The sequence below is a fragment of the Lethenteron reissneri genome, chromosome 31 (assembly GCF_015708825.2).
Source record: "Lethenteron reissneri isolate LAM-NWPU_2019-01 chromosome 31, ASM1570882v1, whole genome shotgun sequence".
Classification (NCBI taxonomy): domain Eukaryota; kingdom Metazoa; phylum Chordata; class Hyperoartia; order Petromyzontiformes; family Petromyzontidae; genus Lethenteron; species Lethenteron reissneri.
Window position 1 is genome coordinate 12,751,542 of NC_083809.1, and position 72,089 is coordinate 12,823,630.

At 48.2% G+C, this 72,089-nt stretch overlaps 1 long non-coding RNA gene across 1 annotated transcript; it reads right to left on the reverse strand.

The window, feature by feature from the left end:
- Window positions 1-8,978: 8,978 nt before the first annotated feature.
- Window positions 8,979-52,900, reverse strand: LOC133349841 (uncharacterized). The gene is made up of 6 exons (XR_009755988.1): window positions 52,800-52,900; window positions 30,608-30,744; window positions 27,105-27,325; window positions 25,127-25,280; window positions 24,294-24,348; window positions 8,979-9,464 (listed from the first exon to the last, which is right to left on the reverse strand). It is a non-coding gene; the product is annotated as an uncharacterized LOC133349841 (long non-coding RNA).
- Window positions 52,901-72,089: the final 19,189 nt, after the last annotated feature.

Consider the following 72,089-nt stretch of genomic DNA (forward strand, 5'->3'; position numbering starts at 1 on the left):
CATTTGATTCAATCAGCATATCCTGTAGTCCTGCTTCTTTGAAACGTTTGCCTATCACTGTCATAAAAGACATGGCTGTGTGGAACTCACCTAGTCTTGGGATGATACGCTGCATCAGATTTTGGTTTTTCCACCTTATTTGCTGCGCTTTAGCGTATATAGCCTGGTCATACACAGTGACAATACTCTCCAACTCTAGTCGTTCAGCAATTTCCACACTTCTAGTGAGTATGGTGTTTACAGTGGTCATTTCTGTAGGGGAAGCCTCTATAACTGGTAGATAGTAGAGAGCAGATTTTGGCAGTGAGCTAGTCTGAGCAGAACAATTAAACCCAGTCCATACTGGAAGAGAAGTGTCTGATACTGCATGACAGCTATATTTTAGCAGCACATAGATTGTATCAGTGTTTTTGTGCCAGCTCCATAGATGGGCCAGTTTTATACTCCAGCAGAGGAACATTTAGCTCTTGAGGGCCCTGTCTCTTGGTATGAATGTATAGGTCCAGAACACTCTTTTGTGGTTGCAGTGTCCTTACACCTTTTCTGATGAACACAGTCCTCCTATGGTCTTCGCTTTTCATTTTACTCTGAACCATTATACCATTGGTGTGGTGGGTAGTACCTCGTCCAGACAGGGTCTCCTCCCCAAAGTCAATGTTATCCCACACCAAAACGGTTGGATGCTGCTTTGACATACACTTTAGTATATCTGTTCCGGTAGCCAGCTGATATTCGGCTAAGGCTGTCTCAAAACCAATGGTACTTGATATTGATATACAGTGTCCAAGTCTGCTCAGAATATCTAACAATTGGGAAGAGCCAGTTAAGTGCCTAACGGTCAGTCCTAATGCAAGGGATTTAGGTGTAGGCTTTTTACCACTTGATGCCAGGTATACTATGTCTTGGCATATGGACAGTAATCTCCTGTTGGTATCCTCAGGCAACTGTACTTTCTTATCAAACATAGGTTCATCTGATGCTCCAGTACACCAGCCAATCAGATTGTACAGCTCCACAGGTACCATGGTATCTGCTGCATCAATATTCAGATCTGTTGACAGTGGTGGCCATGGCATTGTCATACCAGAAGTACCTCGCATAGCTTGTTGCACTATGATGCCAGCAGAGAACAAAGTATGCTTTCTGTCTGAACTGTAGACCTCATGTGTTGTGTAAGGTGCAGTGTCACGAGAGAGTTCACCGATATCTTCTGCACTGTCACTATCTTTTTCAGTCTCAGTACTTGAGGTCGACTTTGGCTCCATAAAGTCTGTAGCTGACAGTCCTTCACAAAACACCATCTCGCTGAGATTCCGTCTCACAGGTTTATGGAAGAGTAGTTGTGGATAATCTCGCTGTAGGAAACGCTTCAGCAGATCGGACCTGTAAAATAGAGATACCTTTTTAGTGACTTAATTGTGGGTGAATAAAATATTTTTCAATTTCACATTTAACCAGGAGCACGAGATACGAGGTATAAGAGATATTTGTCATAGAAGAAAACAATACAACAATTCATAATTTCACAGAAAATAAATCACTGTTCTAACTTGGGTTTTTATAGCCAACATGTATGTGGGAACACAAACTTCACAATTGTATAATTATTACCTGTATGATCTCACGTCATATCCTTATTCTTCTTTTATAGCCTTACAAAACAGCTGCACAAGCCTCGTCATCCGGAGAATTTATTGCTTCTCGATTAGGCGATCCTCAATCACTGTTTTGCAGAATGCTTTGTAGCCTCTCTGATACTGCAGGACAGTTGAGTAACGTGCTCAGAAAGTCATAACGAGTCACCTGCAAAGCAACTATTCTCTGATAGGCAAATGAAAACATGTACAATATGTTAGGATGAATGAGTTTGTGTGTTTTAGAGTGTGAGTGCGGGTAAACAGATGCAAATTAGTCCATGAATACAATCCGTGTGGCGTGTTTACATGCATGAGTCTATGATGTATGTTAACCTCTTAACCCCCACCTGAACCGAGCACATTTTCTCCAGTTTGGCAACCCAAAACATAAAAGCTTAAAAAAAGCATCAAAATAACGACGAAAAACAGGATGAAAACGCAGCAAAAAAAGTGACAAAAACAAGGCGAAAACATGACAAATAAGCAATGAAAATAAGCAATGAAAAAGCAACAAAAAAACGACAAAAACATGACAAAAAGCCACAAAAAGGTGACACAAAAACGTGACGAAAACACAACAAAATGTGACCAAAACGCGTCAACAATGTGACAACAAAGTTACAATCACTTTAGTAGGTCATAGCTTTCAAATGAGGTATTACGCTGAGAGTGCCTTGGTTTCTATGTTTTTTGAGGCATTACACTGTTGCTCTCCAGTTGAGAAGATTTTAGATTTGGGTAAAGCCAAAATGGAAAAAATGCACTCGGTTCAGGCAGGGGGTAAGAGATTAATTAACATGCATTGTCACGACCAAATAAACAAGTAGTTAATTAAATTTGAATATCAGATGTCACTGAAATTTAATTTTAAATAGTCTTGGTCCTATTGTATGTATAGAAAAATGTGAAGGGCACCAAGAGCATTAGATAGGACATGTATATTTAAAGCCCTACCTTCTATAGAGAAATAATTTGATTATGGAATTACATTGCATTCACACGCAATATGTAAATGTAATTGGAGTGACCCCACAGATTTGTGAACAAACATTTTTTTGTACCTACCTATCTGTTTTTTCAGTTTTGCTGAGAAATCTTGTGTAATCTCGATAGCAGGATTTGTGGTATCGGACCTCGATTGTAATGCAGTCTTTCCCACGAATGTGTGTCAGAATGCTCTCATCTGATTTAATTTGAGCTGCCTCACGAAGAAGTCCTATATTAAAGATATGAAGAATAAATTATAAACCCAGTTGGCAATATATTAGATTGCATATCATTCAATTCAAGTGAGTAAACATACCTGCATTTTCTGTCTCAGACTGCACCAACTTGTCAAGCTGGCGCTTTCTGTTGATTGTAATAAACCGATCAAACATTTAGCAAATTATGCACATTTTAGGCAGAACGTGCTGGCTTGTTGATGGCTTTGAAGAAGTGGTTGTTGTGGTAGGGGTAACCTTCATCAAGCTGTACTTGGAACGCAGCCTCTTTGGCGAAACTGTTTCAGAGCTTTCAACCGGGGTTACAAGTCTTTTCAACCGTTCAGTCTTATCTTGACGCTTTAGTGCACAAGTCAAGCGTTTTTTGTCTATAAAACGCCGATAGCAGGCCGAGTGAAACCGGTAGTTTGTTGGGACATCCAGGAGGGCAACATGTTTATTAGCAATAGCTAGCTCCGTAGTGTCCGACGTTTTGAGCCATTCCTTCGCACATTGCTTGATTTTTTTCCATCGGACTTCAGTAAAGGGCTGCGGACCTTTCCCACCATCTTTTCCGACATGAAGAATACACTTTACGGGTGTTAATCGAGCTTGATCACCGCTATCAGATGAAGCTGCGCTGCTTACGTCCTCCTCCATGTTTACATGTGCGTAGTGATATTGGCTTGATTTTGGCTGTGACCTACTTACATTTTCGAGTCTGATTGGTTGAAAATTTAGCTCAACAGTTTTATATGTCTCAATACGCAGTCAATATAGTGCGCCCATAAATTACACTTTTCTCATTAACTGCAGGATAATGCGTGGAGAACTTTTTGCTTGGATACCTTTTATTTACGTTGAACATATTGAGCAAAAGAAAAAGTAGTGCCCCGTTTGTCGGAATGAAACTGAACGATACAGCTCACGTACAGCGGCCTATATGACTAATGCTACAGCGGCGGCGTGATCACGCGTGCCCCTGCTGGCGTTTGTATTCTAATACGCGCATGCCCCACGGTTAACGCTACAGCAGCAGCGCAAACACGCGCGCACCTGCAGGAGATTCATTTAATGAGCCCTCGTGCTGTGGCTCTACCCTCGCCGCTCGTCCACCCACGCAGCTGCTCCACACACACACAAATCACACCGCACCGATACTCTGTGCTGAGAATAGGGTTTTCCCCTTTTATCTGGCAACAAAACAGGTGTTAAGTTGTTCAATCACCAAACTGAAACCTTTAACAAGGAATCATGTCTGCATTAATCACAATACTTGTGGTCAAAATGCAAACAAAAAACATACTCTGATAATATATGCATTGTCTTTGAAACTGATTGTTCCACATCAGAGACAGCTTTCTTTTGAGCCTCGTCTCAAACGGTGTTAGACCAGAGGACGCCAAAAGGCATACCGCACCCTGTTACGTACCTCACAACCGTTCACACGGCGTCGCATGGACGCGGGGAGAGGCGGAGGGATGGAGATGGGAGAGAACCTTGCCTCACGCTTGTCTCGTGGCAGCATTCGCTGGTGTCTCACAGACGCTGTGAGCAGCTCGAAGAGGCAGAGAGTCAGTCTGGGTCACCGAGCGGCTGGAGATCAGAAGAGTCCTGAACCGTTTCGGGTTCCCCCTTTTTAGGCCCTGGGATTTCGAAAATCCAGGGTTACATTACGTCATCTTCCGCAGCCAATAGTGAGCCTACCTTTTGCAGAGTTGTTCCGCGGTCATGGCACCACAGTTGCATTGAAGATAGGCTCCCAGGTGATCTATTGCGAGTCTCGACGTCGATCTCGTCACCCTCACGGGGAGGGCGAGCCACCATCCTCCCCTCTTCCCTCTCCTCCACGTCGTCACCTCCCTCCGTCTCGTGATTCTTATCCCCGAACATCAAAGGCTTGAACCAGTGATTTCGGCGCAGCCAATCGCGCGCTTACCTGCATCTGTTAATCATTGTGTCTTCCCACGCCCTCCCGATCCGTCCCCCGCCACAGCGCTATTTCTGGAAGTGTACAATTCTCACCGCGGGGGATCCGGCAATTGTTTGTGAATACACATTACGGGGTCTGATTACACTGGCGCCTATCTATTGTCAGTCACCTTATGCCACTGACACTGTAACACTGTACTGGGACTAATTCTCAGGTACTTCCAGCCACTGGCACTATAACACGTGTCGTGACATAGAATCAGGTCACGTAGCAGCATAGCGCTTGCTGCTGGCAGGGAAGGGGATCTGCAGAATACAACAGCCCTGACTGACAGCAGGCCACGTGATCGACCAGAGAGGGATCTAGGGGAAAGGTTACGGAAAGGGCACATCGAGAACCCGCTAGTAGGTTCCAGAAGGGGACGTGGCCGGGGGTGGAGCCAGGCCACGCTGACGGTATAAGAGGGGCCCTGGGAGGGGACCTCGAGGCTGTCGTTTGGAGTGGGATCCCGTCATGCTGCTGGAGTCTTCACTGTCGTCGCCGTCTTCACCATCTCGGCGTCGCCAGTCAGGCAGTCTACCATGCAGCTGGCTTGACTGGGAACCATAGTTACCAAGTGTTAACTGTTAGGCCGTGTTAATAAACAGTGCCTTCTATTCTTAGTGTCTCTGAGTCAGTCACTACACATGTGTAGGACTCCTACTGACGCGACAGCTTCTTTGTCTTTTTAGTCTCTTTTATTAACGCATATAGTTCACATCTCCTCCGTCATCACCACTCCATGTTTCTCCGTTCTCCTCAATGCACAACTCCCCATCAACATCACTCCATGTCTCTCCGTTCGCTCGCTCTGCTGGCTCCGCTCGCTCTCCCTCTGTTCCTCTCCTCCAGCGACCTCCCTCTCTGCTCTCTCTCTCTCCAGCTCGATCGCTCTTTATCCCCCTGCCATCTCACTCCGTCGTAGATTCTCTATCAAGGTCCGTTACTCCGCTGCTATCCGATACTGTATTCTCTTGTCTGCTGCTATCGTATCTATACTCTCTTGTCTGCTGCTATCGTATCTATACTCTCTTGTCTGCTGCTATCGTATCTATACTCTCTGCTGCTCCGTCTCCGTCCCAGCCACCAACTCCAACTCCGACTCCAACACCAACTCCAGTTTCTCCGCCACACTCTTTGCCTTTATCCCCGAACCAATTAGCCCCACTTAAGTATGTCATCCCCCAGCTCTTCCCTTCGTCCCCAGGCCCCCAGCCTCACGTGATGTTGTTGTTGTAGACACTCCGACGCTGGTCCCAGACACTTACCCTCTCGACCAATCACCGGCCTGTGTCCTCAGTTACCCCTAACACCTGCGGCTGTCCCTTAATTACCTCACCCCCTTAATTGGCGCAACAACAACTGTATGGCGCCCCGCCCCCTGTGTCCCTGGTTGCCCTCACTGTCGGCCGCACATCCGTATCACAACCAAACGTGTGACGCGTAGTTATCTCAAGTCCTACACATGTACTGATATTGATTCACATTTCCTGTCCCTGTACTAATAAACGCTTAACCAAAACACAGTATCACTAATTACAGTCGTGTCTTGCTGATCGAGCGTTCATCCTGTGATAATTCACGATAACAAGCAATTTGGATTTAGACACATTTGTTTGCAAAATGAGCAAAAGTTAGTTTATCGAGTGGAGACCGATTGATAAATGTGTCCCGTGGTGGCAGGGTGCGCGCTGTGGCCCACAACTGTTTGTTTAACAACTATCCTGTGCTGTGTGCCCGCGTGTTTCGTCGTGTGGGGGAAGGTGCCTCATGGTAGCACTATAATAGGTGGGTTGAGGGAAATGGTGGGTGGCGACACTAATTACGGACGCTGTGAACGTGACTATGAACCCAGCGACCCTGGGTCGATTCCTAGCCATGGCTAACATCAGTGCGCGAGTGATATTTGAACCCGCGGTCCTGCATGGCCTCTGCTGCTCCCTCCACCCACTAACATCTATCCTCAAAATAATATAAATGCCAGGCACCTGCAATCACTATGGTTCTCTATGTATGGTAAGTATTACATTTTATTGCTTTATTTAAAAATTATATGTATTTCTCAACTAAAAAAGTTTTGGGACTGAAACGTATCTCAGTTTTTAACATGGGAATCAATGAGAAAAGGATGATTATTTAATTAGGTTTTCGCTTACTGAACAATTTTTATGGAACATATCTCGCTCGTTAGGTGAGACATGTCTGTAAACGCTAGGCCAGATATTGCGCCACGAAATGAATACAAGGTTAAACATTACATCTAGGTCAACGCTAGATTAAATATTGTGTAAATGAGGTCCACACGTTTTTTCTTTGAGAGATACTTTATTATAATTGTTTTTTACCCTTCTATCTGGCAACAAAACTTACACCTTTTTTACAAGGAGTCATGTTTGCATAGACCACAATACCTGGAGCCATAATGCAAGCAAAAAAACATAACTCTGATAATATATGCACTGTCCTTGAAGTTGATTGGTCCACACCCGAGACAGCTTTTCTTAGAGCCTAGTCTCACATGGGTTGGACCAGATGGCAAATGAGGTTCCAATGGTGTAAATGCTTACCCCGAGCACTCATACTCTGATGGTGTATTGTCTTTGAGTTGTGCGCCTTTTGACGTCATCTGGTCCAACCCATGTGAGACTATGCTCTAAGGAAAGCTGTCTCGGGTGTGGACCAATCAACTTCAAGGACAGTGCATATATTAGCAGAGTTATGTTTTTTGTTTGCATTATGACTGCAGGTATTGTGGTCTATGCAAACATGACTCCTTGTAAAAAAAGGTGTCAGTTTTGTTGCCAGATAAAAGGGTAAAAAAACAATTATCATATTTGTTACTAGGTAAGTGAGGTTCCAATGGAGATACTTTATTGTCCAACAGTCTTTGACACTTCACGTGCACTCTTCATCCCGCTCCGTTCCACCACAGGTCTATTCTTTCATTATCTCGGCAAGAGGCCCGTGCTCACGTCACACACCCTTTTATATATGTCCTCGATCTTTCTCTCTAACCTTCTTGAATCTCCTCGAACTTCGACCCAAGTTTCCTCCTTCAATAATCCTCTCTACACAACCTTCACCGCTAACCGCCATCTCTTTCTTCCGTCCTTTCTTTCCCACTCTTTTGCCTTTGAATTCCCTGGCCAATTTCCTGGCGCATTAATAATCTCTGCAGCTCCCGGAGTGGCTGTCGGAGTGGCCAATCAAGGGTCCAGGATTAGCGTGCTCCAGACCGGGCCCGCTGATCCACGTCACAACTCTTGCAAGCAAAATATGAAGGTTATACGTCTTTTCAATAAATAAGGCTCCAACAGGCATATGACACAAGCGAATATTGATGACTGTGCTGTGCTGATGTATTTGTTTCACTGCTGCCAGTTGGGATGGACACATTTTCTAAAGTTTTTAAGTTGGTGGTCTAAAGGGACAATATGGTCACATGCAGTTCTTATGAGCTGGTGGTCTGGATAGGATGAGAGATTTTATTACAAATACACACCTTTGTCTTTTGTTAAATCTATGTTGGTGACAACGTTATCCTTTGATCCGTGTGCCAAACGAATGTATTTTGCTTGTACAAGACTTGGAGGGCATCAGTGCTCATGGAATGTTAAAGGTGAACCATTCAACTCATATGGGAACTTTTAGTATTTAATTCTAAAGATTTCCAGGCATGACGTGCTGAAGTTGAGCAATGCTTGCTTTACAACCATAACATGGCATGTAATGCGGATATTTCTATGCGGGTTGTATGTTCTTTAGACCAGACTTGTAAATAATGTAGCTGGGCGGCTGATGGGAGCCCGTTCAGAAATAGAATTACCATACCCAAGTGTCAAGTTCGTATAACTTAATCAGATGAGGAAGTGCTCAGTTTGGCACAATTGTAGTTGCTATCGCTTCTTTAATCTCATACCACCCGGGTTCTGATCTTTCCACTCGTCTAGTTTCTAGGGCATATGTGGCATAACACAGGTGCTAAGATGCCAGCACCGTCTTAAGTTGTGAATACCGACGGGCATGACGTAAGAGGTGGTGGAATGTCTAAGTGCGAAAATGTAAGCATATTTTTATTTTAATAATGTTAACCGCAAAAACCGGAGTGGAGTGTGGTGAAATGTGTTGAAAGGACCGCGAATATTTACGCAATAATTTTTTTTTTAATTCAAGACCCACAAAGTATCAGAAACGACACACTCATGGCTCGGTAGGTCGTGCGAATGTTACCCGATACATGCACACAAGCAAGCGAGAGGAACAATGGCGGATTAAGATGACCGAGATTAATCGAAGGTGGTCGATTGAGCGGGCAGAAGCCTCGGCGTTTGAGGGCAACACTGCTGCTGTTCCTGCTGTAATGATGATCATGAATTTTGACTTAAAACTTTTGTGACTGCAAGAATTTATATTATTTGGTTCTTTCAGTGAAGACAGCTTGTGTTGCGATCGAAACGTCGTGGGTTTTTTGCGTTTATATTATTTTTTTGTTCATTTTATTTACATTTTATTTTCTATTACGTGACTTTACTGAAATAACCAAAGAAGATGAGCATGAAAATGACGACTCCATGATTAGTATATTTATTAAGCCAACAGTCCGTTTCACTTTTGCTAATATAAATTCTCGTACGTTTCATCTTGCAGATTATCCTGAGAAACAGAAACAAATTTGGGGATTAATTGGAGAATGCTTAACAAGAGGAGTGCGAAAATAATGCAATACTCTTTATTCCATGCTCGCTACACAGATTGATAGAAGATAATGTATCTTAATGCTGATGTGAGTAAAACTACACAACTAGGACCATACTACTGACATATTATTGCCAATCCATTACTCTAACCATACACCAAATATTAATTTGGACAATTATTAAATCCATTCAAATTAAATGTTACATGTAGATTTGAAGTTTTCGTGACTGCAAGGATCAATACTCTTTGATTTGTTCGGTAAAGTCACGTAGGTTAAAAAAGAAAACAAATAAATTAAACCATGACGTTTCGGAGGCAACACAAGCTTCCGTCTTCAGGCAGAACCGTTACAGCAAAACTACTGTATCAAGTGAAGAGATCTCTAAGAGAAACACGACCTTATATATGATTGCTTAATTTAAAACCATCCTCTCGGTTGAAGTTGTGTCTATGTTTGCATATCTAGATGGCTTCATGGACAAATCTTTGGTAGTACCCGGGAGGAAACAATATCATTAGAACCCGCTGTGTTGAAACAATGATCAGCTACGGCCGAAGAATTCGTTCTGCCGTGTAGCAGTCACCACACGTACAACTCAATTTGTAAACACCGGGGTACTGTAAGTCAGGAATGACATCCTTTTCGGATGAGATCAAATCACGGATTTTATGTACTGTATTGAATCGGACCTGGATCTTGTTTGTTTAGAATTTTGGAAATCTTTTTTGTAACACCTGCTATGTATGGCAACGTGATGATTTTGATCGGAGTTTCAGGTGGTTGTTTATGCATGGTGGGAGAAACAGCTTGGCGGATAGTACGGTCAGAGTATCCGTTCATCATGAGGGTCAGATGTACATGTTTTAATTAAGAAATCATTGGAAAAATGTAATCAACCAAGCCAAACTCTAGCTGCCTTATAATTGTACAGCCATAGTAGTTTTTTTAAGCTTTTCACACACTGCTTGCCTGCTTTGGAATATAACAAAAGGTGGCTTAATCCTAGGTTGCTTATCTACTTCCGCCATCTACATCACAAAGCTCCAGGCGTAGCCACAGCTGCAGCACAGGTCGTCACCTCACCAGCTTATACCCCCTCCCACGGTCCATCCTGGCTCCTCCCCCCTCCCCGTTAACCAGTATATAAGGTCGTGTCTCTTAGAGCTCTCTTCACTTGATATAGTAATTTTGCTGTGACGGTTCCACCTGAAGATGGAAGCTTGTGTTGCCTCCGAAACGTCGTGATTTTATTTATTTGTTTTCTTTTTTTAGCCTACGTGACTTTACCGAAAAACCAAAGAGTATAAATGTTACTTGGTTTAAACACGAGCAACAAATGTATATTACGATAAATTATTTATGGTTGACTACACGGTCTAAAGGGTGCACACTTCGAATCTGATTGGACAAGATCGTATCAGGTGTGATAAAACCCTAAATACGATTTTGAGCCAATCAAATCTGATCCATGTTTTCTTGGCTTTCTCTCGTTTAAAGGAAACATGGAATACAGGTCGAAATTAATACAATTATCACCATCAGCTGATTATTATTTCATAATAACATGCTGTGGAATACAGTTCAACCAATCAGGGACGTAGCCCAATCATGTTCGGTTTCCATTTACATTCAGCCATTCTCATCTTTGGATCGGATTGGATTTATCAATCCTATCAGATAAATCATATCCGATCCGACTCTGATCTAAACTAATTGCGTGCAGCTTAAACCTGCACTGTGTAATCCGGGTCCTGACGTGAGTTTGTGGTTTTGCCGAAGAGGAACTTCAGTAAAATCACGACGTTCAAACACCTCATGACGTCAAGTTTCAAATTGATTTTGTTTAAACAGGTGAAAACTCAAGAGACCGGTTGAGTTTCATAAGAGCGACATGGGCCACGAAAATGACAAAAGCAATACAGTCAAGTGTACATCACTGAAGCACAGTGATGTACGCGTGCTTGTATTGCGCCATACCCGTAGAGGATGGAGTGAATGGGTGTAGCACGTGTATACAAAATGGTCGAGTTGCCTGTTATTGTTGAGCTATTCATCTGCACATTGGGCAGGCCATGGAGCCCTAAAACCTATCCACACCCATGATTGACACCAATCCACAGCTCCTGTTCTAGAGTCAATGCAACTCTGGAGGCAATGTTATTCAAGGGGACACATTTTTCGCTGAAGTGTTTTTTGTTGTTGTAAAACGATTGTTATTGATCCAACCTCGGGGGGGGGGGGGGGGGCGGTGTACAACTTCTGTGACAGGTGAGTGGTGCACAGCGGGACAAGCGGCTCAGATAGAAAACCAACACGGACGTGCAGGACCGGAGCGTTATGTAGTATGTGCGTCAGATCCATTTGCTTCCGGGAAGGAAGGGTGAAAGAGAGAGGAAGAGGTAGGGGGGTCAGTCTCATTTCAAGTTAAATCAAGTAAACTCAGGGTCTCTGGAGTGGCATTCACGAGGGGGCCCCAGATCTGGGTGAACTTCCTTATTCCTCAGTTTTGGACTCAGGTGTACTAAAGCTGCTAGGGCGAATAGGGAGTTATGCCAGAGGGTTGTTGTATCTATGCCCTGTTTTCTGTTATTAATATTAAGAATAATTAAGAAAACAATGTTTTTATATATATATTTTTAATTAAATAATGAAAACAACCCACAACACTCACAAGCACACCAGGAATCTATGAAACATGGAGGGCCATTAAAACGATAAGAATTCGGTCACAGAGAGGTCAGACATCCAGATGGACAAAATATCGATGGACTAACCTCCCAAGACATCTGGAGATGCACAGATAAGGTGCAGAGTAAAGGATAACAACGGTTGCAACTCGCGTTTTCCTTAACGTTTTCCTTACTGAAAAGTAGAAACTTAACAAAAAGAATTAACCAACAAACAATAGGGTCTTTTTATTAGTAATTCTCTTATATTACTCGTATTCACCGCATACATATTATTTAGAATTATATGTTTTCTATCTACATGACCTTTCTAAAAACTAAAGAGTACGAATTCCAGAAAGCTTAAGTGGAAACTTAGTTACACTTAACCTCAGGACATTAAAATATAACTCAGAATAAAACACCAATCTCTGGAGAACTAAACTTGGCGAAGCCCTCAAAATAATGATGTAACGAGGATCATTACGAATATTCATTAAACATAGACAAATAATAACCACGATACTAAGACCGAGGGAACTTATAAGAAATATCAAGAATAAATGTAACACACAGGACCACATAAGGTATTGCATAAATCTCCTCGACCACCTTTGTCTTCCAGCGGGGTCTGGCCTCGGGATGACCCACGCAGGGCAAGCAGGGAGCAAAGGGAGTCAAAGGGTCGCGAGGGGGGGGGGGGGTCTGTGCTGGCATAGCTGGGACATCTGTTTTTTTTCTGTTTGTTTTCTCTCGCAAGAGATGCGCAGAGAGGGGAGTCACGTTTTGAGTTTAAGCACAAGCGCACATCACGAATGAGCAGTCTGGTTCGAGTCGTGCTCAGTCCCGCAACTCGGCTTGCGACGCGGCGTTGCGACGGGGCTCGCAAGAGAGCTGGGGCAGATCGTGCCTCGAGGAGAGATGGGACGACGAGGGATCGTAGAGTGACCGCCTGAGGGTAGTCTGATTCGAGTCGTGCTCAGTCTCGCAACTCGGCTTGCAACTCGGCGTTGCGACGGGGCTCGCAAGAGAGCTGGGGCAGATCGTGCCTCGAGGAGAGATGGGACGACGAGGGGTCGTAGAGTGACCGCCTGAGTGCAGTCTGTTCAAGTCGCGCTCAGTCTCGCGACTCGGCTTGCGACGCAGCGTTGCGACGGGACTCGCAAGGGAGCTGGGGCGCGTTGTGCCTTCGAGAAGTGATGGAACGAGGAGGGGTCGTTCGAGTCGCAGAAGTCTGAGTTCAACCAAGGTCGAGGCTGGGTTTCAGCCGTGCTCCGGCTGGCGGAGCGTCGTGAGGGAGCAAACACCAATGCCAAAAGCAGGTGTCGCTTCTCGCAGAACGAAGTTAAGTGCGAGTGAAGCTGGCAGCTGCACGAACAGAGGAAAGCACGGAGAAGAGAGAGTGACGAGTGACGACAAGCAATCAACCTGTAAAAGGGCGGAAATCGCCAAGCGTCGACCAAGCGAGCATCGAAAAGGACGAGCAGCAGCGGATGAGTTGGCAGCGATCAAGGAGAGAGCGACAGCAGCAGCACGACCCGGGTGTCACCGAGCGTCGTGTCCAACTCGTCGTCCAGCAGTAGAGGGAGAGAGAGCGCACAAGCAGCACGACTCGTACGTCACCGAGCGTCGTGCCGACTCGTGGAGGAGCTGCACGCTATCCGACGACGGAATCATCGCGCACCACGACGGCGGACATCGTGCCAACGCCACTCAATCGAGCAGTGGAGAAAGGGAGACAGCATGAGCTCGCTGCGGCCACGCCCAAGCGAGAGGAACCTCTAAAGAGCTGGTTGTATCTCCCCCACCCCACAAGCTAACGACACAACTCCCGGCTCTAAGAAAAATTTAATTAATTTTACAAAGGACAACGCACACACAACACGCACACGAATAAGATTTTCAAAAGTTATCTTTGCGTTTCAAAAAGGGTTGCCATTTCAAGGTGGTGCTGTTCAAATCAACTGATCGTGCAAAGCAGTTGCTGTCGTCGAGTTACATGAATAAGAAGTGTTTTAGTCATTCAATTTCGTTAATTGCATAATCTTGCCCATGGATTTATTGACGTATGCTTTCGCCTTTGCATACTAGAGTGTCACGTGTTTGTTTAGAATTAAAATTGCTTAACACCAACTGTTCGAGTGCTTCTTTCCAAGTCCATGCAAAACTGTCTTATTCCTAAGAACTGTATCCTGTGATGAAATATGAAACTGGAGACCTAATATAACATAACACACACTAAGATAATCAGTAAATGTTTAATCAATGATAATCGTGTTATCCTGATTGATACAACTCTGGATAAACGAAACTAAGCCTAATTATCATAACTGCTCACATTAACATAATCGCAAGCATCCGCATAAATTACTACGATTATCTCCGTGATTATCATAATTTATGCATATTAATACAAACATTAACATAATTTATGCGATCTAAATTTTTTTTTGTCTGCTTACATGTCTGTCTATAGTTTTCTGGTTAGATTCTATGTCGCTATTTCATTATACCTGATGATGATTGCTTGTGTTGCAATCGAAACGTCATATGCTATTATTTAATTTATTATTTTATTTTTATACGTGACTTTACCGAAAAAAACAAAGAATAATTCCTGCAGTCATGAAAGCTCCAAAAATTAAGATTGAACCACTTCTACGGGGAAGTTCCAAGTTTACCTTTTTCTCTCTCTCTGGGTTTTTGTTCTCTCTCTCTGCCTGTATATTTAGTGTAATTTTTTCTGTCTACACTCGTTTTTTATCGTTCTTAGGTTCTGCTCTGTCTGTGCGTCTCCGTTCCTCTTGTTTTTATGTTTTGTCTTTCTTTGGAAATTTCACACTTAAATTCTAACTTAGCAATCTTTGAAATATGTAATCGACCAGGCTATGCGTTAATTGTGTGTTGACCGACTCTCTGTGTCGTTTTACATAACATTTCGATACTTTGCTAGGTTATTTAATTTAGTGTGTTCTGTCTCCCTCTAAGCCTGCTTACCTTACTTGCCCTCCCGTCGTACTCATTGACATGTAAATTTTTTCCCTACCCCCTCCCTCTCTCTGCCTCCGCCCCCCTCTGTCTATTTAAGGCCACCCCACAGAGACGATCACCCCTCTCTGTTCCTGGGTTGCTCTCTCTATGTATCTTGGTGATATCTGTCTGCTTACATGTCTGTCTATAGTTTTCTGGTTAGATTCTATGTCGCTATTTCATTATACCTGATGATGATTGCTTGTGTTGCAATCGAAACGTCGTATGCTATTATTTAATTTATTCTTTTATTTTTATACGTGACTTTACCGAAAAAACCAAAGAATAATTTATGCGATTTACGCATTTTCGGAATTATTAATTTTTATTATTTTTATCAAAATTTCATAATCCAACATATACAACATAATGGGGTGGCGTCGTCCGGGATCTCTCGCAGACAGTGTTTTGCATGGATGAAGGAATGAATCACTACGTGTTAACCAGAATATCGTGATCAAACATTGCATTGTGACTGTAAACGGGCGTAAAACAAAAAAAACGCCCTCTGAGGTTAAACTCCAGAATAGCAGGTTGGAACAAAGACAGTGGAATTAAGATAATATCATATCGAACCGATTGCATCTTATGATAAATGGTGTTAGAGATACGCACTCTGAATCGGAAAATAACAGAATAGCTCGAGTCAAACTGACTACACTCTGTGAGATAATGGTTTTATATGCACTCTGAAAGGGAATGTCAAAGTAGCTCCTGCCACACTTGAGATGCTCGGATTAAAAATAATATTTGAATGGATTACGGGATACTGGGAACTCGTATTAAAACGTACTGACCGATCTGTTACAAAGCAGGACAGTCAGAGAGACATATGGGAAGGGAGCTGTATCGATAACGCGAACACACCTCGGGGGAAACTAATTGACTGGATAAAATGTAACGAAGGCGAACACGGTGCAAAAACTGCAGAGAAGGCAGGACAGGACTCATGCCTTCCCACACAGGCATACAGGCAGGGATTGTGGAATGAGGAAAAATTAGGAAAGGAAACGGGAGAGAAATCGTCTCTAATAAACGAGGAAAAATGTCCTCACACCCTCGAAAGGGATAGAGAGATACAGATGCAAACAAAAACATGTGGGACTGACAACTTCACAGCTAGAGGGAGGCAAAATGTTAAAGTAAAGTCGCCAGGAGATACTTCACTAAGGGCAGAGGCAAAAACTGCAGGGAAATGGCAACACGAGCGACGCAGCCCAGAGGGCTCACACAAAAAATGCACGCCGCTAAAACACGCCCGACACAGCACAGATCAAAGTGACAGATTGCCTGATGATAACTTGTTTGATGATGACGCTGACGGCGATCAACTTTCGGAATACTTATTCAACAGTAAAACCCTTAAATTGATGGACAAAGCTCTCGTCAGAATTCCCGATTTTGACCCACACAATAAGACCATGGATATACACACACATATCGCAACAGTAGAAGAGGAGGCAATGACTAGAGGGCTGATGAGACGGGATGAGAAAGCGAGTCTATTGAAAAGGAGCTTACATGGATAATCTATACCATGGGTAAAATCGCTACCATACGAGGTTCGAAATGATTTCAAACAACTGAGTCTGGCAGTGATTCGGAAGTTTGGAGAATATTCGACACTCACTGAGGGGTTTTATGCGGTAAAATCGATGACCCAGGGCATGGACCAAGACCCACGTGACTACCTTGTACAATTTAAAAGAGCGTATTACGCAGGCGATGTGAATCAATACCACGAAGGGGAACACATATTCTAAATTATGTTTTTTAATCCTTGAGCCCAGAGATTACAGAAAGGATGAGAATGGTTTTGAATCCGGAAACCGCATCCTTACGCCGCATAGAGAGCAAGGCGTACATGGCATGGTTATACAGAGCTAAGAATCATAATTCGGATCCAGAATACAGCCTCTCAGAGAGAAATAAAAATCACCGAGCAGTCCCACAATGCAGGGAGGAGCAAACACGCACGCACCTATGGCAAAATAACCCAGAGAGAGGTTGGTACGAGAATGAGAGCGGCACAAAGCCGAACATTCAGGAGAATCGCAGAATGTGGAGACCAAGGGCAGAATCATATCAGCACCCCATGCCCCGACATACGCAAGGTCAAAATTACCCACAAAGATGGCAAAGTAACAATCCAGGAAAAATTTGGCACCCAAATGGGAGAAGCACTGGGCCAAAAATGTACGAGAATCGCAGGAGGGGGAGGTTCAGAGCAGAACCATATCAACACCCCATGCCACGACACACGCAAGGTCAAAGTTACACACAAAGATGGCGAGATAACCATCTAGCGGAAAGGTGGTACACAGACTGCGGAGGTACGGAGGCGAACATTCAGGAAAATCGCAGAATGCGGAGGCCAAGGGCAGAATCATATCAGCACCCCATGCCCCGACACACGCAAGGTCAAAATTACACACAAAGATGGCGAGATAATCATCTAGCGGGAAGGTGGTACATAGACTGCGGAGGTACGGAGGCGAACATTCAGGAGAATCGCAGGATGGGAGGTCAAACACAATCGGTCCAATTCCGACCAATTTCTCCACCGGCTATACCAGAAGGGAATAGAGAGACAACACCAAATGCGGTCCAAATACGTGATGAACCACCCACAGTGATTGAGATCGAGCGGCCCATACGCGCCCCACCCGCTGAGTGGAAACTAATCCGGGGCTCATTGGGAAATGCAAGCAGGCTGCAAGTGACAGGCCGGACAAATACCACCACGATCGGGAAACGTTAAATGCATACGATGCGGTAGGAAACGCGAACAGTGTTCCCGTAAATGACGCCAGATCAAATACCAGGACAGGGCTGCACTGAAGCGTGATCGGACAGTAGATAACAGACAGCAGAGACAAAGAGGACAACCAGAGCGCACAGGAAAAACAGTGCCGCACGTCGCAGGAGAGCGCGATAATGGTGCAGGGAGATGTAACACAGAGACACGCCCTTTGGAGTACAGGCGTTAGCATTTGAATGAAAAATATCCAAATGAAACAAAAATTAATGTGGATCGGAGTGCTGAAATGGAGACGAATGTCCATGACGTATCGGGAATGGTGTTGAAATCCAACCCACTCGTAAAAACCAAAAGGGCAAAATTACGAGGCACGGAATTAAATCGACACGCTGACTCGGCAAATGTGCATGTAATCGCAGAGAGAGCGAATGCCATTGATAATGGAGTGCAGAAGTTGGTTGTGTGCGCGAATTCTGATTATGTGCAACACAATTTTACACCACACACTCCCACGACGCGAGAGAGTGATAGAGGAAATTACAAAAACGAACCTGAAAACCGTGATCGAATGATCAAAGTGATAAGTGGTAAACCAGACACTCGGAGCTTGAAAAAAATATGGCCAGGAGGTAACATGAGGAAGGTAACGCCGAAATGCATCCGAAACCGCTACCTAGCGTTTCCTAGGATTTAACAAAAAAAAAATTATATTCGCCGTAGTTATGATGGATGAGAACCGATGTAACATGTGGTATCGATGTTTAACGTTGTTTTATTTTCTTTGCTTATTTCAAATATAACCATGTTAAGATTGTGATACGTACGCGCGCGTTGTAAGGAATGCGTTATGGATGAGAACCGATGTAACATGTGATATCGATGTTTAACGTTTTGTTTTATTTTCTTTGCTTATTTCAAATGTAACCATGTTAAGATTGTGATACGTACGCACGCGTGGTAAGGAATAACTGCCGAGAGTGAGGGCGGCTGATGGATTCATAACGGAAAAAAAGGGCATTTACTTTGTTTGAAAATTCGCCAGTGGCCAAATCGACCCCTGATAATTTTCAAAAGGGCGGATTGTTGTATCTATGCCCTGTTTTCCGTTATTAATATTAAGAATAATTAAGAAAAAAATGTTTTTTTATATATATATTTTAATTAATTAACTACACTCACAAGCACACCAGGAATCTATGAAACATGGAGGGCCATTAAAACGATAAGAATTCGGTCACAGAGAGGTCAGACAGCCAGATGGACAAAAGATCGATGGACTAACCTCCCAAGACATCTAGAGATGCACAGATAAGGTGCAGAGTAAAGATAACAACGGTTGCAACTCGCGTTTTCCTTAACGTTTTCCTTACCGAAAAGTAGAAACTTAACAAAAAAAATTAACCAACAAACAATAGGGGCTTTATATTAGTAATTCCCTTATATTACTCATATTCACCGCATACATATTATTCTATCTACATGACCTTCCTAAAAACTAAAGAGTACGAATTCCAGAAAGCTTAAGTGGAAACTTAGTTACACTTAACCTCAGGACATTAAAATATAACTCAGAATAAAACACCAATCTCTGGAGAACTAAACTTGGCGAAGCCCTCAAAATAATGATGTAATGAGGATCATTACGAATATTCATTAAACATAGACAAATAATAACCACGATACTAAGACCGAGGGAACTTATAAGAAATATCAAGAATAAATGTAACACACAGGACCACATAAGGTATTGCATAAATCTCCTCGACCACCTTTGTCTTCCAGCGGGGTCTGGCCTCGGGATGACCCACGCAGGGCAAGCAGGGAGCAAAGGGAGTCAAAGGGTCGCGAGGGGGGGGGGGGTCTGTGCTGGCATAGCTGGGACATTTGTTTTTTTTCTGTTTGTTTTCTCTCGCAAGAGATGCGCAGAGAGGGGAGTCACGTTTTGAGTTTAAGCACAAGCGCACATCACGAATGAACAGTCTGGTTCGAGTCGTGCTCAGTCCCGCAACTCGGCTTGCGACGCGGCGTTGCGACGGGGCTCGCAAGAGAGCTGGGGCAGATCGTGCCTCGAGGAGAGATGGGACGACGAGGGGTCGTAGAGTGACCGCCTGAGGGTAGTCTGTTCAAGTCGCGCTCAGTCTCGCGACTCGGCTTGCGACGCAGCATTGCGACGGGACTCGCAAGGGAGCTGGGGCGCGTCGTGCCTCGAGAAGTGATGGAACGAGGAGGGAGTCGTTCGAGTCACAGAAGTCTGAGTTCAACCTGGGTCGAGGCTGGGTTTCAGCCGTGCTCCGGCTGGCGGAGCGTCGTGAGGGAGCAAACACCGATGCTGATAGCAGGTGTCGCATCTCGCTGAACGAAGTTAAATGCGAGTGAAGCTGGCAGCTTCACGAACAGAGGAAAGCACGGAGAAGAGAGAGTGATGAGTGACGACAAGCAATCAACCTGTAAAAGGGCGGAAATCGCCAAGCGTCGACCAAGCGAGCATCGAAAAGGACGAGCAGCAGCGAATGAGCAACAAAGGCCATCGTTCATCGCCAGAGCGCTCCAAGCCAGTGAGCGCGCAGAGCCGCGTCGTCCAGAGCCACAAGCCAACACAGCCTGAAGCAAGGGCGAGTGTCCGTGTGAAGTTGGCAGCGATCAAGGAGAGAGCGACAGCAGCAGCACGACCCGGGCGAAATTTCATAATCCAACATATACAACAGGGTGAATGAAGGAGTCCCATGATTTTTCCAGGAGCTGAAGATGGGTTTTCTCATCGAAATGTTTAATGCATAGAGAAGGGTGTGTTGGTGCTTGGTGATACCTTGGGTTTAAGGCCCAGGGGGGAGGATTCAATGGCAGGTAGTATCTCAGTGCCAGACATCACCTTGTACAGATCGGTTATTTTATCATAGAATGTCCTGATGATTGGACATTCTCAGAAGGCGTGAATCTAAGTTTGGATGGTGCTCGTGGGGCACCTTGGGCAGTCTGCGGAAATATGGTCTGAGATAATGTAGTCCTCCATTGGTTAGTGAGATATGTGTCATGAAGGAACTTAAATTGAATTGTCCTGAGAGGGAGGGATCGTAGACCTTGCCGGGGGTTGTGCCAAATTCGTTTCGAAGTCTCGCTTAAGGGTTTTAAGTTATATGGCATGTGCATATAATTTTGCATTGTCACCAACTCTGTGAAATACATTTATCCGTGTAATTTATTTTTACTGATCTATTCCAATTTACAGCTGTTTATTTCACAATTGCATTCACATGTATGGATTAAGTGTATGATTGGTACAGCATATAACTGCACCCTATGCTTCCATGTATTCAATCTTATATAAGGGCAGCAAGGTGGCACAGTGTCAACACTCGTGCCTCCAAGAAGCGCCTGCCTGGCTTTGAATGATGATCCCAGCACCTTTCCATGTGGACATTGTATGATCTTCCAATGGTTCAAATATCACTCGCCACTGATGTTAGCCATGGCTCAGAATCGAATCAGGATTGCTGGGTTCATAGCTACGAGGCAGGGATGCGAGATGGAGCGTGACTTTCTGTCCCTTCACGATCCACCCCAACAACAACAGCCAGTGACGTCACCACGGCGCTTGTGCCAGGCTATGTGCACGTTGAGGTCATGTGAAGTGTCGAATGCCCGCCGGCAGGACGGTAACGGGTAAAGACCCAGGTGCCATCGGTCAACTGACTGAGTTGACTGGCCAATGCACCACTTGTACCCCCTACTGTGCCTAACTTGCTGTGTTTTAGCCACCCAGCGCTCCGCTCGCCATCGTGAGCATGGCTCCTCCGCCCTCCGCCACCGTCGGCCTACAACTGCCCAGCAGCATCACCCACTAGCCTCCTCCAAAGAGGCCGATCCCAACCCCCCTGGCACCAGTCATGAGCAAGTCCACCCAGCTCCACATCCTCCCACACCACACCACTCCACCTCCCCTCCAGCCCACGCCGCGCCCGTCCAGCTCCCGCCATCCGGTTGAACAAAAGCTGCCAGGCATGCGGTGGCTGCGTACGTGGGCCACATGACCCAGCCAACTGCAGCCCCACCCGCCAGAGGAGCTCACCGATGGGACCCCCTCCAGATCCCTCAAGAATCCGCGAGCTTGCCACACAACCCAGCCCAGTCAAACCCAGGATAGACCGCAGGCAGGCCAGCCCAAATACCTCCAACCAGCAAATATGCTCCACCAGGGGGGTTCATGCCTCGCAAGCGCAGAGAAGGGAGGGCATGACTGTGGCCGAGAAGACTCGAAGCCTCACGTGGAGTGACAGACCAGGCAGCCCCCACACAGTGCCACACAACCGACGAAAGGATAATGCCACCCGACTGACTTGGAACGAGACCGCTGTCAAACCGGAGCCAGTCATGAGCACACCGCCCAGGCATGGGAAACTCTCCACTCTCTCCACAACTGCCCCATCACCAACTGAGAGCCGCAGGGGCACAGCGTATGATGGCACAAAACAACCAGGCAGGTGCTCAGTTTTGGTGGGGCTGATGGTAAGGCCCCAGCCCTCAGCGGCACGCTCTAGGCTCAGCAGTAGTGCCTCCAACCTGCCCCCCCCCCCCCGAGCGAGCAGCAACTACCAGACCATCGGCATACACAACATGTCTGACCAACAAGGAGCCATCTCCCAACCATACCCGGGCACCGACCAGCCCCCACTGTATCTGCACCACGTGGAAGCCCCTCCGGCACAGCCACTGAAGGCCTCACAAACCACGTGGTCGAAACAGATGTCTAATATCTTGATTTGAAGCTTTTGTGACTGCAGGAATCCATACGCTTTGGTTCTTTCGATAAAGTCACGTAGGTAGAAAATGTATAGATCACGACGTTTCGATCGCAACACAAGCAATCGTCATCAGGTGAGACAATTACAGCAAGAAAAAACTGCTGAAGTAGGTGAGAGATCTGCTATGGCACGGGGTTATATAGAACCCGGCAGTAGGGGGGGGGGGAGAGAGAAGTGGGTGGGGGGGAAGGAGGCGGGGCAGAAAGTGGACCCCGCAGCAGCACCCGCGTCACTGGAGTAAAGTGGACCACCGCAGCAGCACTTCTCTCTCCCCCCCTGCAGCCGATCTCTCGAGTACTGCTGCTGTGGTCCACTTTACTCCAGTGACCCGGGTGCTGATGTGGGGTCCACTATCTGCCCCGCCTCCTTCCCCCCCCCCCTTCTCTCTCCCCCCCTGCAGCCGATCTCTCTAGTGCTTCTGCGGTGGTCCACTTTACTCCAGTGACCCGGTTGCTGCTGCATAAGTAACCACGACTACCACTCCTCGCCTCTGGTTGATGGGAAGGTGAGCCTAAAGTCGCCCTGGGGTTTACAGCTTCCCACACCTCACCGCTCCACTCCCACGCCCCCTTAATTAATTTGTTCAGAAGAAGAGCCACTCCCTGTTGTTTGGCAATTTCCTGCCCCGAGTAGAGGACTGTCCACTCCCCATGGTCGCAGGAGAGAGAGCCGGTCCTCCTGACCTCCTGAATACCACAGAGATCCAGGCAGTACCGGTCCAGCTCCTGACAGAGGAGTGGCAGCCTCTCCTCGAGTGGCCACTCACAGTGGCTTTTTGCTGTTTTTGGAGGAACCCCGAGGGTAAGGATTTAATCTCCTGGCTCTGCCAAATGGGGTTTGGCCAGGAGACGTCATAGACACCTGTTCCCCTCCAACACAAGCTTCGTTTGATATTTTTTTCGTGGTTTAGTGGTAATCCATTTCAAGGTGTAGGGGCCATCAGCCCCTCGCACCAATCCAGAACCCCTCATAGCCACTGTGGTGGCGACCAACGCCATGAGGGGAATGGCCAATAGAAAATGGCCCTCCCCCCATGGCACTGCTCACCAAAGCGCCACCGTCCGCCCCCAAGCCACTTGTTACAGAATCACCATAAGGCTCCCTTCCCCCACACGACGAAACACACGGGCACAGCACAAGAGACCAGCTAAACAAACACCTGTGGGCCACCGGGTGCCCCCTGTGCCACGGGACGCATATTTATCGATCAGTCTCCGCTTGCTAACTGAACATCTGCTCGTTTTGCGACGTTTTGCGAACAAATAAGTCTCAATAATTTGTTTTCGTAACACCAAATTATTGTAGAAGGAATGCTCATTAAGCGAGATATGCCTATATTTTTTTTATATTGTACCGCTGACAGCGGGAAATGTCACCATAAATTGTAAATTGTCAAGATGGGAATTATATTCTTTGACTTTGACGCTGAACATGGTCAATAGTAAATACCCCAAAGGAAGACGAAGTTTTCTGAAATAAATTCAATAAAACCTGAAGTATGAGGACGGAGAATGGTATAATACTTACAGACTTGTCAATGTTAGCATATTCCTGCATGTGTGATGGCCGCTCTTGCATTTTTCTGTGGGGCATAGTAGTCATCAGAAAGAGCCATACATCAGTCTCAATGCTAACATCCACTTAATAAAAGTGCAAATAGATTGTAACTGATGGTGATGATGATAATGATAAACATGCATTAATCGTAATTATAATGACTGCCACGTAACGGTGAAAGTAACATCCATTTCACGAGATAATTCCAAATATGGCCACTTACATCTGTTGACATATAAATTGGTCACTCTTCGTTCCTGGATGCCCATCTTTATCTGCCTCATTACAGGGACGTGAAAGTGACATAATTGAGCGATGCTTAGTGAGCAGTTACATTGGTCACATTTGTTTATGACGACTACACTAAGAAACCATTGCTACTGCTGTAAGTGTTATTTCACTCGCAGAGCAAGCCCTGCATTTGAGGTGCAGCCCAGATCACGTTTTCTCTGCAACTTCAAAATGGTTCCTATTTACATCGATTGTGGTTGCTGGAGATTATGCTAATCATCCTTAGCTCACTGACAGCAGTTTACTTACAGAAGCATTTTTATACGGATTTTGACCGCTTAGTTGATGTTGGAGTTGGCCAAACATCCCAATATATGACCAGAGAGCTTGGACAGTTGTGAATAGCGTCAGTTTTGGCTGCCTTCCCGAGCGTCTGTCAGTAATTTCCTGCGCCTCCATTTCGAAAGCATCACATTACAAATTGTACAGTGTCTTGAGATTAAATTTACGTGGACGACGTTATATGAATACGGTATGTAGCATTACTATTTAATCAGACAATGGGTCATCACCTTTGCGTTGTAGCTCTAACGGTCTTATGATGTTTGTGGTATCCCCATGTGAGAAGGACGATGAGGATGATGGCGAACACAGGGATTCCCACGATCACTGTCATCGTCGTACTCCAGTAGTTCTCAACGTGCAGGGCTTGTGTGGCTGTAGATTCTGAGCAGGCAATTAAACGCTCAAATGAACAAAATGTTCAGACTCAATATCGGCTATAATATGGGAAGCCCGACCAATTAATCAGCGACGCAGCTTCCCCTACACGCTTCTCGATTTCACTTTTTCACATTAAAAACAAACTTTAACGTGTGCATGTTTACTTAGGAAACGTTCTCGTTCATCCAGACCTACGGACGGACTACTATGGGGAACGGACCTTTAAAAATCTATCGTGCGATTCCAATCTTACCGATGATAGGAGCTTGATTGGCAATTTTCCGCGTTACAGAATAAAGGGCAGGGGTTATGTATTATTACTCTTCGGTACCAAAGAAAGTCTCAGTGAGTTTCATCTATTTTTCAGAAGGGTCCTGCCAGGCTTTTATCAACAGGAAGCAATGTTGCTATGTGTTTGATCACAATTGAGTTAGCTTGCAGGATATTTGTAGCATTGGGATGTTTGGCCCACAATGGTTACATTGTACATCGTATGTTTTTGTTAGCTATGGGGAGAAAATCGAAAAACCTGGAGGAAACGCATGCAAAACAAGGGTAGAACATACGTACAAACTCGGCCCCTCGAGTCAGGAATAGAACCTGTAATCACTCTTAACCGAAGCTGGACAAGGCCTTGATAAAAACGTGCAATTTCTAGGCTCTTTTTAAGAATTTAGCAAGTGCCTATTTCGTCACATCACGAGAAATAGTAACGGGCCTTACATTGTATTGGATTTCGTGTCAAACGTGCTCAAACATTACTTTTTAAAATTAATTTCATTTTTACATTCAGAATCCTTTAAAACTTTCATATTCAACCTTTTGTAGGCCAAGGCTCAAATATAAAATGTTATAATTCTTTGCTTTATTAGACCTCCTTTGTCAGTACCAAAAACTGAAACCTTTTTACAAGGATTCATGTCTGCATTAACCACAATACTTGCAGTCAATTTGCAAACAAAAAACACACTGATAATAGAGACATTGTCCTTGAAACTGGTCGGTCAACACCAGAGACAGCTTTCTTTTGAGCCTCGTCTCAATTGGTGCTAGACCAAATGACGCCAAAAGGCGTACAGCTTAAAGACACTGCACTATCAAAGTAATGAGGGCTCGGGGTAAGCATCTACATCATTAGACCTCCTTTGCCAGTACCAAAATATAATAATAGGGTTTTTCCCCTTATATATTATCAGAGTGTGTTTTTGTTTGCATTTTGACTGCAAGTATTGTGGTTAATGCAGACATGAATCCTTGTAAATATTGTGGCTTGGCTCTCCAACACACCGGTGTGCTGTACTAGTGACGAATTGGCATGTTCTGTTTACGTGACAACTCTTACTAGTTGGCTGTGTCGGGTGGTGGCGGGTTTTAACGACACATTTATATATTTACATGATCTAACCTAAAAACCTCTATTATGGGTGGGAATAGCCAACTACAGTGCACTAATAAATTTTTCTCAAAACACTATCGAGGCAATTAGAGTTGAGGCCATCATCTATGGTGATTTGCCCCATTATTTGGAATATAGACACCCAAATTTTGCTTAAAGAGAACATTCTTCAGCACGTACATTGGGCGTATATGGAGCAACAGCTTCAGCGAGGTTGACGGAAGCGCTGAGTTTCTCCCCCCTCGTATGCCTGGGTTTTCTCCGGGAACTCCAGTTTCTGCTCACATTTATATGCGCTCATTAATGGAATTATCCATATATCTTAATGCGAGGCCTTCCTGAAAAAGTTCTGAGACTTACTGAAGTTATCCTGGGTAAATAATGGACGTGTAGGGCGTGTCAGCTTGTGTAGACAGACAAGTCTCCAATACCTGTTGCTGTGGTGGTGGTGATGTATGTTCTTTTGACATCCAGACAGAAGTTGTTGACGATTGAAGTGCTTTTCCCTTCCAGGGTACAAGTGTAATGCCCAGAATCATTGACTTGAACTGTTGAGGAAAGCCATCGAAGCGTTCCCATCTGATATGTTCCCCGTAAAGGCGAGTCCATGAAAAACAGATGGTTTTTCAAGTTTCTTCGAGTGGTAAATGATCTAAGCAGATGACACGTGTAGACCATCAAGACAATTCATTTGGTTCTCACCCTGAACGTAGATTGAGTGTTTTTGAAGGTGCTGTATACAGTTTATGTTTTGTCAATCAACTGGTCAATGAAGGCCACTGCACGCCTTTTCGGACATGAGGGTTGTGTGACCATTACCTCACCCCTGGTCAGTGCGGGATAGTGAAGAGAGTGCCCAGGAGCGATTCAGATGTTGCTCGCCACTGATGTTAGCCATGGATTTAAATTCAGGCTACAAGGTTCTTAGCATACACGTGACATATATTCAAAGACAACTATTCCCAATATAGCCTTCACAGGCTGTTGTGGAAAGTGGTTTTAGCGAGCAGCTAGGATTCTTGTCTTGGATTAATACACGACTTACGCGGAGGGTGGGGGGGTGCGTGACGTCAGCAGGCACACTGCGTAACGCTTCCGCATGCGGGTAACATTACAGATGTGACATCACCGCTCACTTGCCGTGCAAAATATATACAGTTTTTGCGCCCCCCCCCCACCAAAATACAAAAGTATATTTTTATACGTTTTGCATTGTATACAGTCTGGAAGCTACCAACATGCCAAATTTCAAGTGTGTTGCATGTTGGGAAGTATGCTAAACATTTCGAACAGACACACATTTTCACAAATTTCCCTTTTATATATATAGAATATGAGCACACATATAATGTACTCGCACACATTCATCAGATGTCCACACAGGAGATCGGCAGCGCCGCTCCCTCCCTCATCTTTAGCAGTGGAGGAGCAGGAACATCAGCTAGAGCAACAACATCATCAGCAGCTTGGGTAGTGGCTATGGGAAACTGCCCCCCTACTCACCCCTTCGTAATGGGAATTTTACATTTCCACCGCTGACTCATGGCCGCCTATGGAGATGCTCAGCGCACTGGGTTCCCAACGCCCATAGCTGTTCCCGCCACCGGCGAGTCCGCTCTGCGAGGACAGGCACACACGTGCACGTGTCTCCGAACTTTCTCTCACACGGGTGCACGCACGTGTGTGCATGTGTGTGAGAGAGAGGTAGTGTAGAGGGAGGAGGGAGCGGGGAGCGGTAGTGTAGCAGTCAGTACGCTGCGCTGCGAACCCGGCGACCCAAGTAAAATTCTCGCTCACGGCCAACACTAGTGACGATTATTTGAACCGGTCCTGGGCCTCCCCTAGGTCGAGTCAGCCTCAAATGACTACCAAGTGCGGTGTTTAAACATTGCCACTAGGGAGACAAAGGCGGACGGGCGTGGTACTGGCCACCCACCTCTTTGTGTACCGTGCCGGGCTTCATAGGTGCTCGCTAACAGCACTTGCCCCAACAGTCTGTTAAGGCTATACAGGGGATCTTTGTCTTTTGTGTGAGTGAGAACGCCCTGAAGCGGGGAATAGCCCCATCTTCCTCGCCGGCCGCTACAGCGGATCATGGATAACAAATCAACTTGTTAAAGGGTAAACGTATCCTAGTCGATTGCCAGTTTCGAAATTATAGAACATGCAGTCGTTTTAATTGGAATTTTAGTAATGAATGTGTAGTGTTGTACAGACGGACTCTTCAACGTCTTTTGTAGCACACACTTTTATTCGTCTTATGAACACAGTCCCTATGCACTGAGGGGTATACGGTCCCCTCACTCGTTACACTCAGAACGTACAAGCCTCCGCACCCTACAGGCTACTTAATATCCCGCTCTTTCAGTGTCCTCTGACTGGACCTAGGAAAATGTCTCCCCGACCACTGGTTACTCTGAACCCTAGCCCGTATAAGGGCTGGAGGGCTTGGTCCAGGGTCCTAGGCTTCTTCCGCCGTCTTGGGTCTTCGTGTAGTCGAACTCCCCGAGAGCTCTGAGCGCTCTGGCTTTATACTTGTTCGTGGCCGGGTTGTCCAATCCCCGGCCACCTTGTGGAACCCTGTGATTGGTCGTTCCCAATCTGCTTTAGGATCCCAATTCACCCTATCTGACCCTGACCGTTAGGTCGCGCGGGAAAACCTTGTTTATGGTCAGCTCTCACAACTTGTGAGACCCTGACCGTTAGTTTGAGCTGGAAAACCTTGTCAACGATTAGCTCTCCCAGTTTGTGAACATCGAGTGGGTAACTCTACTACAAATGCACCGGTTCGCACGCGTCACAGTACAAAAGCCGCCGTGGGGTATTTTATCCTCGTATCTCATTTGAAAGGATACAGGTGCACCCCTGTAATTTCTCGCTTTGCGCCACTGCTGGTGGAAGCGCCTCCACTAGAGGGTTCTCTAGAGGGTATTTGGCCTCCTCTTCCACGCTAATTAGACGTCTTGGAAAGGGTGGGTGTACCAAACACGCGACCTGTCTATCGATGAGTCCGATGTGCTACATATCACACAATGGCTACTCCCTTCGTTTCTCAGTTAAAAAGTGAACATGTTGCATTGTAAATCCATATGTGTGCCGCAAACCGGGAACGGTGTTTTTACATTTTGAATGCGGTTACTGGATATACAACTCGCCCCATCCCCGATTTTAACAATTGTAATATCAAACATCGGTCCTGGCGGGAAATTACCCGCTGGTGCACTCACCACTGCGCCACCGCCAGAGGTCGCAAACGGGTTTTGATTCCTTACCCCTACCCATATCCCGGCCGCACCAGGGTCGCAAATGGGTACCCGTACCCAGCCGGGTACGGGTTCCCGTTTCCTACCCGTACCCTACCCGAAATGAGTGACAAATGGTTACTCACCAGTGACTCACGGTCTACCCGTACCCGGCCGCACCAGGGTGGCAAATGGATACCCGTACCCGGCCGGGTACGGGTTCCCGTTTCCTACCCGTACCCTACCCGAAATGAGTGACAAATGGTTACTCACCAGTGACTCACGGTCTACCCGTACCCGGCCGCACCAGGGTGGCAAATGGATACCCGTACCCGGCCGGGTACGGGTTCCCGTTCCCTACCCGTACCCGTACCCTACCCGAAATGAGTGACAAACGGTTACTCACCAGTGACTCACGGCCTACCCGTACCCATACCCGGCCGCACCAGGGTCGCAAACGGCTACCCGTACCCGTACCCGGCCGGGTACGGGTACGGGTACGGGTAGCCGTACCCGTACCCGGCCGGGTACGGGTAGCCGGGTATCGGGTAGGGTACGGGTATCGGGTACCCGGTTGTGACCTCTGGCCACCGCTCACCAGCTGCATCAATCACAAACCCTTACAGACACCCATAATGCTCACATTGCACTCATGTCGCTCGATCGCGACTTCACTCTTCGCACGAACTCACATTCACGTCGTGTTTTCGCCATTGTATACTCTCCAAACTGCGGGTTGTCACATTCCGTGGCAGAGCGCAGTTCAAGACGACCTTGTCTCCCTCGGACGCCACGACTACGCCGCTCCTCGCATGACCTGTGCAAACATCTTCCAAAAACATGTAATTTAAACGCATGCAATAATAATAACATAGTATGCAGCTGGCGTCGCTTACTGAGTCCATATCTTAAGTGCTGCAGACTGACCAGCGCAGCTGTTCGTGAATCTGAGACTAAAACTGACCACAGTCGTTATCACCACTGCCCATTCATGTAAGGCAGCAGCAGCATGCCTTGTCTCACGCGGGAGGTCTGTGTGTGACAAATGTACAATATCTTTATTTTTGCGAAATGCACAGATGAAAACAGAGATGGAAAGACGCAATTGATATTTTATTTAGCAGGTAAATTCCATTTCGATTTAAAGCTTTCGTGACTGCAGGGATTCATCTTCTTAGTTCTTTCGGTAAAGTCACGTAGAAGGGAAGTAATAAAATAATAAAAATAAAACATAATAAAATAAAATAATTCTCACGACGTTTCGGCTACAACGTTTCGGCTACAACGCAAGCAGCCGTCTTCACCTGAAGACGGCTGCTTGCGTTGTAGCCGAAACGTCGTGAGAATTATTTTATTTTATTATGTTTTATTTTTATTATTTTATTACTTCCCTTCTACGTGACTTTACCGAAAGAACTAAGAAGAAGGTAAATTCCACTTGAGCTATTCGCTATTTTCATTGATGACCTGGTCACACATAGTGGCTAATTAAATTAGCTTAACCTATATTCGGATTTATAGTAGCCAAATAATCTAAACACACATTTCTAAATGTGGAGGACAATACCAAAGGACTACAGGCTCCTGCGTACCAGGCGAGGGAGATCACATCTCCTCGCTACTGTGGCGCCCCAAACAGAGATGAATAGAGATGCACAAAGATAAACATTGATACATATGAAAACATTTAAATTATGCCTTTATCATATTTATTTTCATGTTAAAATTACCAATTAAACGTTGATTTTGGGGGATTAACTATTGCGTTACCTACAATATAATTTGTAAAGTAGAGATTAAAGTAATCGTTGGAAATACTGTACAATTGTGAATGCTACGTTTTTTTTGTACTATCGGGGTATCTTATCTTCCCCATTTGCTCACTGGTTTCACAACACCACTTACCAGTCCACCTGACCCTCACCAGATGCACTACTCTCCTGACATTCATCAAACATCACCACCGCTAACCTGACACAAACCAGCCATCAGTCTAATCGTTCACATTCACCAGACCAACTGACGAAACACCCACACACCTATGACAAATCCAAATTTTGCAATAATATACAACACCCCTATACCATGCCACTGCACCGTGGTTCAACTGCCTCCACCGCGGCTCGGCCGATTCATCACTTATACAGCCGTCTCTGCAACGATTCGGCCACCTCCACCGCTGTTTAGGCTACCTGGTCTTTAGGAGACTGCACGTGTTTGTGTGCGTGAGGCTGTCTGTCCTGGAAAAACAACCCCCTACCTCGTGGTGCCGGATGGCAATGCTGTGGTGGGCAGTGCCATGGTGGGATGTCCAATTTGTATTGGCCTTTCCCTTCATGGCGTTTGTAACCACCACAGCGGCCAAATGGGGGCTCTGAATGGGTGCGAAGAGCTGGTAACCCCTCCACCTTCAATTAACTACCACTAAACTACGATGCAAAAAACGTATTAAGCGTGTGCTGGATGCCCCGGGGGGATAGGCGTCTATAACGTCTCCTGGCCAAACCCCATTTGGTGGAGCCAGGAGACTTTACCCTCGGGGCTCCTCCAGAAACAACAAAAAGCCACTTCGGATGGCCATGTGGAATGTTCGAACGCTCACTGCAGAAGAGAGGCTGCCACTCCTATGTCAGGAGTTGGATCAGTACCACCTGGATCTCTGTGGTATTCAGGAGGTCCGGTGGACCGGCTCTGGCTCCTGCAACCATGAGGAGTGGACATTCCTCTACGTGGGGCAGGAGACTGCCAAACAGCAGATAGTGGCTCTTCTCCTGAACAAAATAATGAAGGGGGCATGGGAGCGTGGCAGTGAGGTGTGGGAAGCTGTAAACCCCAGGCTACTTTGGGCACGCCTTTCCATCAACCAGAGGCGAGGAGTGGTGGTCATGGTTACTTATGCCCCAACCGACGACGAACATCCGTGGAGGGATGCAGGCAAGGCTGATGAGTCAGATGCTTTCTATGACCTCCTGTCACAGGTGCTGGCTAAAGTGGCCCCTCGGGATCGAGTCATCTTGTTGGGTGACTTCAATGCCCGAGTTGGTCATGATGCTAGCACCTCTGGAGTGATTGGAAGACATTACCAGATCAGCTCAATAACAACAGTAAGAGGCTGCTATATTTTTGTGCAGCCCATGGGCTTGTAATTATCAACATGCTGTTCCGGCACCTGCGCATCCACACAACATCATGGATGCATTCTGGGTCCAAGCAAGAACATCTGCTGGGCTACATAGTGATGGAACAGTGGATGCGGGCCCATGTCCTTGACATCAGGACCTACCGTGGAGCTGATCTGCCCACTGTCCATCGACTTGTCATCTGTAAGATGCGCCTGCCATTCTTCCACTCCGGTGGGAGGTGTACACCAAGGCCGTAGCCACGGAGTCAACATTGGGGGAGACCAAATTTTGAAAACGAATTTCTTGCCTAAAATATAAAAAAATTCACTAACACATGGGATGGACTTTTTATTTAAATTTTTACAATAATGTATTGTATTACATTGCTCTGTTTCAACTTTTCATTTTTATATTTATTGATTCATTGTATGTAATGGCAGAGATTAGGGATTAATAAAGTACAACCATAACCACAATCATATGCACAGACATCTACGCATTGATTTATATGAAGACAAGTCCAGATATTGTGGTCAAGGTTTAGCAATTTGTATATTTTATTTATATAGCATAGCAAAATAGTTTTTTTATCAATATATTGGGGGGACATTTTCGGCATATTTGAAAATTGGGCGGGATGTGTCCCCCCCAATATATATTATAATTACGGCCTTGGTGTACACCCAGGACCTCATTCAAACTCATAGCGGCATGGTCTCAGCTAGCTGATGAAAGTTGCAAGCGAGAATTACATCATCGCTTGCAGCTGGGGTTGGCATCGTCCCCCACTCCTGATGTTGAGGGGAAATGGGCGAGGTTTAGGATTGTGACTCATGCGACTGCAGTGGTTGCTTTGGGTACACGGTCCAGACCTCCTCGGAGACCCTGGCTGACAGAGGAGGTGTTTAGGCTAGCTGAGCAAAAACGACAGGACCACTCTCATCGTCTACAGCATCTCACATTAGAGAGGCTTACCGCAGCCTTCGCTCAGAGGTTCAGAGAGCCGTGAGGTGCTGCAAGGATAGTTGGTGGTCGCGGGTTTCTGAAGAGATGGAGTATGCCTCAATGGCCTGCGATCACAAATCGCTCTTTAATTCCATCCAAAAAGTAACCTGCAGCGCCACACCTATTACCATCATTAGGGGAAAGAACAGTGATCCAATCTACGACCCTCAGGAACAGATTTGCAGATTTTTTGAGCATTTCTGTGAGGTCCTGGGAGAGTGGAAATCCCTCAGTCTGGAAAACATCGTGGATCAAAGTGGAGATGACCCTGCTGAGACTGCGGTGCTGGCTGAGGTACCATCTGTGGAGGAAGTACTGAAGGCGATGCAGAGCCTGAGACCAGGAAAGGCACCGAGCATAGATTATCTCCCAATCGAAATGCTGAGAGAGGGTGGCGTTTGTGCACAGACTGCCCTACATGACATCATAACAACAGTCTGGACCACTAGACTGGTTCTACAGGATTGGAAGGATACCCTGGTGTTCCCCCTCTTGAAGAAGGGGGACCGCACAGATTGTAACAACTACAGGGGCATCTCACTCCTCAGTGTGCCGGGAAAGGTCCTGGCAAGGATTATTCAACATCGCCTTGCCAGGCACGCTGAGGAGAGAATTGCGGAGCCCCAATGTGGTTTCAGGAAAGGGCGGTTCTGCACATTGGCCATATTTTTTGTCCATTTGCTATAGCAGGGGTGTAGGGAATTCCAAAAAGACCAACATCTCTGCTTTATTGACCTGGTCAAGGCCTATTATACCATCAGTAGGCCTTGGCTCTGGATTGTTCTTCGTGCTTTCGGAGTCCCTGACCCACTGCTCATGATCATTAAAGACCTTCATGATGGTGAGTGAGTCCGGGTAAAACTATGTGGCCGGGATTCGGGGTCATTCCCTGTTCACTTTGGGGTGCGACAGGCATGTCCTCTGGCTCCCACATTATTTAACATCTTTTTCGACCACGTCAGTTGTACTGGAGGAATTTCCATCTGGTACAGATACAATGGGAGGCTGATCGATTCTCAGGTGCGGTTAAGGGATGGCTCCCTATTGTTCAACCATGTTATGTATGCTGATGATCTGGTAATTGCTGCTCACTCAGAGAAGGAGTTGGAGGCGCTGCTGCTGAAACTGGAGCTTGCTACTAAGAGGTGGGGACTTACTATCAGCCCCACCAAAACTAAGCACCTGCCTGGGTATTTTGCACCATCGGACACTCCACCCGCACAACTCCCAATTGGTGATAGGGCAGTTGTGGAGAGATTGGATGGTTTCCCATACCTGGGCAGTGTGCTCATGACTGGCTCCGGTTTGACAGCAGAGGGTTCACTCCGAATCAGGCGAGTGGCATTATATTTTCGCTGTGTGGAAGCTACCTGGTCTGTCATTCTGCACGAAGCTTCAGGTCTTCTTGACCACAGTCATGCCCTCCCTTCTCTATGCTTGTGAAATGGTCACCCCCCTAATGGAACATCTTCGCCGGTTAGAAACATTTAGGCTGGCCTACCTACGATCCATCTTGGGTTTAACCAGGATGGATTGTGTGAGGAGCTCACATATCCTTGAAAGATGTGGACAAAGTCCCATCGGTGAGCTCCTCCGGCAGGCAAGGCTGCGTTGGCTGGGTCATGTAGCCCACATGCCCAGCCACCGCATGCCGAAACAGCTTTTGTTCGGCCAGATCGAGGGGGCTAAATGGGCACGGCACAGGCTAGAGAAGATATGGAGTGATGTGGTACAGGAGGATGTGGAGCTGAGTGGACTTGCTGATGACTGATACCAGTGGTGTCAAGATCGGCCTATGTGGAGGAGGATCGTGAAGGACGCTACTGGGCAGTTGGAGGCAGTCACACTCCAAAAATAACGGAGGGAGGGGGGGAAGCGACGTTCACAACAACGAGCAGAGCGCCGGGTGGGTAAAGCACAGAAAGTTGGCACAGTAGGGGTACAGGTGGTTCATCAGCAAGTCATCTCAATCAGACAACCCGTGGCACCTGGATCTGCCACCTGACCTCCTGCCAGCGGGCGTTCGACACTTCACGTGGCCTCAACATGGACATAGCCCGACACAAGCGACGTGGTGACGTCACCGCCACTTAGTGGCGAATGTCAGTTGTTGTTGAGGCCGTCTGTCCCTTCCTCCCCCTCAGAGGCCAGTGCTAGGGTATTTGCCCCTTCACCTTTATCAGTATTTGTCCCCTTTTTCAACGGTTTAATTTTTTGTATTGTCTACTTAAGATTGGGTAGTCTTGGTGGTTTTTTTAGTCTTGGTCAGAGTATTTATATCCTCACTTCTCTGTATGTTGGGAGATGCATTCCCTCAGAGGTGATCTCCCTGATAATTTTGAAATTTCCCCACACTATTGTGCTGGGCTATTTCAACTCTTGGGTTGATGATCCCACAGATGAACTTGCCACTGATGTATTGGACGCCATGGTGTCCATTGGGTTTATCCAGCCTGTGTGTGATTCAACTCATGATCATGGACATACACCTCACCTAATATTCGCTCAGGGTTTAACAGTTCGGGAACTTGGCTTCAATCTTCCCTCATAGACTTCTTCTTCTTCTTCTTCCTAGCGTTGTTCCCGCTGTGGCGCAGGGTCCGCTTTTCGGCATTGTCTTCTCCATTTGGCTCGGTCCAGGGCATCTTCAGGGGATGCGTTGACCGTCTTCATGTCTTCCTTTATTCGGTCCATCCATCGCTTCTTCGGACGTCCGCGTGGACGGCGGCCCTCTGGCTCAATACGCACGGCAGTCTTGGCCACTGATCACTCTTCACTTCGCATCACATGGCCGTACCACCGAAGCCTTGCCTCAAGCATCTTGTCCGCAATGGTGGCCACACCAAGTCGCTTCTGAACGTCTTCGTTCCTGACACAATCCCATCGAGTGAGCCCGAGGCTCCATCTGAGCATCCTCATCTCCATGGTGTGGAGAGCTTGTTCGTGTACAGTTGTGGCTGGCCAGCACTCGGATCCATAGAGTGCCACCGGTCGGACGATGGTCTTGTATATTTTTCCCTTCAGCCTATCCGGCATTTTCCGATCACAGAGGACTCCGGTGACTTGCCTCCATTTCATCCACGCCGCATTGACTCGTGACCTCACATCAGTCGTGATGCTACCATCTGAGCTGATGGTGGAGCCCAGGTACTTAAAGTCCATCACTTTCTTCAGATCTTCTCCGTCAATACTGATGGTGCCGTCGGTTTGGGGGCCACACTCCATATACTCCGTCTTTTTGATGTTGAACCTCATCCCGTTTTCGTCCAAACGTTCCTTCCACAGGCGCGTTTGTCTTTCCACTTCTCCTCTCTCTTCATCTGAGAGGAGGACGTCATCCGCGTAGAGAATTGACCATGGGAGGGGCGTGTGCAGGTCGGCAGTGATCGTGTCCATGCACAGGATAAACAGGAGTGGTGACAGGGCCGATCCTTGGTGCACTCCAACGCTGATGGGAAATGGCGGTGATATGCCCACTGCACACCTGACTGCACTGGTGACGTTCTTGTATAGGAGTTGCACCCAATGCACGTAGGTTTCAGGGACTCCATGGGATCGAAGCGAGTGCCAGATGAGGTCGTGGGGGACCCTGTCAAATGCCTTTTCAAGGTCGAGGAACGACACGTGCACAGCTTTGTTCTTCTCTCTGTGCCTCTCCAGCAGGAGCCTCGCCGCGAATATGGCGTCCGTAGTGCCACATCCTTTGACGAAGCCGCATTGGTTGGGTGATAGGGTGATGATGTTTCTAATCCTCGTGTCCAAAACTCGCTCAAAGATCTTCCCTCATAGACTGATCACGGGGTAATTCTGGGTATAATTAGAGGAACTTATATCCCTCTTAAACGTTGTGGTGGATCGACACTTCCTTGGATTCGGTTCAAGAGGCAAATGGAGTCTATTTGGTTCGATATGGCCTTCCTGACTTATTTATCTTTATTCCCGTTTCATGGTTCCACCGATGAGTAAGTCAAGACAGATGATTGTATGCTCCGCTCTTCCATAGATAATGTTGCACCTCATCTATAGTTTCCTCTCGCCTATTGGTGAGCGCCTCTTGGAATTCCGGTAAGCTCTGCTTGCAGAAGCAAGAACTACAGAAGCAGGAACATTTGTTGGTCCAGATTTTATCATACTGTGATCTTGACCAGGCAGGCCTGGTAATCTGCCAATGAGAGTATCTGAAGGCGGTCTTCCTGGCAAAAACATATTGTGTTGCCAAGAAGATCTAATCGGCAAGGAACCACCCTGCCAAGCTCTTCAGGAAGATAAACTAGCCAGATGTCACATCCGATTCAGATTTGGTATGGTTCATAAAATACAGAAATTAATATCTGGTACGAAATATGTATTACTGAAGATATCAACAGAAGGTGTGTACCGGATTCATTGCACTTGTGGCGAATGCTATGGTGGGCAAACAGGACGAATGATCAGCACGAGACTTAAAGAACACCAATAGATATTAAATACTCCCAAAAACAACCGTCGGCAGTGGCAGAACACGCATGCCAACAAGGACACTCAATTGATATCGATAATGTTTAAGTTCTGTGCAAAACTAGTTACTACTGGCCAAGACTAATTCGGGATTCTTTTGAAAGTGAGAGAAATTTAAATTATTTTAAGCATTCGGATAGCTACAGCCTTAGTGCTGCTTGGAAGTGAATAATCAAATAATAGATTGTTAAAATGAATGCCTATACAGGTCACCATACTTGGTACGACTATATTAGTAAAGAAAATCGACAGGAGGTACAAGAACAATGGGTTTGCATAATGTGCATGCATAACGTATGTTGATTACCATATAAATAACCCAACCGACAATGAATACCCATTGTCATTCATATGTGTAGTGGGTTCGAATTAGGTGCACACACACGCAGCTTGGAGGCAACACTATTTATTAAACGGTAAGTAATATAACACTGTACATGAAGTGGTGACCACCTTCCTCAACTCACTAACACTCTGGAACACGACACAGACTGGACCAGGCAGGCAACGGCCTGCCTGGCCCAGGACGATGACTCGGGACTTGACGACCGATGATGTCTTCTCTTTGGAGTACAGTACAACAGCCTCGCTCTGCGTTCACACCACGCTTATATCTGCTTTGGCGTGACCGGCTCCGCCCAGGCGTGGCTGGCTCTCTCCAGGCCACGCCTCCCTTCCCAGGACACGCCTCACTTCCCCCACCTCTGGGAAGGTCCGGATCCCTCCACCACGTGACCCCCCAGGCACCCCCTTGGGGCCCCCAGCCCTCGTACGGGCCGACACAGTAGTGACCGTTCTATGTCACTACATATGCATTCATTAAATCCCCCCACCCCTACATCGCTCAAGAAGGGCTCACAAGTGATGCAATCAAATCTACCACTCTATTTAAAGAACGAAACAGGAGGTTTTCTCCACAAATCTGTCTGTCGCCTGATGAAGCTAGTTGTAAGTACTGGCGAAACGTCGTACTCTGATTGCCCATGTTGTGGCTTTGCTTTCCAACACACCGATGTGCTGTATTAGTGTAGTGGCATAGCTTTGCTGCTGGGGAAAAGGGGAACTGCGGTGTATGTGAGGAACTCAAGTCAGCAGGCCATGATATACACAAGAGAGGGACATCTAGGGGAAAGGTCACATAAAGGGCCCATCGGGAAGCCCCGGGAACCCGTGAGTAGGTTCCAGAAAAGGGGCGTGGCCAGGGTGGAGCAAGTCCACGCTGAGAATATAAGAGTGTGGGGGACTTTGTGGCTGTTGCTGGAAGTGGGATCCCCGTCGTGCTGCTCAAATCCATCGTCGTCACCTTCTCGTTGTTGTGACCATCTCCTCGTCGTCATCTCCGTCTTCACCATCCCGGGGCTTTGCGAGTCAGACAGCCTACCAACTGTTCTAACTAAGTAATGCCGCCGACAATAGACGGACTTAATAATAATAGTGTGCACCCACGTAGGGTGTGTGTTATCCCGATGGTGCTTGTTAAATAAAAGTCTTACTGTCTCCGAGTTGAGTCATTACACTAGTAACGAATTGGCATGTTCTGTTTACGTGACAAACCTTACTAATTGGCTGTGTCGGGTGGTGGCGGGTTTAACGACACATTTATATATTTACGCAATCTAACCCCAAAAAAAACCTGTATTTGGATTTATTTGACCGCAGCATTAACATGCTTACGTAGGTTGCAGCTGTGGTCAAATCTGGATTTTTTTCATCTTCGACAACTCCGTGGTTTTCGCCCTCTTATTGTCAGCTTGCGTATATCGACGCGTCTTGATTATGGTAATGTCATATTCTTGGGTTTTTTCGGTAAAGTCACGTAGGTAAAATTTTTTACTTAAAATTAATAAAAGTAAAATAAAAATAAAATAAAAAACACGACGTTTCGGAAGCAACACAAGCTTCCGTCTTCAGTTGGAACCGTCACAGCACACTTGCTGTATCAAGTAAATGAGAAATTCCAAGAGATCTGACCCCGTATATATATTGGTTGAGGGGGGAGGAGCCAGGACAGACCCCCTTTATTATTATTATGGTAAGGTTAGTGCGGCTGAAACTATGGCTAGTCTACATAACAAAGGACTGAGCCTTTGTTATGTAGACTGGCTGAGAGGGGGGGGGGGGGTGCCAGAGTTGTTAAAGTGCAACTGCTGCTAATGGGACCGAGCCCCTGCCATGTAGATGGTAAAAGCAGAAAGCAGGTCAGGAAGAAACAGCCTCCTGCTATGTTGCTTGGTGGGTAAAACTTAAAGCAGGGAACCAGCATGTGAAAAAAGAAGCTCAACATGATGAAACAAAACTGGCTGTCTATCAGTAAACTGTACAGTAACTAAAGAATTATGGTAATGTCGTTCATGCAGAGCTTCCATTTGTCCTGGTGCAGAAGCTTCAGCTAGTATGGAATGTGGCAACTCGAATGCTAAGATGCCTCCCCCACTTAGAGCATATTACTTCCACTCTTTGCAATCTGTACTGGCTTCAATTCCTGTAATTGTAACCTCAATCATTCACTAATTGCTCCGATTGATTATTGCATCATGCAATCAATTATTCTGTCTACCAGGTTCTTTGTGACTTCCTGCAGGCCCAGCCGTTGCTAGGGATGTCTGTTACTAACAACACCTGTTGTTAGGCACGCCTGTTGCTAATGAGGCCATTGCTAAGGACGTATTTTGCTTGGCTAATGATTGGGCCTTGCCGCCAGCAGAGATCCATTTTAATTGGAGTGTGCATTATCATGTCAGCGGAGCATAGTTTTTTTATTCTGTCATCGATATAAGCGCGGTTTTGTTTAGCGCACATAGTTTGACAAGGAAAGGGCTTGGACAAAAATGATGTTTTTTCTTGGACATCTAAAGACGATGGTTTTTTCCATCAAAACTAAATTTGTGCACATAGCATGCAAACTGTGGATTATTAACCAGTTTAAGTCATAACTGGCTATGATGTTTCCATCCCACCTGCCGATGTTAGCTGTTATTTTCGACTCTCTGAGTTGCATTGCCAGGTTGGATGTCTTTGCATTGACAGGCTGAATGTCTCACTAGCATTGATATGCTAATCTCTCACAATACAATGGCCACCTCCACAGCTTTGGTGGCACCCTACAGGTTAATCTCTCAGCACAAAGACCACTGCCCCAGCCATTGACATGTTAATCTCTCACAATAAAAAGGCCACTGCCCTAGCCTCTGTGGTTGGACCATCTCTAGCTCCACCTACCTACCTTAATGCACCCATCTCAGGTCTATATAAGACCTTGTCTCAGCAGCTTTCTCTCTCTCTCTCACCTGAAGACGATTGCTTAAGTTGCAATCAAAACATCGTTATATTTTAATTATTTTTCTATCTAAGTGGCTTTACCGAAATAACCATAGAATATAAACTGTGGATTGTTTAAGTTGTTCCAAATGGCACGTACATACCCAGAATACAGAAAACGGAATAACTGTATATATCAATGCATTAATGGTAGCTATAATGTGCATTCAGTAATGCATACACCATGGGCAGTCAAAGCAATAAATATTGCACGCTGCACAGTGTTGATCAAATATACTTTAATAGTTATAATTACAACTTGTAACGTGCCGCCGCGCGAGGAGAAACTACACATGAGCGGGAAAGCAGCCAACAAGGCGCTAAATCCCCCCACTCCAGCTCTGCGGTCCTCTATATATGAAGATGTTATCGGCCAATTCATTAGTGCTTATGTAGTGCTGTACGTTACACGGACAATTTCTTGCTTTTCTGTCGTCTCTTTATTTCTACTAATGCAGCACATTTCAGTAACACTCTCTGGCGCGCTCTCTGCTCACTCGCCGCGCTCCGCCGGCCTCGCTCAGTCCGCTCTGCCGTCTCTCTCGACTCTCCTCCCCGCTACTCCGTCACAGTCCAGCCGCCCTCTCGCAGTCTCTCCGTCTCACTCCGTTTTATCACGGCTTCTCCGTCTCACTCCAGCCGCTCTGTCATGGCTTCTCCATCTCACTCCAGCCGCTCTCTCATGGCTTTTCCGTCTCACTCCAGCCACTCTCTCGCAGCTTCTCCGTCTCACTCCAGCCGCTACACGATACTTCTTCCTTCACTCCACTGCTACTCTATACTTCTTCTGTTACTCCACTGCTACCCTATATTTCTTCTGTTACTCCACTGCTACCCTATACTTCTTCTGTTACTCCACTGCTACCCTATACTTCTTCTGTTACTCCCTGTCTTCAGCTCCGACCATCTGCATCCGCTCCCAGGCACGACTCCACTCCAACTCCCCGCAACTCCAAAACTCCCTTCTATTTATCCCCACCCTTATTAATTCCCAATTAATTAGTTGGCGTCCCCCCCACGCCCCTCGCCCCCAGCCCCCGCTGCCACCTGCCTCTTTTCCCAGACTTGGAGGCGCCATCTCACACACAACAACAACAACAACCAGCCAATCACAGCCTTGCATCCTTAATTGCCCAGCCGCCCGTCTCCGACGCACCCTTCGGCCCCTGGCAACAGCCACGTGTCCCGATATGCCCCCACTGTAACCCACATGCACATGTGTGCAATTTCCCCCCTTAGCGCGTGTGAAACCACTACACTTACATATTAGAGGAGATCACATAACCTAGGGAAAACCGATGCGTGCGAGGTAGCAACACCGCAGTCAAGTAAAGTTTTTTTTTGCTACCCAAAGCGCCATCACAGTCATAACCATATATGTAAAAACAGACAATTCTATCCTACAGCGATAGAGAAAATGGGACAAATAATATAAATCCATTTACTCTACCGCATTCTCCTGGCATGCTAGGGTTATGGATGCTCCTCGACACCCATAGGAAGGGAATTTCACAGCATCTGTGTGTGATCCAACAACCCTCACTGTTGTCTCTATGCAGCGCTGGACTAACCACCACTGCCCAGCTGAAAAGACTGAAATCTACTCTTGAATGATTATGTTAATAGGTAAAGCAAAAGTTAACCCCTTCAATGTCATGTTTATGTCAAACATGGGGTCAAATTTAATTAGATGTTATCGGCAAAATTGGCGGCTCTAGCCCGTCTTTGTCTCTGTGTGTCTTTGTCACCAGTGTACATGGCTATTTTCGAGTCTAAGTGAGGGTAGCTCCCTCACCTTCTAATTGTGTCGTTCTTGTGCCCTCTGCCATGTGCTGAGCTCCATGTACAAATTCTCTTATTGAGTCTCTGAGGGCCCACAGTTAACGAGCAGCTGCTCTAGTGTAAGAGGTAATGACAGTGATCGTGGCCGAAGGATCCCGGCGATTTCCACTTTTAATGCCCCAGCCGCAAAAAATTGTAACCAAATCCTGTTTGGGGGATTCATTTCAGAATAAAATAAATTTTAGTTACATTTTTGGTTTTGGCAAAAATAAATAAGCGATTAATTTTGTATTTCCGTTGTGGTTTGGGTTCGTTTCAACTCTGGTTTTTATTGTTATAAAGCAGTTTTAATCACCAGGTATTGACATTCTTTTCTATTCTAGGAAAGTTCCATACAGTGAGGGAAAAACGTATTTGATCCCCTGCTGATTTTGTACGTTTGCCCACTGACAAATAAATGATCAGTCTATAATTTTAATGGTAGGTTTATTTGAACAGTGAGAGACAGAATAACAACAACAAAATCCAGAAAAACGCATGTCAAAAATTTTATAAATTGATTGGCATTTTAATGAGGGAAATAAGTATTTGACCCCCTCTCAATCAGAAAGATTTCTGTCTCCCAGGTGTCTTTTATACAGGTAACGAGCTGAGATTAGGAGCACACTCTTAAAGGGAGTGCTCCTAATCTCAGCTTGTTACCTGTGAAGTACCGGTGAGGACACTTGACACCGAGGTTGAGGCACACGTGTATTTATTTTACAGTACAACAGTGGGCATATAACACTCGAGGGGGTATCGGCCCCCTCACCCGTATAACTGGGGATACACCCCTAGCTATCCCTGACCTACCCCCGAGTCCTCCACTAACGGGCTAGGGGAGGCTGTCTGGCCCGACACTGGCGAGTCGGGCTACGGTACCCGGAGTCCCAGAGTGCTGACTCTGGTTCACGGGACCACGCCGCTGGCTCGGTCCTGCGCGGCCCTGACAAGGGCGGCGTCTCAGGGGAGTCCAGGGCTCTAGCTACCCGGGTCTTCAGTCTTCCCTTCTTCGTTCTAATACTGAGCCCCGAGCTCTCTCTGTCATCCCCTTTTATATCCCCCCCAGGATCACAACCCCGGGCAGCCCTACCCCCCAGGCTGCCCGATGCGGACGTCGTTGCGGGCACCCCCCCCCGTGTACTCCCGGAGCTCCGCCCACTGTGTTTGTTCGCCGTTTGATCCTATGTACAAACAGCCCCTCGATAACAGCCCTACATCACTCCCCCCTGCACAGCTCGCAGCCGTCCCGGCTGCAACAATTCCAATAAAGGTACCTTTACCCCTTGACCCTCGTGTGTGCCTCATTTTTTTCAACAGAACGCGAATCGAACAACAACAATAACCATACCCCCGAAGGGAGAATAAACCGACGCGCCCCCCCCCCCGAATAAATACGAAATCCGTAAAAGCAAAGTATATACATTCGCCAGGAACCCCCAGCGCACACACAACACACACACAACACACACACAACACACACACAAGACACACACAACACACACACAAGACACACACAACACACACACAACACACACAGCCACAACAACAACGTGCCAAGAGCGCCCCACCAACGCAGCGCCCAGTAACCATAACACGTGAAAATTTTTCAAAAAAACTCAATAAATTTTTTTTTTCTTCGTCTTCCTGTGCATTACAAGAGTCTGCGCATTTTTGCGCGCGTCCTTGCCGCAGGCCCGTCACATGGGCCAACCCCAGATGGCGGACCATCCGATGGCAGCTGTCCCTTTCGAGGTGAGTCCGCGATTGAAGTGGCGAGACCCTCGGCATCCCCCGTGTGGGTTGTTGGGCGCGAGCCCGTCATTCCTGATGTACCTGGGGGCGGAACAGCCGGCAAGACGTCAGGCGAGAGCAACAGAGACGGACCCTCCGAGTCGGTCGACCCCCCACATGTTTGGCCCTGCGTGTGTGGAGTAGGGCCTCGCACCGCAACGAAGGGTTTTAGCCTAGAGGGGTGAACGAACCACCGGCGCTTCCCCCACTTGAAACGAACGCACTGAGGTCGCAAAACCTCGACCACCTCGACGGGGCCCCGCCACGGCCGCACCAGTTTCGAGGAGGTCGCGAGTGGTACCTGGGGACAGTGCAGCCATGCCCTGTCCCCTGGCTTCCACTGCAGCACGTGCGCGCGTGCCAGTCTGAGGCGCTCGTTCGCCTTTTGACGCCTGTCGGAATTTAGCATGGCAGCATCCCGTGCCTCAGTCAGTTTTTCAAGGTTAAATTTAACGTGTTCGTCCAATTTTGTCTTACCCAGCGGCGCGGGGATCTGCAGCTGTGCCCGAACAGGTGGGTCATGTTCGCGGCCATACATGAGAAAGAAGGGTGAAAATCCCGTCGCAGCATGGGGGGCCAATCTATATGCTGCCAGGACCCCTTGAATTTGCAAGTCCCAATTGGTCTGTGACTCCGAAACCTGGTGTGACAACATAGACGTGATGGTGCGATGCAGACGCTCGACCATCCCGTCAGTTTGTGGGTGATAGGGAGAGGTACGAATTTTCTTCGTACCCAGGAGATCACAGACCTGTTTGAGGAGTTTTCCGGAAATTTTTTTACCCTGGTCGGTCAGCAGCCGCTCCGGAGCACCTTTGTCCATGACGTAGCCTTGGACAAAGGCGTCCACGATGGCTGCTGCCGACTGATTGGCCAGGGGCCAGGCCATAGGCCAGCGCGTAAAGTACTCAACCCCTGTTAACAAATATCTATTGCCCCTAGGGGTGGCGGGAAATGGGCCCAGGATATCCAGCGCTACAAGTTCGTTCACCCTGGAGACTGTGATGGACTGCAACGGCGGGTTCGACTCCCGTGCTGGTGGTTTGCGCTGCGCACACCGAGGGCATGCTGCCAACAGATCCGTGACATCCCGTGTCATGCCCGGCCAAAAAAAGTCAAGCTGGAGCAAGGCGAGGGTCTTTTGGGTACCCAGGTGGAGGAGGCGCTCATGAGCAGCCCACACCACCTTACCCCGTAACCCAGAAGGGACCACCAGCCGGTGACGGTGGGATTTCCCGTCCCAATGCATAAGCAACCCCGCGTGCATTTCCCATGCGTCGGCATCACCCGTCCCACGCCCCCTCTCCCCGGCGCGACGACGCAGCGCGAGGAGGGAGGTATCCTCCATCTGGAGGCGCCCCCATTCATTAACGGGCAATCCAAGCAGGGAATCTCTTCCCTGTTCCGCGATATCATCGGGGAGCAATGTTTCATCATCGGCGGCGGCCGCCAGGACTGGAACCGGCATGTCCCCTGCTGGCCTGCAACGCCCCGACCCCAGGAGGCATGCACATTCGGAGGCGGTTGGCATGCGCGACAGAGCGTCCGCGTTGGTGTGGTGAACGCCCTTACGGTAGGTGGTTTCGAAATCGAAATCCTGGAGGACCTCCAACCATCGGGACAATTGTCCCGATGGCTGTTGAACCTTCAGGGCGTACTGCAGTGCCGCATGATCTGTACGGACGGTGAAATGCTGACCGTACAGATATGGGCGATACTGTTGGATGAAATAGACAATTGCCAACAGTTCCCTACGGGTGACACAATATCTTTGCTCCACTGGAGACAACACCCGACTGCCGTACGCAACCACCCGTTCCACGCCGTCAACCACCTGGGAAAGCACGCCTCCAATACCCGTGTTGCTCGCGTCGGTGTCGAGCAAAAACGGCCTCGAAAAATCTGGGTAAATCAAGGGAGGAGCTTTCACCAAGGCGACCCGAAGGGAGCAGAAAGCAGCTTCCTCATCCCGACCCCAGTGGAACCGAACCCCTTTAGATGTTAAAGCGTGTAGGGGTTTGGCAATCGTCGCAAAATTTGCGACGAAGCGTCGGTAATACGACGCGAAGCCAATAAAACTCCTCACCTCTCCCACCGAGGTTGGAGTCGGCCAGGAGCTGACACACTGCGTTTTGGCGGGATCGGTAGCAATACCTGAGCGCCCCACGATGTGCCCCAAATAACGCACCGACTCGCGTAACAAATGGCATTTTTGGGGCTTAAATTTCAAATTAGCAGCCCGCATCTTTTGGAAAACCGCCCGCAACCTCTGGAGATGTTCGTCAAAAGTTTTTCCAAAGACAATAACGTCATCCAAATAAATCAGGCACGACTCCCATTGTAATCCAGCCAAAACCAATTCCATCAATCGCTGGAAAGTTGCCGGCACTGAGTGTAAGCCCATCGGCAACCGGTTGAATTGGAACAGGCCGTGCGGTGTACGGAAAGCGGTTTTAGGCTTTGAATCATCGTCCAGAGGAAGCTGCCAGAATCCCGAAAGTAAATCTAGTGTGGAGAAGAATCGCGCTCCCGCCAAGGCGTCCAGCGATTCGTCCATCCGTGGGAGCGGGTATGCGTCGGCAACCGAAATTTTATTAAGGCGCCGAAAATCCACGCAAAACCGCAATGAGCCATCCTGCTTTTTAACCAGGACAATCGGCGCTCCCCAAGGGCTGGTGGAGGGAGAAATGATGTCGGCGGCTAACATGTCATCGACAGCCAATTTGACATGGTCCTTTTCGGCGGGACTCAACCGAAACGGATTTTGGCGAATTGGCGCGCTGTCACCCGTGTCAATATGGTGACGCAGCAGGTGAGTACAACCCAAATCGTATTTATTCCGACTGAAAAAGTCAGAAAATTCCTTCAGTAGCGATCTAAGCTGTTGGCGCTCTGAATTTGACAGGTCCGTCGATCCCGCACAAAGCGCGTCGAGCCACCCTTCATCGCCGTCCGAATGCGGGTGCGTCCGGGAAGCAGTGTCAACGTGGTTCGCGACAGGTTCCTCGCAGGGCACCGGCGTCGCGTGAGCGAGCACCGTCCCTTGAGGAACCACTACTGTCTGCGACCCCACATTGAGGACCGCGATGAAGGGGTCCTCGTCCCCTCTTACAACGGTCTGGGCCGGAATTAAATGAGGTCCATTAACCCCGGCCCTAGACGGTCCCAGCATAACACCCTGGTCCCCAACGCCCTTAGCGAAGGGCCTACGAAGTTTCAGAGGCACTAACATTTGAGCTCCCGGCGGCACACGAACTGTTTTAACGACGAACGCCGGTACTGTTGCGAACGCCGTCCGAGCCGCAGCAGGGGAAGGCAGGAACGCCATGCGTCGCCCCGACGGAAGCTCAATGCATCCTTGGTCGATCAAAATTCGAATCGGCATTTTGCCTAAGAAGTCCGTCCCCAGCAGGCACGGAACCGCCAGCGAGGAGGAAACAAAAATCGGCCCCGACAATAGAAATTTGCGCTCGAATCTGTCCCATGATGCCGAGAGAGCCCCCGTTAGCGGCATAGAATGGGACGTTAACCGGCAGTAAAGGACGGCTCTGTACAGGTAGAATATTGTAAATTAGCTCCGAAATGATTGTCGCCGATGCCCCCGTATCGACTAGGATGCGTACTTCTACCCCGTCAATGTGTCCGACCACGGCCGACGACCCCGACGACGCGGCCACCACGCGATGGGCTAACACGGACCACTGCCCGGGCTCGATTTGAGTCCCCGCAGTGATCCGTGTTGGCCCGTCGCAGCGCAACATCGGCCCCCCGTTCGTTGTGGTGCGAGAGTGTGCGACAGGTGAGTGCTTTGGCCAAACATGTGTGGTGCCGCGACTCGCCGGATCATGTTGCTGGAACTTGGGAGGAGGAGGGCCGGCGTCCTGACGAGGCGTCGTCCCGCGCTGTCGAGGAGAGCGGCACCCCGAGGCGACGTGGCCCCGGACGCCGCAGTTGAAACAACGCGGGAGCGCCGTCGGAGATGATGGACGGTCGAAGCGGCTCGACCCGTCCCGGCCCGACCGTGCTCCTGTCGCCTGTTGCCGTCGGTGGTCGACGGCGTAGAGCTCTTCCGTCGGAAGAGTGGCTGCAGCCACCGCACGCCCGGCCGATGCCCTGCTGGCTTTCCGCCGCAGTGACAGAAGGTTGGCGTGGAGGAGCCGCGCAGCCTGGAGAGATGTCATCTCCGCGTCCTCCTGTGCGACGACAGCGATGTCAAGGTCGTCTGCCAGGAGGAGGATTTTCTCCGTGACCATCGCGTCCACGCCATCGTCGTCCATACGAGGAAAGGCCGTCTTCGCCATCGCCAGGAGGCTCGTCCGGTATGCCAGGGGCGACTCCTTTTCACCCCGCTTGCGATCGTAAAACTGCTGTCGGCATTCAGCTGAAGGTCCATAGACCCCGCCCAGCAGCTGTAGCGCCATCGGCAGCGTAGAACGCTTCTCCCTCGGCGCCGATGTGAGGGCGGCGAGCGCGTCGCCGTCGAGGAGCGCCGGCAGCGCGCAGAGAGCCTCCTCGTCCGACCAGTTTGCCATTTCTTGGTGGGCGAGGAAGCGTCGCCGAAAGCCGCCCCAGTCTCCCTCCGCGCCGACAAACTCCTTAAGCGGGGGCAGTCTCTGGTGTAGCGCAGCGGTTGTTGTAGAACCCCGCAGGTTGTTGTCACCACGACTCGGCTGTGGCTCGGCGCGAACGGCCGATGGAATCGCCTGTCGCAGCTGCGATGACGCACCCTCCGCCGGTGATGACGCGGCAGCTCCAGCGAGGCCGATGTCGGAGCCGATGTTCAAGCTGGCCACGCCCTGAGCAGCCGCGGCGTCGATGGCGGGAAATTCAAATTTCGACTCTTCTGAAATGGCGGGAAGGCGCCCCGGTCGTTGGCTCCCCTCGCCCCGTGGTGGACCGCCAGCCCCCAATCGCGTGATGGTCTCCAGCGTGGCAGCAGCGGCATACAGCAGCTCCGCCAGCCTTTCGTGAGCCAGCCGTAACGCGTCTGGCTGCGGCCCCTCTTCATTCCGATGCCCCGGTAAGTAGGCGTCAGGCCCCGGCTGCACCATGTCTTGTGGAGCCATCTCGGGCTCGACGATCTCAGCAGTGTCTTCCTCCTGCGGTACTCTGGCCCGAGTTGTATTGCGCGTTTCCATGTTCGTAGGACTTCTGACTCCAGTTGAAGTACCGGTGAGGACGCTTGACACCGAGGTTGAGGCACACGTGTATTTATTTTACAGTACAACAGTGGGCATATAACACTCGAGGGGGTATCGGCCCCCTCACCCGTATAACTGGGGATACACCCCTAGCTATCCCTGACCTACCCCCGAGTCCTCCACTAACGGGCTAGGGGAGGCTGTCTGGCCCGACACTGGCGAGTCGGGCTACGGTACCCGGAGTCCCAGAGTGCTGACTCTGGTTCACGGGACCACGCCGCTGGCTCGGTCCTGCGCGGCCCTGACAAGGGCGGCGTCTCAGGGGAGTCCAGGGCTCTAGCTACCCGGGTCTTCAGTCTTCCCTTCTTCGTTCTAATACTGAGCCCCGAGCTCTCTCTGTCATCCCCTTTTATATCCCCCCCAGGATCACAACCCCGGGCAGCCCTACCCCCCAGGCTGCCCGATGCGGACGTTGTTGCGGGCACCCCCCCCCGTGTACTCCCGGAGCTCCGCCCACTGTGTTTGTTCGCCGTTTGATCCTATGTACAAACAGCCCCTCCATAACAGCCCTACACCTGTATAAAAGACACCTAGGAGCCAGAAATCTTTCTGATTGAGAGGGGGTCAAATACTTATTTCCCTCATTAATATAACGAGCTGAGATTAGGAGTACACTCTTAAAGGGAGTGCTCCTAATCTCAGCTTGTTACCTGTATAAAAGACACCTGTTCACAGAAGCAATCAATCAGATTCCAAACTCTCCACCATGGTCGAGACCAAAGAGCTCTCCAAGGATATCAGGGACAAGATTGTAGACCTGCACATGGCTGGAATGGGCTACAAGACCATCGCTAAGCAGCTTGGTGAGAATGTGACAACAGTTGGTGCGATTATTTGCAAATGGAAGAAACACAAAAGAACTGTCAATCTCCCTCGGCCTGGGGCTCTATGCAAGATATCACCTCGTGGAGTTGCAATGATCATGAGAACGGTGAGGAATCAGGCCAGAACTACACGAGAGGATCTTGTCAATGATCTCAAGGCAGCGGGGACCATAGTCACCAAGAAAACAGTTGGTAACACACTACGCCGTGAAGGACTGAAATCCTGCAGTGCCCGCAAGGTCCCCATGCTCAAGAAAGCACATATACATGCCCGTCTGAAGTTTGCCAATGAACATCTGAATGATTCAGAGGACAACTGGGTGAAAGTGTTGTGGTCAGATGAGACCAAAATGGAGCTCTTTAGCATCAACTCAACTCGCCGTGTTTGGAGGAGGAGGAATGCTGCCTATGACCCCAAGAACACCATCCCCACCGTCAAACATGGAGGTGGAAACATTATTCTTTGGGGGTGTTTTTCTGCTAAGAGGACAGGACAACTTCACCGCATCAAATGGACGATGTACGGGGCTATGTACCGTCAAATCTTGGGTGAGAACCTCCTTCCCTCAGCCAGGGCATTGAAAATTGGTCGTGGGTGGGTATTCCAGCATGACAATGACTCAAAACACACGGCCAAGGCAACAAAGGAGTGGCTCAAGAAGAAGCACATTAAGGTCCTGTAGTGGCCTAGCCAGTCTCCAGACCTTAATCCCATAGAAAATCTGTGGAGGGAGCTGAAGGTTCGAGTTGCCAAACGTCAGCCTCGAAACCTTAATGACTTGGAGAAGATCTGCCAAGAGGAGTGGGACAAAATCCCTCCTGAGATGTGAGCAAACCTGGTGGCCAACTACAAGAAACGTCTGACATCTGTGATTGCCAACAAGGGTTTTGTCACCAAGTACTAAGTCATGTTTTGCAGAGAGGTCAAATACTTATTTCCCTCATTAAAATGCAAATCAATTTATAACATTTTTGACATGCGTTTTTCTGGATTTTGTTGTTGTTATTCTGTCTCTCTCTGTTTAAATAACCATACCATTAAAATTATAGACTGATCATTTCTTTGTCAGTGGGCAAACGTACAAAATCAGCAGGGGATCAAATAATTTTTTCCCTCACTGTATCTATAGCCAGGGTGGCCTCTCGTCCGAATCATTCGACCTCTAAAAGCAAACATGTGAATTCCACGGCTGTGAAGCTATGAGTGTCTACACGCGTATATTCTGGTGTACCAGCAAACAAAGTAGGCTCTTGCACATAATATATAGCATTCACGTGCATAAGAGAACGAGAATCTGTTACCTGCTCCGCACGTCGCCAACAGAGCCATCGCGATAACGGCCCTCGGCAGCTCCGGGTGAGCCATGTGCCCCACAGTCCTTGGGCACACAGCCCGCTTAACACCAACTGTGTGGTCGTGCACTTCACACGAAGCTGTATAAAGGGAAAGTCCAGTTTTCATAACGCGGATATTGCACATTTTCCGGTTGCCCTTAACATTACCCACACATAGTTCGCAAGCATTCCTACCAGCGCTGACCATTTACAATGTAAAAAAAAATGCCTGAGGGGAGAGGGAGCACAGTAGTTAACTCACTGCGCTAGGAATCGACGGCTAATGGGGAAACAGCCCCAATGACCGACACTGCGTAGGAAGGTTTCATCCAGCAGTGGATTGACACACGGGGTGAAAGTTATCATTATAGAAACAACACATTTACGTGGTAAATGTGGTCTGTATTTACTTCACACAAGAGAAAGAAGCAACATTTCTCTATCTGTAATGATTACTTAACACACTTCTCTTGAGCTGGTACTTTATTGAAGACACGGTCACTTGACATCAGGCGGAGATCCCACTGCAACAGCCCCGAGTCTGCTGCACATCTCCCCCACATATCAATACGAGGCCACGCCCCCCTCGATCATTCTCGCTGACTCTGGATGCTCCCTCGACCGGCAGACTCCACCGTCCTCTTCCGTCTCCTGACCACGCTCCCCTCTCCAACACTCCCGCAGCCACCAGTCCCCACGCACTCGCAACCGACACCCCTGTCACCACCTCCCGTGGCCACTAGTTTTTCCACACTGCATGCAGGCCCCATTGTCATTACATATCCAATAGTTCACACAAGTACACCAGGCCTAGCCTGGAGCAAACATCTACGTGCAACATTAACATGTGTCAATTTTGAAGTACCGGGATGGAGGAGAGGATGCCACGATCGAGAGTGTGGAGAACTTGAGGTTTGCTAAGTGGAAGCTTCGGATTTTAATCCTGTCTCAGATAAACATTACCACTTGGGTTTTTTAAAGTTTCTATTGACGGGAGATATTTGCATAATCGGCCAGCGATCGAATATACAAGTGTAAACACGACTTGATACACTTTTTTAGATGGTTTCTTTATTGAAGACACGTTCACTTGAACAGACTGAGACCCCACTGCAACAATCCCGAATCTCCCGCGCATCTCCCTCATATACGGACTGAGGCCACGCCCCCCTTCCGAACCTTCTCGCTGACTCTCCCACCATACACCATACAGAAACAGCCACATGAAACTCCGACCAAAACTATCACGTTACCATACATAGCAGGCGTGACCAAAAAGATCTCCAAAATTCTAAACAAACATAAGATCCAAGTCCGATTCAGTACAGTGCATAAAATCCGTGATCTGATTCCATCTGTGAAGGATGTTGTTCCGACTTACAGTATCCTGGAGTCTACAAATTGAGTTGCAGTTGTGGTGATTGCTACATTGGAGAAACGAAACGTCATGTTTCTGATCGTGTCCACGAGCACAAGTCAGATCTGAAACACGGCAGAACTGATTCTTCGGCCGTTGCTGATCATTGCTACAACTCTGTGGGCTCTCATGAAATTGTCTTTTCCGAGACCAAGGCGCTCTGCAAACCTCCTGGCTACCATCAAAGGTTTGTACACGAAGCCTATACAAATATACAAACACAGACATAATTTCAACCGTGATGATGGTTACAAACTGAGTAATCATTGGAAAGATGTGATTAACCATGCAAAAAAGATTTAACTACACTTATTTGGACCATCTTATTTGACAGACAACTATCACAGACAGCCAGTTTTGTTTTTCCAGGTTTAGTTTTTTCTTTTTTCACACTTTTGTTATGTAGGCTAGGCGTTAGTCACAAACCGCACCTCTCGATAACAAAGGCTCAGTCTTTTGTTATGCAGTCTATTCTTAGTCTTAAGCCTCACCTTACCATATTAATGAAAAGTGTGCCTTTCCGGGCCCTTCCCCCCTCAACCATTATATATACGGAGTAGTAGCTCTTGTAATCTCTCATTTACTTGATACAGCTGTCGTGGCTGTGACGGTTCCACCTGAAGACGGAAGCTTGTGTTGCCTCCGAAACGTCGTGATTTTTATTTTATTTTACTTTTATTAATTTTAATTTTTACCTACGTGACTTTACCGAAAAAACCTAAGAATATGAATCCTTGCAGTCACGAAAGCTTCAAATCTAGAATCTGCACGCTCGCTCCACCTGATCACGCTCTATTCTCGATCATTCCCGTAGCCACCAGTCCCTTCGTACTCACAGCTGACACCCCTGTCATTACCTCCCGTGGCCACTATTGCATTCACACTGTAGGCTGACTCGCCTGTAATTACCTCCCATGGCCACTAGTTTACTCACACCGCAGGTAGAGTCTACTGTCATTACCTCAGCCCTCCCCCCTACTTAAAAATGTAGCCGTCCTGGCTAATACCAAGACTTAAAAAAGACGAAAAATCAACAATTATGGCAGAATGACAAACACATCCGCATCGAATGAAGCCGCTGCTCGACTATAGAAACCAACAATACAATATGACAAGTGAGTGGTGCAAGCCACCTCACACGAACAGAACAACTACACCGGGGTCCACACAAAAAAAAATATTTGGCCTTGGGAATCGAAAGTCCACTTCGTGGTTTGGAGAGCCACTATCGCAGCTGTAAAGTTATTGAACGGGTCCTTGATGTTGGTCCATCGCACATGACTGAGTCTTGTGGGCCTCTGAGAATCAGAGGGTCGCACAATGCATTTCCCGGGTTGTACAATTACTTTGGACGACTGCCCTGGCACATCGGATACACCAGTCTCCGGCCGCACAGTATATGGAGATGAGATGGCTGGGCGAGGATGGACATGTGATTTGAGGCGCAATGGGTGGACAGACCAACTGTGATGTGGGGGCTGATCCACCCCCCCTCCCCGCGGGAGCTTCTTGCCGGGCCACCGCCGATTTGGTGACAGGCCCCCCCGTGCCAGCACCCTCTTGGAGAGATATGTCTCACGGCTGCTTCACCACCGCCCTGGGATTATTACGCGTGCGCCCCTATGGGCGCTCTTCACTCCACAACACGCACGTCAGCACTCGCGGCGTTCCACCTGCCCGCGCTGATTGCCCAATACACGTGTGTGTGTGTTCGTGCTCTCCCCGCGGATTGGAGGCTAAGCTGTTGTGTCAACACGGCGAACGGCCCACGGGTGATTACTGATTAACCCACTGGCAGCCACGGCTCGGCTTCGCCGCTGTTCGGATATTAACTAATTAATCTGCGCTCACGCGATACCCACCCACTGATTTTCTCTGCGCGATATACGCGCATCTCGCCGTTAATACTGCGGTTCTCGCACGTGCACGCACTGACGTGGGCGACCGTTTATATTTTAATATGTGCACGCGTCATACACACACTGATTTATATCACCCACGCCCACTGATTGTATCACCCACACACCGCAGTGCGCCAATCGCTGTTCCAACACTCTTAACACACACGCACAACGCATCAACCATCAATCTGTACTAAGGTTTTATTCCCGGCGCAAATAGTGAACCCCTGTTTATGGCCCCCAGCGAACACCCTATGGGGCAGCGTCTAGCCTCTTATTTCCTACCCTTCGCGATGTGCGACTATTTCAGGCTAGGTATAACTAGCGAACTGGGCTGAATCGACCAACGAACGATCACTCACCTCGCAGACACACTCACGGTGTCGCACGGACACGGTGGGAGTTGGGGAGGACGCTGTACAGCGAAGACTCTGCCTGGCCGACGGTTCGCAGCTACAGGTTTTACGAGGATGCTAAGAGCGGCTGGGATTCTCGACAGTCGCAGGAGAACTCTGATCTAAATATGCTCTCTCCCTCCCCTCTTAACCTCTCAGAGCCCGTTAATCCCCGGGTGACATGATGTCATCCTGCACGGCCAATCAAGTGCTTTACCTGCCGAGTTTTGAACGCTCTAGCCATTACGGGGGGAGGGGGCATCACGTCATCCCCCCCTCCTCTTCCCTCCGTTTCCATTGTCCCCGTATCTGCGTTTCTCATCTCTGATTCACCGGTAATTTCCTGTGTCTCTCTTTTAAATCACTCTTCCTTGGGCGCCCAGGGATTTTTCCCCCACTGTTTGCACTGCCCGTAGAGTGTTTGCCTTCGAGGCGCTACATCCAGTGTTGTATATACTTCATTGCGGCCAGCCTGTAAAGCTCTATGCACCCCTACCACTTTTGAAGTTGATTTTAGGGGGGCCGCCATGTAATCCAGCCTGGGGGCTGGTCGGCCAATCTCCTGTCAACGGGAAACTGGGGGACATCCCTGCTAGGGGCCCTTTGGATGAAAACCCGTGGTGCCAGGCACCCCCCCCCCATCGATACGTGGGTGCGTGTGTGTGTTTAATTGGGGGTGTGCGTGCGTTTGTGTGTATTGGTGCGAGGGGATGGCGGCGCCGGCGGAGTTGCTCCGTTGCTGTGGCACCAAAGTGACGCCCCGCCTGTACTCGTACACACTGCGGCCGATTAATTTCCCCAATCTCGACCGGTCCCCTCCACGGGTGGTGCAACTTAGGTGATGTACGCAGCAGCACCTGCGGGCAATGCAGCCACGCTCTGTCTCCGACAGCCCAAGGAAGCAAGTGCTCGCGCCACCCTGCACTCTTCTCATTAGCGGCTCTTGCCCAGGCAGTATTCTCCCTCGCCGCAGCACGTACCTCCGACACCCGCCCAAACGTAACCTGCAGTGGCACGGGTACGTCCTGTATTTGTTTAGCACATTAGGAATGGATCACTCTTTTAAGTGTCCTTGTGCAGCAAGGGAGTAAAGTGTGGTTCTGTGAAAGTCCTGATGTGCTGTGCAATGCATCAATGCATGTGTGTACAGCAGTATGTAATGTCTGAGTCGGGCCTGTAGGTGGCTGGCAGGGTTAATGAATAACCGCACGTGTAAACCAGCCACATGGTTAATGGCGTCTCGGAAGGATTGCTGTGTGTAACACGCGCTGTTGCATTTTACAGGTAAAGGACCAAAAGGTTGTTTTTGATCGTTATATAAATGTTCTAGACTTGTTCTAGACTTGTTCTAGACTTTAAGCTTGGCTTTGATTTGTTCGTTTGTGATATATGCAATTAGAGGCGTTTTAGCACTGTGCATTGTAAAGGGATGACGCACTGTAATTAGTTACTGTCATTGTAATTCTCTAACTCTAATACTGTTTAGTCTATAACCATGCCCATGTACCCAGAGTATGACTACTTGCAATGCTATTGAGCATAGAACACATGTAAAGTAGTGAGCTGTACAATGGTGATATACAGTACGTATACTGTACACATACAGTACATATAATGGGTGTAAGATACCGATAGAAGTGGATGGTATAGATAGACATACAGCTTAGGATTAAAGTAATATTCGAATAGTGATGTGCAAATGTGATTGTCAAAGACAAAGATGGGTTATCAGCAGTAGAATTGGGTTTAAGAGAAAGGGTTAATGAATAACCGCACGTGTAAACCAGCCACATGGTTAATGGCGTCTCGGAAGGATTGCTGCGTGTAACACGCGCTGTTGCATTTTACAGAGTGACGGTGCTGTTCTTCCCAAGATTCATATGAACCCCAATAAATAAATGTGCTTGCCCTCGATTTGGAGCACCTGCCCACGTCTTTCATCTCGAGTGTGCAACATTTGTTTATTTGAAGCCGTAACCCACTTGAGCCTCTATGGAGGGCTTCGTGTTCTCACCCATTAGAAATAAAGGGAAAAACCCCGTAGAGGCATGTGGAGCCATCCCGTATGCTGCCAGAACCCCTGGAACATGCAAGTCTCAGTCCGTTTGTGCCTCATTCACTGGCTGACAAAGCATGGATGTGATCATCCTATTCAAGCGCTCTACCATTCCATTCGTTTGAAGGTGGTGTAGGGACGTTCTAATCTTTTTAGTGCCCAATGCGTTATACACCTCGCACAGCAGCTTAGATGAAAAACTTCGATCCTGGTCAATCAGTAGCTCCTCTGGGACACTCTTGTCCAACACATAGCCATGCAGGAACGTGCCAGCAATGGATGCAGCTGTTTGGTCCAGTAATGTCCAAGCGATTGGCCACCTGGTAAAATAGTCCACCCCCACAAGGATAAATTTGTTACCCTGTTGTGAAACCCTTAAAGTGGCCCAGGATATCTAGCACGACCAATTCGTTGATATGGGACACCATGATGGACTGCAACAGGGGCTGAGATTTTTGCAACGGGGGTTTCCGGCGCGCGCACTCCGTGCAACTCGCGACCAGTTGATGGACATTGGTCAACAATCCAGACCAGTAAAAATCTCGCTGCAAAGTCAAGAGCATCTTATGACGTCTAAGGTGTAGCAGCTGTGTCATGCACCGCACGCATCAGCTTACCCTGTCGGGAAGTAGGGACCACCAGGCACCAATGTTGAGTGACCCCATCTCACTGCATTAAAAGTCCCTCGTGCATAACGAACCGCGGGACTCCTGCCGAGGCAGGGGTATACCAGTTTGTTTCCGTGCGACGCCGCAAAGTCAACAACGAACCATCCTCTATCTGCAGCTGTCCCCATTCCGCATGCATCAACCCCAGTGTGCTGTCTCGATGCACATTCACCACGGTGGGTTCTGCCTCCCCCAGCGAAGCCACAACTTCTGGCTACACAGATGCAGATGGTTTACACCGCGCCATGCCCGACGCACATACACATAGTTCCCCACGAGGCAGCTGAGATAACGTGTCCCTGTTACTGTCTCGCTCCCTTCCTATAAACCACCTAGAAGGAGTACTCTTGCAGTATTTCCAACCAGCGTGAGAGCTAGCCAGAAGGTTGATCTACTCACAGGGAGTTCTGCAGGGCCGCATGGTTAGTGTGGATCTTGAAGTCCCTGCCATAGAGGTAGGGCCTGTATTGTTGGAAAAAAACAGACCATTGCCAGCAGCTCCCTCGAGGTAACACAATACTGCTGCTCAGCAGGCGACAGAACGCGACTACCACAGGTGATGACCCTCTCCACTCCGTTCTTTACTTGAGACAGGACAGCCCCGATACCCAGGTCACTCACGTCCATGTCTAAGATGAAGGGCAGAGAGAAATTGGAGAGGCAGTCGCGTAGTCCGACAAACGCAATCTCTTCCTCCTCTCCCCATATGAACTTTTGGTTCTTGGCAGTCAATGCATGCAAGGGCTTTGCAATGGTCGATAATAGGACACGAACCCGACAATACTGCACACCTCACCCACAAACGTTGGGGTCGACCAATCCCGCACACATGCCATTTTATCGGGGTCTGTAGCTATTTCAGAAGCACACACAATGCGTCCCAAGTATTGTACAGAGGATTGCAATCAATTACATTTAGTTGGCTTCAATTTCAAATTAGCAGAGCGTACTCTGGATAACACCGTAGGCAACCATTGCAAATGCTCCTCGAATGTATGACCAAACACAATCACATCATCCAAATAAATGAAGCATAAGTCCCATTGCAGTCCTGCCAGAGCCAACTCCATGAGCCTCTGGAATGTGGCAGGTGCTGAATGCAACCCCATCAGGAGAAAATTTAACTGATACAGTCCGTGAGGTATACGGAATGCAGTTTTTTGGTTTAGATAACTCATCCAGGGGTAATTGCCAAAATCCTGACAACAAATCCAGCATAGCAAAACAACAAGCACCCGACAACATGTCCAACGAATCGTCTATACGCAGAAGCGTGTATGCATCAGCCACTGATAGCTTCTTCTTGGTTCTTTCGGTAAAGTCACGTAGAAGGGAAGTAATAAAATAATAAAAAATAAAACATAATAAATTAATTCTCACGACGTTTCGGCTACAACGCAAGCAGCCGTCTTCAGGTGAAGAATGAGACACTACCAAGCTAGGAGCTTATATATACGCTGGGTTGGAGGTGCAAGAAGAGCGCCTTAACAAAAAGAATGTGCATATGAAGAGGAATTTAGCATATTCATGGGAAATGCGTAGGAGGTGGGCGGGGGGGTTTCAAAGTCATATTATGCCCATGCATTATGCAGGATCAGCAGCACCAAGGGAGGGTGTACGGAGTAGCATTAACAAAGGAAAGGAATGTTAATAGTATGTAGCTGCAGTTACTAAACAACCACGTAGAAAACTAAAGTATAAACTACATAAAAAACTAAAGTATAAACTGCATAGCACCATCAGTGTACTTACTATACTCTACAATAAGCTGAGTTACTCACAGCAAGTAATACATTACAATTCTACGTCGTAAAAAATTATATAATATGCTTCCATCTAAACTTTATTCTCTTACATCACACGAGCATACACCGTACTATATACTGCCATAGATAAACCCAACATTAAATTATATACTGTATTGCTATAAACCACCCTTATACATTTTAATATAACACTATGTATTATTCTACCCACCTTAATGTGTATCACACTGCTATATGTTTACTATACAATTACGATACTATATATTACTTTGTACATTGTATTAAGCATATCAATGTTATACTATTTGTTATTATACACTGTACAATTGACCGTCGTGTCAATGGGTGAGTCGTGGGGGGAAAACTTGCAGCGGAGCAAAGAATCCATTCCCTGCGGAGAATACAATGCCAGTGAGTGGAAACGCGGTCTGAAAGTCACCGTAAACGTGAACACAATCAGTTAAGATCCGAAATGGTTTATTATGTCCTTCCAATGATTGCTAAGCCAGAATCCATCTTCTCGGTTAAAATTGTCTCTGTGTTTGTATATGTGGATCGCCTCATGAACGAATCTCTCATGATAGCCAGATGGCTTGCAGAGAACCTCTGTCTTGGAGAAGTCAATGTCATGTGAGCCCACTGAGTTGTAACAGTGATCTGCCACGGCTGAGGAGTTTGTCCTACCGTGTTTCAGGTCTGCTTTATGTTCACGGATGCGGTCCGAGACATGTCGTTTGGTTTCCCCAATGTAACTGCTACCACAGAGGCAACTTAGTTTGTAGACGCCAGGGTACTGTATGTCTGGAACCACATCTTTTACAGACGGTACCACATCACGGATTTTGTGTACTGTGTTGAATCGGACCTGGATCTTGTGTTTAATCAGGATTTTGGAGATCTTTTTTGTGACCCCAGCAATGTAGGGTAAGGTGATGGTCTTGAAAGGCTCCTCAACAGGATCCTTCTTGATGGTTGGAGTGATGGCTTTGCGGATTGTGCAGTCGGAGTAACCATTAGCCTTAAGAACTTGGCGTACGTGTTTGAGTTCACTGGAAATGTGTTCCTAGTCGGAGATGCATTGGGCTCTATGATATAGAGTCTTGATGAGGGAATTCTTCTGGGATGGATGGTGGTGGGAATCCGGTTTTAGGTAAGCATCCGTATGGGTGGCTTTCCTGTAGACAGAGTGGCTCATTGAACCATCAGGTCTCCTTTTGATTAGGACATCCAAAAAGGGTAGCTTGCCATCTTTTTCGACTTCCATGGTGAATCACCATGGAAGTTTATAGCAATACAGTATATAATTTAATGTTGGGTTTATCTATGGCAGTATATAGTACGATGTATGCTCGTGTGATGTAAGAGAATAAAGTTTAGATGGAAGCATATTATATAATTTTTTACGACGTAGAATTGTAATGTATTACTTGCTGTGAGTAACTCAGCTTATTGTAGAGTATAGTAAGTACACTGATGGTGCTATGCAGTTTATACTTTAGTTTTTTTATGTAGTTTATACTTTAGTTTTCTACGTGGTTGTTTAGTAACTGCAGCTACATACTAGTAACATTCCTTTCCTTTATTAATGCTACTCCGTACACCCTCCCTTGGTGCTGCTGATCTTGCATAATGCATGGGCATAATATGACTTTGAAACCCCCCCGCCCACCTCCTACGCATTTCCCATGAATATGCTAAATTCCTCTTCATATGCACATTCTTTTTGTTAAGGCGCTCTTCTTGCACCTCCAACCCAGCGTATATATAAGCTCCTAGCTTGGTAGTGTCTCATTCTTCACCTGAAGACGGCTGCTTGCGTTGTAGCCGAAACGTCGTGAGAATTATTTTATAATGTTTTATTTTTTATTATTTTATTACTTCCCTTCTACGTGACTTTACCGAAAGAACCAAGAAGATGAATCCCTGCAGTCACGAAAGCTTTAAATCACTGATAGCTTGTTCAGTTTATGGAAATCAACACAGAACCTCTGAATACCATCTGACTTTTTTACCAGCACTATAGGGGCACCCCAAGGACTGCTCAATGGCGAAATTATATCCGTCGGCATAATCTCATCTACCATCTGTTTCACATGCTCTTTCTCCACCGGACTCATCCGATATGAGTTATGGCGAATAGGGGCTGCGTCTCCCATATCAATGTGGTGCTGCAATAGAGTAGAACGACCGATGTCGAACTTGCCCTTAATAAAAACGTCCGAAAACTGCAGCAACAACGACTTAAATTCGCTGCTTTGCACCTTAGCCAAATTAGGATTCTCGTTACAAAAGGTTTTTTGCCCAAGTTCCATCTGACTCGTCTCTCTCTTCCACTACTCCTGCGCTATCTGTCGCTGCTGGGTTTCCTGCCTCGCAACACACGGGCATGGCATGAGCCAACACGGTTCCCACTTGGACCATAGCTGTCCTTCCACCCACATTTAACACTTGCAGGAACGGCTCCTGGCTCACGCTCAGGATCATCTGTTGGACGGCGTAAGGAGAACCGATGCATCTGGGTCAGCTGAATGTGACCACTTGCGGTACCGCAAGGGAACCAACATCTGCATGCCTGGCAGGATCTCTACCGACTCCCTCACCAAGGGCTGAACTACGACGTTTTCACCCGCCTTTCTTCCAACAGAATCCAAGAAAAAACAACCGATGCCCCGATGGCATCTCTATATATTTCTGGTCCATAAAGATTTTGAGGGGCATTCTATTTAAAAAGTCAGTGCGCAACAGGTATGGGACAGCCAGCGTTGTTTAAATCAAAACAGGCGCCGACATCGCAATCCCCCCAATCTTTACAATGCTTTAACCTGGCCCATGATCCCCATTCTTCCTCCATTAGCCACCACACACACGCTCACAACCAGTGTCACACAGCGGCCACTCGATGACAGCATGCTGTATATCAATTCCGAAATAATGGTGGCCGATGTGCCAATGTCAATCAAGACACGCACCTCTATCCCATCACTTGAGCCGGCCACTGCTGATGTGTCTGTGGGAGCCACCACTACTCGACGAGCCAAAGTCCTCCATTGAATGCCCGACTTGGGCCACCCGCCTAGAGTCGGAACTCGCCGTTCACCCACGACCGACGCAACCGATGTGACCGACAAAGGATGCTGGGTGATAATGGAGCCCGGGGGGTACGACCGCCTAGATATATGAATTGATGTTTCGGGCCACAGCTTGCCTGCATAGTTGTGGAGTGGCCATTGCCGAGAAGATGGATGTTGACGACGTCGTTGTCCGGGCATTGCTCCGACATCCCCGTAAAATGTGCCCCGGTTGAGCGCACCTGAAGCAGGCGATCGTGGGCCCTCATTGCGGAGCGGTCACCTCCCCCCTTGGTCCCCATCCTTGAGGCCATCGCGAAGTCTCCCTCCGGCGTCGAACCCACCCATGTACCGCAGCCATCACCTCCTCCCCCAGCTCTGGATCCTCCTCTGTTGGCGTGTTTGCACTCTCCATTGACCGGGCTGTCGAGGCCTCACCCGACATGGGATCTCCCGTCCATGCCACCACACGAGGCTGCCAGATCATCCCCTCGTGCACCTCCAAACATCGGGCCACCCACAGGGAGGACTGCGCCTCCTCCTCCATAATTGGCAGCATGACCCCTATCTCCTGCACCAACATCAGAATTTTCTCCATCGCCAGATAATCCAGCACCATCTCGTTTATCCGCAGGTACGCTACCTGGCCCAGCGCCATCAACGCGCTGCGATCAGTGAGGGATGTCTCGGCCTCCCCCCACTTTCGCTGCAGGAACATTCTCAGCGTATTTGATGGGGGATCAAACATGGCCATTATCTCACCATACGTCTTTTGTAGCGTAGCCCTTCGCTCCTCCAGCACAGCTCAAAACACCGCGAGGGCATCATCATTAAGGGCGGTAGGCAGGGCTCTCAATGCTTACTCTTCCAACCGATGGCTTAATACACTGCCTCGAACCTTCGAGTGAAGGCGCCGCAGTCGCCTCCCACTGCTACAAATTATTTTACAGGCGTCATCTGCCACAGGCGGTCAGTTGCTCTTTCCTGCGCCACCAGAGCTGTAGTTGCTTCGGCCGCCAGTTGCTTCACTCGCGAAATGGCGGCCATCGGTTGAGCGGTTTCTATCGCGGAGATTCCCACCTTGCTCTCCACTGCTCCTCCTCTCGCCACAGCTGCGACAAGTTGCATGGTGAGCTGCGAGACCGCTGCTAACAGCCGGTCCAGCCGTCCTGTCACTTCGACCCATTCCTCGTTAATTTGTTTCTGTTGGCTGGCCTCCTCCATCCTCCTTACCGCCGCCGCTCTCTCCTCACCTGTGGCATTGTTCACCGGGTCCCTGCTGCCCGGGGCTTATTGCAATGGGGTCTCCTCCCCGTCCGAAGTCATCATCAGTGAATTCTCCTTGCGGCTATGCCGTCGCATGATGACATTCCAATTTGGACATTAGTTGTAAAGACGACTTGACACACTTTTCTTGAGATGGTTTCTTTATTGAAGACATGTTCACTTGAACAGATGGGAGACCCCACTGCATCTCCCTTATATATGGACCGAGGCCGTGTCCCACCTTCCCGAACCTTCTCACGGACTCTGGACGCTCACTCCACCTGCAGATTTACTGTCCTCTTCAGTCACCTGACCACGCTCATTCACGTAGCCACCAATCCCTTCGTCCTCACAGCTGACACCCATGTTATTACCTCCCGTGGAAACTAATGCATTCGCACTGTAGGCTGACTCTCCTGTCATTACCTCCCGTGGCCACTAGTGCATTCGCACTGTAGGCTGACTCCCCTGTCATTACCTCCCGTGGCCACTAGTTGACTTACACCGCAGGTAGAGTCTACTGTCATTATACTAGACATATACGGAGAAATACATTATCTGCATGATAAAAGCAGCAATACAGGTGTCATTAAACTTCAGGACCAATGCTTTACATTTACACAAATGAGCAGGCCCAGAGTTACACAACTGCTGATTTATTTAGGCATAATGCAGCAACAACGAAAGCACTTGCTATGCGCGAGTTTGTAAAATGATTCTCTCAACTCGGCATCCCTCGCTCAGCCTTACTGCACTAAAACAACAGCGGACTAAGGGTGGGAGCTCCCTGGCGAATCATCCAGTGACAAGTAGACGGGTTGAAGGGATTGGTGCATAAATAAAGGATGGCAAGAGGGAAACAGAGAGGAAGTGGGGAAATCAGTTACGCTTGAGCGATTCGTCGTAAAGTGAGAACTCGTTGCTGGCACGTGTTTGTAAAATATTTTTTTTTGTACGTCTGTCTTCACAGAAAGTGGACATTTTTCGTATAATGTATTACGCTTGTTCACTCAGGAATGCCTCACTGAGTCTCATGATTATTTTCCAAGAGAGTCCTGCAAAGTTTGTCGCAGTAAGTGGTGATGTTGCTGTGTTTAATCCCAATTGGGTAATTTGCAGGTACATTTTCGGCATTGAGATATTTGGCTTGCAATACCAGTTTCATTATACGTTTGTCTTTTTTTGTTATGGGAGAAGAGAGGTCTAAGTGGAGACAATCAATGCCTGTGAGGGGATAATACAAAATATCTGCAAAGATGGTTGTAAGCAACACATCCGTAATACTATTTTCTCGCTACTTCACAGCTCAGGAGCTTTTGATTTACCACAAATCTACGTTATCCACCAACCCTCGCATACAGAGTGCTGGATCAAATGTGTAAGTCACTGCCAATTATAATTATTGAGTTTCAAAGCAGTATATAGTTATTTTCGTTTAAACTATCTTCAAACAATTGTAAGTGATTTGTCAGAGCTCATTAGTGCAACTTATGAACTGTCTCATCATGTCAGGTAGGCTTCACCGTCAACACCCCTTCTCAATTAATCCCCCTACTTCACCAAAGCACCTATTGTTTTACACCCGTCCTTGGCTATTCTTCGATCTCAATCACAATTTGACAAATATCCTAATCTTTTAAATTTATACGATAGTTACATGCGATTTGTTGAACATATTATGATTCTGCAACTTAATTTTGAAGTTGTACTATGATCAGTATAAAACGAGTTTGCTGGAGCCAATTGGTGCTGAAAGGAATTAAATGTTTAATACTCTTTGGTTCTTTCGGTAAAGTCACGTAGGTATGAAATAAAATAAATTAAATCACGACGTTTTGATTGCAACACAAGCAATCATCAGGTGGGAAAACCACAGCAAGATAATGTTTTGCTGAAGTGGGAGAGAGAGTTGCCGTGGTAAGAGGTTATACAGGCAAGAAAGGGGGAGGAGCAAGGGGGGAGAGGGAGGGGTGGGGGTGTGGAGGGAGGGGGTTGGGTAGGGGGAGGGGAGCGCTGGGTGGACGCCAGGAGAGGGACGCGAGGCTGGGGGGGAGTGGGCGGGGCTGGGAGTGGGAGGCCGAGAGAGCTGGGGATGCAGAGGGGAACAAATAGAGTAGTAGTACCCGGCAAATATGATAGACTGACAACCACTACAAAATCAGTTGGGTTTTACCTGGTTAATAACATCCTTCCAATGATTGCTCAATTTATATCCATGTTCTCGGTTGAAGTTATTTCTATGTTTGTATATTTGGATGGCTTCGTGTACAAACCTTTGATGGTAGCCTGAAGGTTAGCAGAGTACCTTGGTCTCGGAAAAAAACAATATCATGAGAGCCCACAGCGTTATAACAATGGTTAGCTACGGCGGGTAAGAGTATGGATCCCTGCAGTCACGAAAACTTCAAATCTAGATTAAATGTTTAATGTTGATATCATATACAGTTATGTTTGTGAAATAGCTTCGATTTCTTAGGTGAACAGTTGGTTTTGTTTATATATATATGTTTGATTGGGAGGAGGGGGGTTGCTGTATTTTATATTTATTTACATTTCTTTAGTTATGTTGATAACGTAGGTTACTGTTGAAAATGAGACGTATCCTGGTGTCTTGAGTTCTCACATGTTTTAAACAGTTCAAATTAATACATTCTTAGATTGAAAAAGTCGATATGTGTGTGTGAACCACAGCATGTACGTACATTTCCTTTGTGGTAATTCAAAGAAATTAAGACGCAGGTGCACGCACGCCACAGGAAACGACGCGAGGTAGAGATAAGGTAAAATACTGTTGACTGCACACGATCACACCCGGGAAGCAATGAACAAGAGCGAGGCCGTCTACAAAAGACGTTTTCTCTTTAATTGAATCACTTCAATTGAAGTCATCTCCACTCGACGTGCTCCCAGGTTCCTTGTTCAAGCAATGTGCTCCGGAACTCGCCATCATGATCAGGAACATCGCAAATGCCTCATTCTCTATGGGGTGTTTTCCATCCAACCTCAAATCTGGCCTAGTTTCTCCCTTGTTAAAGAAACCAAGTCTCGACCCGGATGGCCCATCTCGTTATCGTCCCATCATTAATCTCTCCAACCTCTCTAAACTCCTTGAACGACTAGCCCTCGCCGAGCTAAAACCACACATCACCTCCTCCGCAAACTACTGCTGCTTCCAGTCAGCTTACCGTCAAAACTACTCTGCAGAAACAGCACTCACTAGAGTGCCGGATGACATTTTAACGATCATTGATTCTGGCTCAACTGTTGCACTTGTAAGTCTGGACATTTCGTTAGCCTTCGACACCATCAACCACTCGCTCCTTACTTCCCTCCTGAAATCTGACTTCGGTATATGTGGCTCAGCACTCAAGTGGATAGTTTCGTACCTTTCTGACCGGCAATCTTCAGTCAGGGTGGGCACGTCCACATCGCCTGAAACAAGAGCATTATGCGGGGTTCCCCAGGGCTCTGTACTAGGTCCCCTGCTCTTCACAGCCTACACTTCCCCGATCGGCCGGCTCATCGCAAGCTTCAGTGTTAAGCACCACTCATACGCGGATGACACTATTCTATTCACCGCCATCGATTCTAGCAATGCATCTGGATTCGAGAGGCTCTCGGAATGTACCACTGCCTTGCAACAGTGGTTCACTGCACACAACCTAGCCCTTAATCCGAAAAAGTCAGTGGCCATCATGTTAGGTACCAAGCAACGTCTCAACTCATCAGCACTCCCAACACACATACACATCTTCGGTCACAGCATCAGGTTCACCGATCACTTCAGCTACCTCGGCGTCATCCTAGATTCAACTTTAGCCTTCGACCGTCAAACCAACCATATCATCAGTTCATGTAACTTTCACCTGAAGGCTCTCAGACACCTACGTCCTCTCATCTCCACTGAAATTGCCAACACATTGGCATGTTGCATATGTAGGGGTGTTAAAGAGAGGGCCCGTTATGCATGGCAGCCTATGGAAAACAAACACAGTGGGCGGGGCTACGTAAGTGCACGAGCAAGTGCCCTCTACGACGTCCGAGCCAGACACCCTGGGGGGGGCTGGTTCGAACGTTATGATCCCCCGGGGCCCCACCCCTCAGGGAGGGGTTGGGTATAAAAGGGGATGTTCAAAGGGCTCAAGGCAGTTATGTTTAAGCTAAGGGAAGAAGATTGAAGACGTCTTAGATAGAGCCCTGGACTCCCCTGGTTCGATGTCCTTTTCAGGGCCGGACAGGATTGAGCCAGCGGCGTGGTCCCGAAAGCCAGAGCCGGTGCTCTTGTAAGAGCTGGTCTGGAACTCCGGGTACCGGGCCCGACTTACCAGTGTCGGGCCAGTTAGCCTCCCCTAGCCCATTAGTGGAGGATTCGGGGCTAGGACAGAGTTAGCTAGGGGTGTATCCCGAGTTATACGGGTGAGGGGGCCGATACCCCCTCGAGTGTGTATATGCCCACTGTCATATTGTGAATAAACATACGTGTGCCTCAACCTCGGCGTCAAGCGTCCTCACCGGTACTTCAACTGGTGTCAGAAGTAATTCGAACATGGACACGCGGAAAACTGCGCGGGCCAAAGTACCGCAGGAGGAAGACACTGCCGAGATCGTCGAGCCCGAGACGGCTCCACAAGACAAGGTGCAGCCGGGGCCTGACGCCTCCTTACCGGGGCATCGAAATGAAGAGGGGCCGCAGCCAGACGCGTTACGGCTGGCTCACGGGAGGCTAGCGGAGCTGCTGTATGCCGCTGCCGCCACGCTGGAGACCATCACGCGACTAGGGGCCGGTGATCCAACACGGGGCGAGGCGAGCCAACGACCAGGGCGCCTTCCCGCCATTTCGGAGCAGTCCGAATTTGAAATTCCCGCCATCGACGCTACAGCTGTTCGGGGCGTGGCCAGCCTAGACATCCGCTCCGACATCGCCGTCGCTGAAGCTGCAACATCATCACAACCGCGACAGGCGATCCCATCGGCCGCTCGCACCGACGCACAGCCGAGTGGTGGTGACATCAGCCTGCGGGAGTCTACAACGACCGCTGCGCTTCATCAGAGACTGCCCCCGCTGAAGGAGTTCATCGGCGCGGAGGGGGACTGGGCCGGTTTTCGCCGACGTTTCCTCGCCCATCAGGAGATGGCGAAATGGTCCGATGAGGAGGCTCTCTGCGCGCTGCCGGCGCTCCTCGACGGCGACGCGCTCGCCGCCCTCACATCGGCGCCGAGAGAGAAGCGGTCTACGTTACCGATGGCACTACAGCTGCTGGGCGGGGTCTATGGACCATCGGCTGAATGCCGACAGCAATTTTACGACCGCAAGCGGGGTGAGAAGGAGTCGCCCCTAGCATATCGGACGAGCCTCCTGGCGATGGCTAAGTCGGCCTTCCCTCGTATGGACGACGACGGCATCGACGCTATGGTCACGGAGAAAATCCTCCTCCTGGCAGACGACCTTGAAATCGCTGTGGTCGCGCAGGAGGACGCGGAGATGACATCGCTCCAGGCGGCAAGGCTCCTCCATGCCAACCTCCTGTCGCTCCGGCGGAAAGCCAGCAGGGCATCGGCGGGGCGTGCGGTGGCTGCAGCCACCCTTCCGACGGAGGAACTCTACGCCGTCGACCACCGACGGCAACAGGCGACGGGAGCACGGTCGGGCCGGGACGGGTCCGGCCGTTCCGACCATCCGTCACCTCCGACGGCGCTCCCGCGGTGTTTTAACTGCGGCGTCCGGGGCCACGTCGCCTCGGGGTGCCGCTCTCCTCGTCAGCGCGGGACAACACCTCAACGGGACGACGGGCCTCATCACAAGCTCCACCATCATAACCCGGCGAGTCGCGGCACCCCACACGTTTGGCCCACACACACGCCCGTCACGCACTCAAACACCGCAACGAGAGGGGGGCCGATATCGCACACCATCGCACCATCACGCACCACTCCGGGTACTCATATCGAACCCGGCCAGTGGTCCGCGCTGGCCGATCGTGTGATAGCCGCATCGTCGGGGTCGTCGGCCGTTGTGGGGCACATCGACGGGGTTGAAGTGCGCATCCTGGTCGATACGGGAGCATCGGCGACCATTATTTCGGAGTTAATTTACAATATTCTCCCTGTCCGGAGCCGTCCTTTGATGCCTGTTAACGTACCATTCTATGCGGCTAACGGGGGCTCACTTGGCATCATCGGACAAATTCGTGCCCAAATTTGTATTGGGGAAATTAAATTGTCTGGGCCGATTTTTGTTTCCTCCTCGCTGGCGGTTCCGTGCCTGCTGGGGACGGACTTCCTGGCCAAAATGCCGATTAGGATATTAATCGACCAGGGATGTATTGAGCTCCCGTCGGGCAGACGCATGGCGTTTCTGCCATCGCCAGTTACGACTCGGACGGCGTTCGCGACGGTGCCGGCATTCGTAGAGAGAACGGTGCGCGTCCCTCCGGGGGCGCAAATGTTGATTCCTTTGAAACTTCGGCGGCCCTTCGCTAAGGGTATTGGGGCCCAAGGGGTTCTGTTGGGGCCGTCTAGGGCCGGGGTTAGTGGACCTCATTTACTTCCGGCCCAGACCATAGTAAGAGGGGACGGTGAACCCTTCATCGCGGTCCTCAATGTGGGCTCGCAGACGGTGGTGGTCCCACAGGGGACCGTGCTTGCTCACGCAACGCCGGTGCCATGTGAGGAACCCGTCGCAAATCACGTCAGCGCTGTCCCTGCGTCGCGACCGCATTC